The 72089-nt window shown below is 39.9% G+C and overlaps 1 protein-coding gene across 1 annotated transcript; it reads right to left on the bottom strand.

Annotated features, from left to right (window-relative positions):
• Positions 1-13144: 13144 nt before the first annotated feature.
• Positions 13145-65741, bottom strand: LOC121399356 (megakaryocyte-associated tyrosine-protein kinase-like). The gene is made up of 15 exons (XM_041579843.1): positions 65480-65741; positions 65179-65223; positions 60626-60761; positions 53798-53867; positions 41163-41276; positions 39744-39859; positions 37136-37355; positions 34479-34572; positions 30618-30683; positions 29771-29870; positions 27593-27677; positions 27431-27504; positions 25564-25759; positions 25388-25474; positions 13145-13917 (listed from the first exon to the last, which is right to left on the bottom strand). Exons 4-15 carry the CDS (start codon positions 53804-53806, stop codon positions 13750-13752), a joined length of 1329 nt encoding a protein of 442 aa, XP_041435777.1. The 5' UTR covers positions 53807-53867; positions 60626-60761; positions 65179-65223; positions 65480-65741; the 3' UTR covers positions 13145-13749.
• Positions 65742-72089: the final 6348 nt, after the last annotated feature.

Genomic DNA, 72089 nt, shown 5'->3' with positions numbered 1-72089 from the left:
CTTAATGCACGCTTTAAATACACAGCAGTATATTTGTTTTCACTTGGGTGATATGACATAAGACACTTTGAAGTATATGATTGTCACATTAACTTTGCTTAAAAAATCGAGACCGGTAGCAATGCGTCCCAGTTCGGCTTGGAGAACAGTGTCTTGATCATAATGGTTCAATAGTTCTTGAGTCCAAAACGTTGCTGTATGATCTAGCCCAGCTATTGCTGTAGCTGGCCTAAGACTGGCTGCTATGTTGACATAACTTCTCCGAGGATTATTTTACATGTGTTTATCCATATGGTCTTTGAACGCCGTGGCATCCTCTGTTGGTAGAGTGGTGTAGATAAAGGCGAGATATGGCTGAATCTACCTTGGGAGGTTTGTCCCATTTAGCCCCATATTCATGGGAGACAGGGAATTTGGTACTTCTTTCGCTAATTCATGCGTCTCTCTGGCGTGCTCCATTTGCCCTCAATAGCTTGAGTGATAGACTTGAAAACTGGAAAGCACTTAGACCTTTTTGTTTGCATCACAAATACCTTGTCTGCCCTGGATACTGGTTCAGTTGTATCTTCAATCTCAAGGGTTTGAAGCATGTCCCTAAGTAGCATGCGCCCTTGATCTGAACTAACATAGGATGGAGTCTCTGCTTCCTAAATAGAAGTGTCTGAATCTGCACTAAGGGAGTCTGGGGACTGATGATCCCTTGAAGGCAATTCCCCTGAGGAAAGGTCAGAATCTGAAGTGGATAGTGAGCGAGCTCTCCTACTAGGATTTGACTGATGATCCATGGAACGAACTGTGGTTTTGAACCAGTTAATTAAATCAGCTAATTGGTTCAGTAGCACATTGGACTGGGAAGTATCTGGAAGACTATCAGAAACACATGGACCTACAGTAGTGAAGCAGACTGTGAAGTGGTGCCAAGGTCTGCCATTGCAGACAATAAGGCGTCAGGACTTAGTGTAGGGGGGGGGGCTCTCCTGCTCTGTCCTCTTGGGCCTTTTGGATTTAGCCCTTGTCTTTTTGGGTTTTTCTTCCTTGTCGGCATGTTTTTAATAAGATGTAAAAGTGACTGTGGCACTGACATAACGGCTCTGAGGTAAAAGTTCAACGTGGCCTGTCTTGAGCCTGTGTAATTTTTTGGGTTCGACTGCAAGGTTTTCCAGAGCGTGCTAAGCAGTGCTAGTGTGCGCTGTAAGAGCAAGTGATGTAGTCTACACCCTGTGTCGGACTGGCCCACCGGGACACTGGGAAAAATCCCGGTGGGCCCCAGTCCTTGTGGGCCTCCACGACCACATGCTGTCACTGTCCGTACTTTTATGAGTTGCTCTCCGTTTTTTGTGTTCGCATTGTGCGCTCCCTCTGCTATGTGCTGCTCCACTACTCCTCTATGCATGTTTTAGCTGTGCTGATGATGTCACTGGCTGGCGTCCCGTACGTGTGGGAGTCAGAGAGAGACTGAGAACAACTGACAACGATAACTTCCGCCTGAAAGATTCCAGCACTCTGTCATGTCCTGTAAAGTTTGTTAACAGCAGTGGCGGGGAAAGAACGATAAGGGACGGGTTTCTTCACAAAATAAATATTAGAGAGGAGGGAGTGGGGAAAGCTGGACGCAAAATAGATATTTCTGAGCGATCGGCAGTCTGCCCTTGGTGCCCTGTAATAGGAAACTTTACCACAGCTGCGACTGTGTTCTGGGTTAAGTTGTGCGAGAGTTGTAAATCCCAACTTTCTTATCCAGGCACACAGTTTAACTCTGCAGTTCACGGAGCACACAATCTCTGATGTAGTGACATTTTCTATGGGGGGGGGGAGGCTGTCCAGCACTCAGGAATATATGTGTCCTGCTTTCTCTCCCACACTCCCCTCTACAAAATCTTCCTATTGTGAAGAAATAGTTATGCTCTCTCCTCTCCACTCTGTGTTAACAGACTCCCTGTCTGCAAAATAGACTAGCACAAGATAGGAGAGAGGAAGGCTGAAAAGGATTATGAAAAGAATACAGGTAGAGCAGAGAATTGAGGAATGGGAGGAGGGGAAAATAGTAAAAAGTTATGCATCATGTCATAAGGAAAGAAGAAACCAGAAAAAAACAAAAGGGGCAAGAGGAGCAATATAGAAAAGTGTCAAGGAGATATCATTGGTAAAGAGGAAAGGAACAGATATTAAACAGAAGGGGTTTTACAAAAAGGGAGAGGAAAATCAAACTAGAGGGCTCAAGAGTGGAGGAGAGAGAAACAGAATGAAGTAAAATGGATAATCACAGGAAGAGACAAGAGAGGAAAATATGAAAGTACAAGAGCAGAAATACCAGAAGAAAAATGCAAATGGATAGTGAGAAGAAGAGAAAATATTAAAATAAGATTTATTGGGACAACAAAAATGAGTATGTGAGTACAGTGTTGTGCATTTTATTTACAGTTATACTGTTTTTGGTCTTGGGCCTCGGCTGCAGTTTGTATTGGGCCTGCAAATATCCTGCCTTGTGTTTGGTTAATTTATACATAAAGCTCTGTGGTTATCCTATTTTGTTTTCTGGGGGATTGATACATAAATGCTTTCATGGCTTTTATTCTACCAAATGTTCTGGGTGGATTATAATTTAAATTAGTATTTACCTTGTATGCATCCTAGCCAGTATGTTTCATTGCCCTGACTATATATAGATTGCTAGTGCCAGAACCCACTGCACCTCACTGTTGTTAAAGAGCAAATGTCACTGCCTCTCCCTGTGTAGAATGTGTTTGGTGTGCCTGAATTAAGTGCCTTTGACTAAATCATGTGCTGGAAATGTTTTGCCTCACTTTATATTGTGAGGATGCTATGCCATTGTGCTCACTGTATAATTTAATTTTGGTTCATATGCAACCTCTACCTCAACTCTGCTTCCAGATCTTAACCTGTGACTCCCACTCTGGTGTTAAACGACTGCTCCCAACAGCTATGTCTGTCATTAAATACAAGGTGCCACACTGTATATGTCATGAAATAGTATGTGGCCATGATGTGTGAAATTGAAATACTCAGGGCCGGATTTGACAGGCGGGCGCCCCTAGGCCATGTGGTCCTAGCACCCGCCCGCACTACCTCCCCCCGCACAAGAAGCACGGAGCACTGGGGAGCTGTTGGACTCCAGTGCTCCCGAGAAAGAGGCTGGAGCGACATGCTGCCCCCAATACCTTGCCGCCCTAGGCCCGGGCCTTGGTGGCCTCTCCCCAAATCTAGGTCTGGAAATGCTTTGCAGCCACACAGGTGTGTTGGTGGGTGTGCCAATATCTAGTAGAAAAAAGTCAAAGGCAACTGGACTTTTAGTGGCTTCTTCAGTACAACTGAGTGGTAGGGAATCTCCTGTCATTTAAACCAGTAAGGGGAGTACAGTCACAGAGATCCAATCAAAATGGTTCCATTGAACAGATGGATTGTTGGCAGATTCTTAGCAACATTTCAATTGGTTTTCATTTTTTTGTATAGTTTTCAAACTGTTTAATTAATTTAATATTCTTTTTTTTATAATAAAAATGTTTATTTTGACATTTATTTGGGGGTGCTATTTTGTATTGGGTGGGCCCTTGAAATTAGGTTTCCTGGTGGGCCACAGGCTCCCCTTCCGACACTGTCTACACCCTGCTGTGTACTCCGCACCTCCCCTCCTTTACTTGTTTGCCTCTGCTGGGGAGCTGGGTAAAAATGTTCCCTCCGGTGTCTGTTTGGGACAAAAATGGAGTAAGGCGGGAGGGAGCATACAAAGAGCCGGTTGCCATGGCAACTAGTGCACTGCGAGAGGAACGCACACCTCCCCAGAATACATTTAACACTTACCAGGTGCAGTCGCTGTGTTCCCCTCGGCATCTATGCAATGCCCCCACCACAGGAAATGGCTGCAGTCGTGCAAGGTAGCCTCTGTTTTAACATGGAAGAGCTTGCCAAGTCCACTTCGTGCCTCCCGGGCCTAGCTGCCTGGGCGCCTCTGCACTGGTACTAACCTATAATTTTGCAGTCAGAGGGTAATACCCACTTGGCAGTTTCCTTGCAAGGAGGGGGAGCCCAACCCAGGACCCTGGGAAACTGTAACGCGGTTCCCCCTGACTACATAACCTAACCACACTATAAAAATGACCATGGGGAGTAACCTCCTTGTAGCAGGACAAAAGAAAAACTGAGGATGGGAGGAGAGAGCCCCACGGATATAGGGGAAGGAGGAGCTACAGATCTTATTCTTTTGTCCTGCCTCCAGAGGTGACCAGCATTAAACCCTCAAAATAACTGATTTAGCACATTTACCTTTTCTGTATCAACCATGCTGGTACCATTATCTTGCCAGACTAATTTTAATTTATTTTTATGAGAAGGTGAACAGAGTCCTGGGATGGCAGTGGATGTAATCTACTTGGACTTTGCTAAAGCATTTGCTATAGTACCACACAGAAGGTTACTGGTTAAATTAAGGAATGTTGGCATTGAACATAGTATTTGTACCTAGATAGAGAACTGGCTCAAAGATAGATTACAAAGAGTGGTGGTAAATGGAACATTTTTTAATTGGACTAGTTGTTAGTGTTGTACCGCAGGGGTTTGAACTTGGTCCTTTGCTTTGCATCTTGTTTGTTGCGAGGCCACAAAGGCCCGGGCCTATGGCGGCAGAATAATAGGGGCGGCATGCCGCCCAGCCACTTACCGGAGGGGGTATACGGGCGGGTGATAGGACCGCTCAGCCGCGGGGAGCCCATCTACTTAATCCAGCCCTGCTTGGAGGTGGGCATTGAAAGTTCTGTTTCTATTTTTGCTGATGATACTAAATTGTGCAGAGCTATAGGTTCCATGCAGGATGCTTAGCGATTTCACTAAATTGGAAAACAGGGCAGTAAAATGAAGTTCAATGTTGATAAATGGTGATAAAAAGTTATACACTTTGGCAGAAATAATAAAAATGCAATTGAGAAGGATCTATGTTTTTTTTGTAGATAACAAGTTGGCCAGGCAGTGTCATTCCGTGGCTACTAAAGCAAATTATGTATTGTCTTGCATAAAAAATGACATTATTTCAAGGGATAAAAACAATGATCAGGCTGATCCAGCCTGACCTTGCAGCAGCTGCTAATCTGCATTTTCTCCTCTGCTCCTCAGTGTGTGTACTGAGGGAGCTTGCCTGTGTAATAGTTCTGACCCAGAGGGGATGGGGAATTGTTCTATTATTAGACTGAGAGTAAATACTGTGCCCTCCTACTGGGGTCCTTCTCTGAATATGTTACAATAATTACCATACGCAGGGGTGGCTGAATTTCGGACGCCACCTCAGGTGCCATAACAGGCCCTGCTTGCTATGTAAGCACAACAATGATTCACAGGCTATCCATGTACCATGAAGCATGTACCATTACTGAGGGAGATCAATACTTTGTGGATAGCAACACTTCCAGTGTGCCGTACTATGGATGCTCCACGGAGAAAGAAAAAAGTGGCAAATATAGATTATAACCATTGGCTAATTTAAAACTTTGTTCTAGTTCATACATATATTTATTTCAGTTTTCCACACATTTTCCTACAACTTGATTTTCTTAAAAAAGCATACTATAAAAGGTTTAGTCACTACCCGCTCTATGGCTCTCCCTGAATTATGCCATGTGCTTACTCTTTACTTATCTCCTCTTTTTATTGTTTATAACTTTGCATTATTTGTTTACTTTATTGTTGCCTCATATGCTATGCTGTGGAGTTCTCTGTGTTATGCCCCTCCAACTTGCCGGCCTTAATTGGGGTTTGGACCCCTATGTAGGGTTTGTGCTAAAGCCCTAGTGTTTAGTCTACTTAGACTGACTAATTGGTTTTTAGTTGATTTTTTAAGTTTGTTTTATTACGTTGAGTGCCACCATACCCTAATTTTGACAGGAGAATGCTTGATAGTCACAAGGATACACAGTTTGCATACCCCAGGAATCATGGTTTTGATAGATACAAATTATGGCTACAGGTAAAATGTGCAAGGATTTAACTCACCCTCTAAACGGGCTAAAGCTTTCTCCTTTTACAATTCAATTGCTGCAGATATTGTATGTTTGCAGGAGACACATTTTTCTGCTGCCTCCTTTCCCAAGTACTTTCACCATAGATATCCCTTATTTTATATGGCTAGGGGGCCCACTAAAACAAAAGGGGTTGCTATCTATTTTAGAGCCGGGCTACCTGTTGTAGTAGAAAATGTAGTTGCAGACCTGGAGGGTAGATACCTGCAAATAAAGCTACTACTTCAGGATTCTAGGTATACCATTGTTACGTACTATGCACCCAACCAAAATCCCCTTTTATTTTTGTCCAGGATAATTCAACAGAGTCCGGCTGGTAAAGAAGGGGGTCTTATCATATGTGGAGACTCAAATTTGATTCTGGACACAGGATGGGATAGACAGGCTACTCCACTTTCTACATCTGAAATTTCTAATATCCACTCTATCTGCCAATTTAGACGGATAGTGGAACGTCATTCACTAGTTGATGTTTGGCGGGAAAAACATCCATATAGTAAGAGCTATACCCATTACTCATATCCCCACAAGGTTTATACGCGCATTGATCATATATTTATTACGCAGGATTATACGCCTCAAATATGTTCTGCGAAGATCTTAAATGTTCCATGGTCAGACCATTCCCCAGTTTTCCTTCAAATTAATATAGACAATCAGGCAGCCAGAGGGTACCAGTGGAAACTTAAAGATTCATTACTTATGATTCTTGATATAGCATCAGATATTGAGTCCACCTTAACAAACTACTTTAAGGAGAATGAAACCTCAGTTTCGCAAATAACTACCCTTTGGGCATAAGGCAGTTCTGCGAGGTAGATTTATTCAACTGAGTTCCAGACGTAAAAAACAACGCAAGTTAGTGGTAGACAATCTTACCCGGCAATTAGATGAGGTGATGCAGAGACAGTGTGATAATCCAGAACTAGACCTAAGAGGGGAAATCCATCAAATCCACTTAGATTTAGATCTGGCCCTCACCCATTAAGCCGAAAAGGCCCTTCGTTGGTCGCAACAGAAATTTTATTCTAACGCAAATAAACCAAGTAGGATGTTTGCAAGAAAACTAAATAATAGCCCTCGTACAATACTTGTCCATCCCATTAAACAACAAACTGGAGGGATAACAAATAACACTGCAAAAATTGCGCAGGAATTTGCAGAATATTATAAGAGGCTATACTCTAGCGTAGGAAACCCAACCTCTGCCCAATACAAAATATTCCACGGCGACAAGCTAGTGATGCCATCAGACGCCTTCTACTGCTGATTCATAAGGCCCAGACGACCTCCACTAAAGCGTTATTACTGAAGTTAGATATTAAGAAAGCTTTTGACACGCTGTCTTGGCCTTACCTATACCATGCACTTAATCTATGGGGTTTTGGGCAGAAATTTCGAACTTGGGTGCAAGCGCTGTATCAATCCCCTTTGGCTTATGTAACAGTGATGGGATACCAGTCCTCAATATTTAGTATTCATCGGGGCACTAAACAAGGGTGCCCACTGTCGCCCATATTATTATGTTGGCTTTGAAGAAGCCAACATACTGTTCTACTAGTTCAGCTCGTTCTTATTCTTATTATGTTGGCTTTGAAGAAGCCAACATACTGTTCTACTAGTATTAGCGCCCCCCGGTTTTCTAAACGCTACTCCTCCTACAGTTTTAGGGGTACAAGCGCCAAACTTTCCACACCTATTCGCCTTATAGCAAAGTACGTTGCTTGTGCTTTAGTAAGCGATCCCACCCACTGCGCCCGTGCGGCGGACCACCGAAGACGCCGTTTTTCGTATTGACTTTGACAGGGAAAATTTTCAAATCGATGCCGCTCGTACAGTTTTGAAGCGACACTCCCCAAACTTGGACCGCATATTGTTGGTGCCACCCCGAATAAAAATATGTATTTTGGGGGGGCACCCCAAAGTGGGCGGAGCTACCAACAGCCAATGAAATTTTAGCAATTTTCTAAACGCTATTCCTCCCAGAGTTTTAGGAGTACAATTATGAAACTTTGCACACTTGTTCGGCTCATACCCGAATAGGTTGCTTGTGCTCTGTTAAGCAATCACACCCTCCGTGGCCCTGTGGCGGCCCCCCAAAGACCCCTTTTTTTCCCATAGACTTTCATTGGGAAATTCGAAACTTTTGCCACTCATACAGCATTAAAGTTACATTCACCAAACTTGGGTCACTTAGTCATGGGCAACCTGAAAAGTTCTGTCACATTTTGGGGACTCCAAAAAGTGGGCGGAGCAACAACAGCCAATCAGATTTTCCCTATTGACTTCAATGAGAAAATGTCAAACACTGTCATTCCCACAGTGTTAAAGCCAGAGACCCAAAACTTGGCACCATGGGTCACTGAGGTTAAAATTTTGAAAAGTGGGCGGAGTCTACCACAGCCAATCAAATATTAGCCATTTGTTTCAATGGGAAAAGTTAAAACTGTCACCGCTCTTAGATTGTTCATGGGAGGGTCCTCAAACTTGGCGCAGTTGGTCACTGGAGGACCGGGATCAAAATCTGGAAAAGTGGGTGGAGCCAAAAACAACCAATCAGATTTCTTTGATGATTTAAATGGGAAAAATTAAAATTGCTGCCATTTGCACGTTATTGATGTCATGGACCTCGAAAATCACAAATGTGGTCACTGGGTGTTTGCACTTCAAAGTTAGGAAAAGTGGGTGGAGCCACCAACAACCAATCAAATGTCATTCATTGATTTTCAATAGAAAAACATAAAATTGCTGCCATTTTCACATGTTAAATGTCATGATTCCGAAACCTTAAAGTGTAAGTCACTTGGTGACTCTGGTTCAGAATTAGGAAAAAAAGGGGGCGGGGCAACAACAGCCAATCGGATTTCAGCCATTGACCTTAATGAAAAACGCAAAATTGCTGCTATTATTACGGCGTCAATGCCAAGTGTCCCAAACTCAGCACAATTACTCACTGGGTGACTGTGGTCAAAATTTAGGAAAAGTGGGCGGAGCCAATAACAGCCAATCAGATTTTACCTATTGACTTCAATGTAAGTTTCAAATACTGCCATTCTCACAGTTTTAAAGCCAGAGGCCCCAAACTTGGTACAGACCATGACTGGGTGACTGGGGTTAAAATTTGGAAAACTGGGTGGAGCTTAAAACAGCCAATCAAATGTTACCTATTGCTAATCAATGTCAATATATAAGTTGCTGCCATTCTTTCGCAGTTAATGGCAGGGACATCAAACTTGGCACAGTCGGTCACAGGGGGACTGGGATTCAAATTTTAAAAGTGGGTGGAGCCAAAACAGCCAATCAGGTTTTTGGATTGATTTTAATGGTACAATTTGATCTGCTTCAATTTTCACCGTTTTAAACCAGATTCTACCAACTTTGTGTACTCTCTATGCACCAGGGGTGACTGGCCCCAACACCTCTTGCGTTTCAAAGCCAACATCTTGTGGTTTCTTCAGAAACGACACCATCTAGTTTGATCTTGCCATTGAACCACTGGCAGCTCTTATAAGAGCTGATCCTAATATACATGGCCTTAGAGTTAATGGTTTACATCACAAAATCTCCTTGTTTGCGGATGATGTAACGATGCTTGTGACACAACCCCTACCTCCCTGCCTAATCTGTTTGATTTGTTGGGGAAATTCGGGGACATTTCTGGTCTAACTATTAATCATGAGAAATCTGAGGCCCTTAACCTGACTCTTGCCCCTGAGGCTGTTAAACTTTTAAAGCTTAATTTTGATTTTAAGTGGCGGCCCGCTTGTATCTCAATACTGGGGGTCAACCTTACTGTGCTGTACTCGAATTTGTACAAACACAATTACCCTAAACTGTATGCCTCCCTAACGAAATCATTAGAAGAAAGGAGTAGATACCATATTTCATGGGTGGGAAGAATAAATTCTATCAAGATGACCCTATTACCTAAAATTCTGTATTATTTCCATACTCTGCCAGAGTCTGTTAGTTTTTTCAGATTTAAAGGAATTTCAGAGAAAGATATTGCGCTATATATGGGATAAAAAACCGCCCTGGTTTAAAAAGAGAACCTTGTATGCTTCAAGAGCACAGGGTGGTTTGGGCCTTCCAAACCTACTTCACTATCATTATGCTGCCCAACTTAACGCCATTCCACTTATGCATATAGGTTCGGTAGGTCCACAATGGGTCCAATTGTGCCCCATACTCAGCAGACACATTAATTTGTTCTATGTCTCATAAACGGTCCTTGGTTGAGAGCCCAAGCTTGGGCACTACCTTGAAGGTACTCTGCTAAACTAATGTCACCATGGGCACCGGTTACACCTTTGCTCCAAAATCCGGTCTTTGTAAAGGGTCAAAGTGTAGCCCTTTTCCGGAGGTGGAGTTCCAGTAATATTCTTAGAATCTATGACTGTTATACAGTTAGGGGCCCGGTCACTATAGCTAATCTCCAGACTCAGCATGACCTCCCACCATCAGAACTCTTTAGAGCGCTACAGGTGATACATTACATACCTTCGCTGAAAAACTACTGGGAAAGGTCAGAGCATAGTATGTTGTTTTTTGAACGGTGGTGTCTCCGCCCTTCCCATCGTACGGGTACAATCTCGTTATTGTACTCTGCCTTAAATAACATGTCAAACCCAAGGGATCACACTTGTGTCCGGCATGGGAAAAGGATATATTGTTTTTTAAGATATGGAACATTGGGGAAAGTGTTGGGAAATCACTAAATCCAACTCAATGAATACTGTTTTGTTGGAGGCCTCGTACAAGGTGGTATTTGACACCCAATAAGATAGCAAAAGGTATCCCTACGGCAGATCCCAATTGTTTCAGAGGCTGTCAACAAATTGGTTCCATGTACCATATATGGTGGACGTCCCCTAGGGTGGTTAGATTTTGGATTAGGATACACACTGTCATATTCTCTGTTTTCAACATTAATGTGAGAAGAGACCCAATAATAGCTCTTTAAAATGGCAAATGTGAAGGTTTCTCCAAGATACAACATAAACTTTTAACGTTTATGTTTATGGCTGCGAAACAAACCATCGCTAAGGCGTGGAAGGCCGCATCTATCCCTATACTTGCCTTTAAACATAAAATGGATTGGATTATGGTGAACGAAAAATTAGCTAGTTTTCTCAACAATATCTAAGGATCTGGCAACCATGGTTGGAGTTTAGGTGCTGTGATCCCATTGCTTGTCAGCTTCTTTCTATCTGACTCTCCCTCTGCCATATTATTTTACTTTTGAGGTATGTAAAATTCCTGTGATCTCTCCTGTAATTCATCAGTCCTTCATTTGCATTCTGGGATGAAGGGGTGTCCCGACTATATAGGTGGCTCATTTGATTTTAATGATTAATAGTTGTAAAAGTTTGATACTCAATGCAATATAACAGGCTCACATTGGCCCATGATAATTTGTAACTATTTTATTTTGCGCATTCACTGTTGACATTATAAATTGTATTAATGTGAACTGGTAACTTACTTATGTTCATTTCCATCTGTCTGTATTGCCTTTGATAACCTGTCAAACTCTTGTTATGCATATAATACATTTGTTTGAGAAGCAATAAAAAATATTGATGAGAAAAAGCATACTATAATTACACATTACACATTACATTTTTATAAGAGAAGAGAACATATTAAATATTAACTAGAAAAATATATTCTATAATTACACTGGGCAAGGATACATATCTTAACCTGCAGAACTGTAACTTCAAATATATGTCAATAGCATTTGAGGAATGCTCAAACTACTTTACAATGCTCAGTCTAAACTATGAGTTTTCTTTGAAATCATATGATTTCTTAAAATTGTTATAGCATCAGTTGAGCGACAATGTTTTATATATTTATCAAATGGTGAAAGTGAGAGTTCTCTCTTTGATAAGTACGACTTAATAAAAAGTGGCACCAAAGGCAACCTGGCAGACTATGTTGCCCCCTCCTCATGCACGTAGAAGAATGCGCAGAAGAGTGTATGTGCTGAATATGTGCTGCATCATGGGGGAAGGTGGCAAAGAAGTACGTGCCTGCCACCCCTCTACCTTTGCGTCCTATGCATGTTCCTCTTCTGCTTACCCCAAGTTCCAGGCCTGGTGGTGGAATTTCACTTTGGTAGACTGTGACATATCTTGTTTCACTCTTTGATAAATGTTCCCCATTGTTTTAATGTGCAGAACCTCCAGTGCAGAGAATAAAAAGACACAGACAAATCCTACTTTCAATATATTTACAAATAGCATTACTATTACAGGTACCAATTTACTTTTTTGATGAAGGTATGATGAAATTTTGTTTAGACTTACATTGTCTTTCATTAGGCAGCTTTTATTTTTGGGTTTGCATCACCTTTAAAGAAAAGTGTACATGATATGGGCTGCAGGTAGATACCTGGTTGATAGAGTTAATTTTCCTTCTCAGTTGGGTACTTAGGTGACCACTGAGAGTAGCTGTGAGCTCCAATACTTGGATTCTGGCTGTTCTCAGTTGTGAGGGGAAGCCTGAGAGAGAAGGTGTCTGTGGCGCTTGGTCAGAGAGAGTACCTGAGCATGAAAAAGAAAGCAAGTGCCAGGGGGCATTTGACTGTTCCTGGAGGTGTGTTTGCAGTGAAGCTGACTTGGAACTAGGCTGTGTGGCCTGGCTGATAGGAGTTAAAGGGGTGATCACCTTCAAAATAACCAAAAGAATGTTAAGTATGTTATAGAATGGACAATTCAAAAATTTTGGTCTTCATTATTTTTTTATAGTAAATGATTTGTCTTTTTCTTCTGATTATTTCCAGCTTTCAAATTTGCATCACTGACACCATCTAAAAAAACACAAACGCTCTTTAATACTGCAGATTTGTAATTGCAACTTTTTATTACTCAGGCCCTTCTATTCATATTCCAGTCTCTTATACAAATCAGTGCATGGTTGCTATGGTAATTTGGACCCCAGCAAACTGGAGAGCTGTTGAATGAAAGGTTAAATAACTTAAAAACCACAAATAATTATGAATGAATCCTAATTGCAAATTATCTCAGAATACCACTTTATGCATCATACTTAGGGGGTTATTTTTTAAAGTTTGAATGCTAAAAACTCAGAAAAAATGGATTTTAATAATTTTTGATAATCATTTTTTGATAATTATAATTATTTGATAAATACAGTAACCCCCTTAAACTTAACTCAAAGGTGAATAGACCCTTTAATCATCTCTGAACTGTGAGTAACAAGGTGCAAACCTTGTGGTGGTCAAGGGTCTGGGAGAGACCCTAGAAGACTACATTCTCTCTTGTGAGAGAGACTGTTATATACAGTATTTTGATGACATATGAAGACAAGTACCTCTTTTATGTGTTTTTCAGTTGAATAAATAAAAGGCAAAATTTTATTTTTCTAAATTTTTTTGTGTCCCTGTCTCTTTCCTGCATAAGAAACCTACTTGTCTGCCATTTTAAAAATAAATTTTCTACAGTATAATGTAATTTTCTGCCAGATATAACCTTTGTTTCATTTATGAGCCCCTCAGACTATAGTTTTGACTGAAAGTAAATTCATTTGGTTAATCAGTATCGAAAATCTAGTTCCATTAATGCATGTGAAGAGATTAGTAAACCTGAAAGTGGCAGCAGAAACATCCTATATCCCACAGCCTATATGCGATTCATGTTTTCAGCATGTGGACTTAGCAGCCTTATAGTAGGGGAAAAGATGAAGTGTGTGCAAGCCTTTAATTTCCCATCGTTTCTAATTTTTCTTTTAGCTTCTTGAAAGTAGGTCGTTTTCCTGGGTCAGACTCCCAGCAACTTTTCATAATGCTGTATATCACTGGTGGGCAGTTTTCTGGAGCCTCCATGCGGTATCCTTTCTTCACCCCTTCAATCACTTCTCTTACTGACTGAAAAAAAGGTGCCAGTAAATGTTACCATATTTTTCTGGAAAGCATGATTCAGTAAGCAGTGAAGTAGTCAAGTCTTTATGCAAAGCAACCGTATTAAGTCAGGGCCACTTCTGTAATGTGTCAATGTAAATTTTAAGTGTAGAGAAAGCAATTGTGGTTTCTGTATTAAGTAATCCAAGCGATCCCCACGCAAGGATCTGTACACATGCAGTGTTGGCAGGGTCAAACTGGGTCGGCAGAACACCGGGAGAAAATCCGGTGGGCCTCTGCCCTCATGGCCCTGACCTGCTTCCCTGGCTGCCCCATAAACTCCTGCGCCTGTGCTGCGGCATTCATCATGCATGCAGGCTGCGAGTTGTTTGCACATGCGCACTGTGCATCATGCGCATGTTTGCGAGTGTTTGCTGCACGTCGTTCATGGGGGCTAGCATTTTGGAGGTCAGGAGGGGGCTCCAAGGGACTGCCAGGAGTACCTTTCATTTTGCAGCCCTGGTGGGCCACCAAGGTTCCAATCCGACCCCGAGTGTTGGACAGTGCTGGTGGAACACCAGAAAAAAACCTGGTGGAAGCCGCTTTTCATGGGCCCCACTGAACCAGGCCCGTAACACCAGCAAGCGGCTCCTACACCCGGACCATTCCTATCCCTGATCATAGGTGGAAATTGTGGTAAAAACTTACTGGGGGCCACAAGGGGTGGGGGGAGCTGGGCTCTTGAAGACATCCCTGGTGGGCCCCAGTGTCCTAGTCCAACCATGGTCCTGAGGCTAGCTTTGGTTTGCCACTGGCCCACCTCTGTAAGCAGTAGAGCCTGGAACACCCCTGTGTCATTGGCCAATATCTTTTCTTGGAGGTGTTTCCTAGATTTGATGTATTGTTGCATTTGCATCCAGAACACTTACAGAGACAGAGCGTAAGTATTCCACTGTTGAAAACGAAGCTCTAGCATGGGCAACAGAAAAATGGAGAACTTACCTATGGGATAGAGAATTTACCTTATGCACTGATCATAGCCCTTTAACTACACTGCTTACAACAAAGGGACTAGGAAAAGCTGGAATGCGTATAGCTAGATGGTCAGCAAGGCTACTGAATTTCAACTACAAAATGCAATAAAATCAGGTTTGAAAAATGTTACTGCTGATTGTTTGTCACGTTTACCTTTATCTGCAGCTTCTGATGCATTGGATGAGGACATAGAAGTTGTAGCATTGACTGATTTACTATCATTTACAGTTACAGCTGCTGATTTTAACCCTTTTAGTGCCACAGAACGTAGAATCTACGTTCTGTGGAAAAGTAACTTGAAATGCCACAGCTGAAAAAAATGTTTTATTGCCATTACGAATAGCGTATTCGCTAACCGTACTGTGCAATATCTTTTGTATGTTATTTCGGTGATTATATTGCAATTTTGGGTATTTTGGTGCATTTTTAGCCATTTTATTGAATTTTTAGCCATTTTATTGTATTTTCAGCTCTGCGTATGTTGTGTTCACTTGTTTCTAGCCGTATAACCTGTTTGGCCCAGCTAAAATATTCAAACTGTGATTCTGACGGCCGATAACACTAGTCTGGAAAAAAAAACATTGATTTTTGTGGTTTTATTGGATTTTTTTGCATTTCACTCTTTACTGCCTTATTTTGTTTTGCCTTGTAAATTTTATCTACTATATATCCATTTGGGGGTCTCTGTGCGCCACATAGTTTGGTTTATCTATGCATATTGGGCATCAAAGTGTTCAGTAGACCCCTGGCATTCATATTTAGGATGTTTTATGCTGATACGTTACGAAATGTGTGGCATATAATGGGGTAGAATTCAAGCTTTGTGACGATTTTCAGAAATTTGATAAAAACCGTTATGTTCAGCATTGCTTTGCAGTTTGGCAGTTTGCAGTAGAAACACTTATTTACCCATATTGGATTCGTCAGAATGTGCACTTTCTGAAAATATATGGTTTTCTGGGGTCTCTGTACTGTTAGGGGGGTCTAATGTTGCATAATACACACACCAGGTGCTCATATTGCAGCAGCCAGCGCGTCAGCCGTGAAAATGTATATACACTATTGTCATTTGGGGGTCTCTGTGCGCCACATAGTTTGGTATATCTATGCATATTGGGCATCAAAGTGTTCAGTAGACCCCTGGCGTTCATATTTAGGATGTTTTATGCTGATACGTTACGAAATGTGTGGCGGATAATGGGGTAAAATTCAAGCTTTGTGACGATTTTCAGAAATTTGATAAAAACCATTATGTTCAGCATTGCTTTGCAGTTTGGCAGTTTGCAGTAGAAGCACTTATTTACCCATATTGGATTCGTCAGAATGTGTACTTTCTGAAAATATATGGTTTTCTGGGGTCTCTGTACTGTTAGGGGGGTCTAATGTCGCATAATACACACACCAGGTGCTCATATTGCAGCAGCCAGCGCGTCAGCCGTGAAAATGTATATACACTATTGTCATTTGGGGGTCTCTGTGCGCCACATAGTTTGGTATATCTATGCATATTGGGCATCAAAGTGTTCAGTAGACCCCTGGCGTTCATATTTAGGATGTTTTATGCTGATACGTTACGAAATGTGTGGCATATAATGGGGTAAAATTCAAGCTTTGTGACGATTTTCAGAAATTTGATAAAAACCGTTATGTTCAGCATTGCTTTGCAGTTTGGCAGTTTGCAGTAGAAACACTTATTTACCCATATTGGATTCGTCAGAATGTGTACTTTCTGAAAATATATGGTTTTCTGGGGTCTCTGTACTGTTAGGGGGTCTAATGTCGCATAATACACACACCAGGTGCTCATATTGCAGCAGCCAGCGCGTCAGCCGTGAAAATGTATATACACTATTGTCATTTGGGGGTCTCTGTGCGCCACATAGTTTGGTATATCTATGCATATTGGGCATCAAAGTGTTCAGTAGACCCCTAGCGTTCATATTTAGGATGTTTTATGCTGATACGTTACGAAATGTGTGGTATATAATGGGGTAGAATTCAAGCTTTGTGACGATTTTCAGAAATTTGATAAAAACCGTTATGTTCAGCATTGCTTTGCAGTTTGGCAGTTTGCAGTAGAAACACTTATTTACCCATATTGGATTCATCAGAATGTGTACTTTCTGAAAATATATGGTTTTCTGGGGTCTCTGTACTGTTAGGGGGGTCTAATGTTGCATAATACACACACCAGGTGCTTATATTGCAGCAGCCAGCGCGTCAGCCGTGAAAATGTATATACACTATTGTCATTTGGGGGTCTCTGTGCGCCACATAGTTTGGTATATCTATGCATACTGGGCATCAAAGTGTTCAGTAGACCCCTGGCGTTCATATTTAGGATGTTTTATGCTGATAAGTTACGAAATGTATGGCATATAATGGGGTAGAATTCAAGCTTTGTGACGATTTTCCGAAATTTGATAAAAACCGTTATGTTCAGCATTGCTTTGCAGTTTGGCAGTTTGCAGTAGAAACACTTATTTACCCATATTGGATTCGTCAGAATGTGTACTTTCTGAAAATATATGGTTTTCTGGGGTCTCTGTACTGTTAGGGGGGTCTAATGTCGCATAATACACACACCAGGTGCTCATATTGCAGCAGCCAGCGCGTCAGCCGTGAAAATGTATATACACTATTGTCATTTGGGGGTCTCTGTGCGCCACATAGTTTGGTATATCTATGCATATTGGGCATCAAAGTGTTCAGTAGACCCCTGGCGTTCATATTTAGGATGTTTTATGCTGATACGTTACGAAATGTGTGGCATATAATGGGGTAAAATTCAAGCTTTGTGACGATTTTCAGAAATTTGATAAAAACCGTTATGTTCAGCATTGCTTTGCAGTTTGGCAGTTTGCAGTAGAAACACTTATTTACCCATATTGGATTCGTCAGAATGTGTACTTTCTGAAAATATATGGTTTTCTGGGGTCTCTGTACTGTTAGGGGGGGTCTAATGTCGCATATTACACACACCAGGTGCTTATATTGCAGCAGCCAGCGCGCGTCAGCCGTGAAAATGTATATACACTATTGTCATTTGGGGGTCTCTGTGCGCCACATAGTTTGGTATATCTATGCATATTGGGCATCAAAGTGTTTAGTAGACCCCTGGCGTTCATATTTAGGATGTTTTATACTGATAAGTTACGAAATGTGGGGCATATAATGGGGTAAAATTCAAGCTTTGTGACGATTTTCAGAAATTTGATAAAAACCGTTATGTTCAGCATTGCTTTGCAGTTTGGCAGTTTGCAGTAGAAACACTTATTTACCCATATTGGATTCGTCAGAATGTGTACTTTCTGAAAATATATGGTTTTCTGGGGTCTCTGTACTGTTAGGTGGTCTAATGTCGCATAATACACACACCGGGTGGTTATATTGAAGCAGCCAGCGCGTCAGCCGTTAAAATCTCTATACATATTGTCATTTGGGGGTCTCTGTGCGCCACATAGTTTGGTATATCTATGCACATTGGGCATCAAACTGTTTAGTAGACCCATATGTTTATATTTAGGATGCTTTATGCTGGTAATGATACATGGACAATACGATGCTGGAAAGTTGAAGCTTTGATGCAATTTCCAGATATTTCACCAAAACCGCCAAATTTGGCAAAGCCTTGCGACTCAGTAGTTTGGAGCAGAAAGGCATGGGTACCCATTTTAGATTCTGTAGAATGTGTACTTTCCAAAAATATATGGGGTTGGGGGGTAAACATATATTTCTGTGTTTTTACCCCACAAAAATGCAGTCAATGTGTTGATTTTTCATTAGCTGAAGTTACCCACAGGACAATTTGTATGTGCTAACTTCATTTTGGGGCCTCTAAATGCCATATACTTTGGTAAACTTATGAACAATGGCCACCAAAATGTTCAGAGGAACCCTGGCAATCATATTTAGGGTGCTTTTTTTTAGTACGTAATGACACATGGGTGATATGGTGCTGGGAAGTTGAAGCTTTGAGGCAATTTTCAGATATTTCACCAAAACCGACAACTTTGGCAAAGCCTTGCGACTCAGTAGTTTGGAGCAGAAAGGCATGGGTACCCATTTTAGATTCAGTAGAATGTGTACTTTCCAAAAATATATGGGTTTGGGGGGTAAACATATATTTCTGTGTTTTTACCCCACAAAAATGCAGTCAATGTGTTGATTTTTCATTAGATGAAGTTACCCACAGGACTATTTGTATGCGCTAACTTCATTTTGAGGCCTCTAAATGCCAGATACTTTGGTAAACCTATGAACAATGGCCACCAAACTGTTTGGAGGAACCCTGGCAATCATATTTAGGGTGCTTTTTCTTGGTGCATAACGATACATGGGTGATATGGTGCTGGGAAGTTGAAGCTTTGAGGCAATTTTCAGATATTTCACCAAAACCGACAACTTTGGCAAAGCCTTGCGACTCAGTAGTTTGGAGCAGAAAGGCATGGGTACCCATTTTAGATTCTGTAGAATGTGTACTTTCCAAAAATGTATGGGTTTGGGGGGTAAACATATATTTCTGTGTTTTTACCCCACAAAAATGCAGTCAATGTGTTGATTTTTCATTAGCTGAAGTTACCCACCTGACTGTTTGTATGCGCTAACTTCATTTTGGGGCCTCTAAATGCCAGATACTTTGGTAAACTTATGAACAATGGCCATCAAAATGTTCAGAGGAACCCTGGCAATCATATTTAGGGTGCTTTTTTTTAGTACGTAATGACACATGGGTGATATGGTGCTGGGAAGTTGAAGCTTTGAGGCAATTTTCAGATATTTCACCAAAACCGACAACTTTGGCAAAGCCTTGCGACTCAGTAGTTTGGAGCAGAAAGGCATGGGTACCCATTTTAGATTCAGTAGAATGTGTACTTTCCAAAAATATATGGGTTTGGGGGGTAAACATATATTTCTGTGTTTTTACCCCACAAAAATGCAGTCAATGTGTTGATTTTTCATTAGATGAAGTTACCCACAGGACTATTTGTATGCGCTAACTTCATTTTGAGGCCTCTAAATGCCAGATACTTTGGTAAACCTATGAACAATGGCCACCAAACTGTTTGGAGGAACCCTGGCAATCATATTTAGGGTGCTTTTTCTTGGTGCATAACGATACATGGGTGATATGGTGCTGGGAAGTTGAAGCTTTGAGGCAATTTTCAGATATTTCACCAAAACCGACAACTTTGGCAAAGCCTTGCGACTCAGTAGTTTGGAGCAGAAAGGCATGGGTACCCATTTTAGATTCAGTAGAATGTGTACTTTCCAAAAATATATGGGTTTGGGGGGTAAACATATATTTCTGTGTTTTTACCCCACAAAAATGCAGTCAATGTGTTGATTTTTCATTAGCTGAAGTTACCCACAGGACTATTTGTATGCGCTAACTTCATTTTGAGGCCTCTAAATGCCAGATACTTTGGTAAACCTATGAACAATGGCCACCAAACTGTTTGGAGGAACCCTGGCAATCATATTTAGGGTGCTTTTTCTTGGTGCATAACGATACATGGGTGATATGGTGCTGGGAAGTTGAAGCTTTGAGGCAATTTTCAGATATTTCACCAAAACCGACAATTGTGGGAAAGCCTTGCGACTCAGTAGTTTGGAGCAGAAAGGCATGGGTACCCATTTTAGATTCGGTAGAATGTGTACTTTCCAAAAATATATGGGTTTTGGGGGGTAAACATATATTTCTGTGTTTTTACCCCACAAAAATGCAGTCAATGTGTTGATCTTTCATTAGCTGAAGTTACCCACGGGACTGTTTGTATGCGCTAACTTCATTTTGGGGCCTCTAATAAAATGCCCCTAAAGTGAGAGAGCACAAAATGTTTCAAAAACGGCTGGCATTTCGCGTAACCAAAATGTGAAATTCTGCTGGCACTTAAAGGGTTAAGCAAGCTTGCCTCACATGTCCAATTCAAGTAAAACTATGGGACATTTTACAAAGCAAATGGCCAAATGCTGAGAAGAAACAAATTTCTGATCTTCAACTTTACTACAGGATTAGACACGAACTGTCCTTAGTAGATCGCTATGTTGTCCGTGGAGCTCATCATTTACTGGTACCAGAGACCTTGCGAGAAAAGCTCATACAACTTGCACATGAGAGTCTTCAAGGAATTGTACGTACAAAACAAAGACTAAAAGAACTATACTGGTGGCCAGCAATGGATGCTTATGTGGTAACTGCCATTCATTCTTGTGTTACTTGTCAGAATCATGACAAAACAGCTATCACATATACACCACCACTTCAGCCAGTACCATTCCCTGATTCAGCATGGGAAAACTTGCTATTGATATTGTGGGTCCTTTTACAGATGCTCCTATAGATTGTAGATTTGCTATTGATATTGTGGGTCCTTTTACAGATGCTCCTATAGATTGTAGATTTGCTATAACCTTGATAGACTATTACAGTAAATGGCCTGAAATTGCATTTGTTTCTCATATAACATCAGCTACAGTAATAACATTTCTGTCTACAGTCTTCAGCAGAGAAGGTAATCCAAAGGAGTTAATATCAGACAACAGATCATATGAGTTTGAATCCTTTCTGAGAGAGAGGAATATTGTGCATAGGAAATCTTCAGTATGTTGCCCACAAGCAAATGGAGTAATCGAGTGATTCAACAGAAGTCTAAAAGAAGCACTACAGACAGCAAATCTTACTGGGAAATCTTGGAAAGTATTTACAACAGAGTTCCTACATAATTAAAGAGCAACGTGCCATGCAACAACTCAATCATCTCCTGTTGAATTATTACATGTTGCAGACATCAAACTTCCACATAATACTGTGCCTACAAAATCATCTACTGCTAACATTGTGAAACATCAACAATCCAAATGCAAGGCTTATACTGACAGAAAACTTGGTGCAAGAGAAGTACACTTTCAGCCTGGATCTTTAGTCAGAATTAAGAAACCAGGAATACTGAAACAAGGACAATCTACATTTACTACACCACTTGAAGTGAGATGCCAGTGAGGACCATACACATATGAACTGTCATATGGAATGCAAGTTGTCTTGCTCCTGTTAGATATGACTTTGGAGAAGCTCCATTTGATGAAAGACAATTTCGTACTCCTGATGTCAACTGCAATAGGCCTGAAGAAAGTGAACCTATAAGGCGTATTGAGAGAATCAGAAAACTACCTGCATGGACCCAGGACTATGTGATGTGAATAATGTATATTATTGCTTTAAGATGCATTGCTGTTGTTTATTACATTTGCACAAATGCTTTCCTACTATAAGGGGAATATGTGGTGTTTATACAAATGGACTGTAGATGTCACTGTGCCCAGACTTATACTATGCATACTTCCTGACAGCTTAAAAGTGAAAATTACTGTGGTGTAATGCCTGCATGAGAGCCTGCTAATAATGCACTGTTATACTCTACTCATCCTCAGCTACCCAAAACATAACATGTATGCCTACTGTAAACTGTGATACTGTGAAAAGATAGTTTGCAAGTGGCCTTTCTTTTTTTATTATTTGTAATTTTTCATGTTCTGCAGGCCTGATTTAAACTTCAGGGAAATTAAAATCCAGCAATCTATAATGCTGGAAATGATGAACCACTATGTCAGACTTACTGTAGCAGTCCAGGTGGTAGAGAAGCCCCATAACCATTAACTGCTTATCGGTCATTATGATGTTAATCTTATTTGTCAGAGGTACTCCATGTGCTGATTGGGCTTTAGTCAGCTTTATGTTCAATTATTAGCATACCCATCATGGTGGGCATGGAGATTTGATTTTACACCCTTTAATTAGCCACCAACCCAACTGTTATTAGGAGAGAGCTGAAGTTGAAATTAATAACTATAGTTATAAAAAATTTTAAAGGGTAGAGTGCGCTATTAATTGCTGATAAATTAATTCCCAGGGACCTGTATAGGGAGAAAATATATAGAGTAGTTCGCCCAGAAGAGAACCTTTACAGATTTTCTATGGAACTACTCACATGTTTGGTGTTTTGAATAAATGTATATCGTCTCCGATGTGATCCTGCAATACAGAGGCTTCAAATGGTGTTATATCGTAAGAGCCGCCGGTATCACCCTGCGAGATGTTTTCCACTTACCGGATCGTGGTGAAAAGGAAGCTTAGAGTATAGCGTGTATTCCTCAAGGTGCCCCGTCGTCCAATGTTGCGCTCCCTTGTTAGCGAACAGAAACTGATTTCGCCTATTTGGAGCAGCTGCTAGACCTGATGTTTACGGCGTCTCTCCACGTATGTTGGCGTTCGTGTCGGACTTGGATTTCTCCGCTTTGCTGGCTCAGTGGTCCAGTATGTTAGGGAACAAACTTTTCGGCAAAGGTATAAGGATTAATTTCAGATAAATTTTATTTAGTTAGTTCAAGCCCAACGCGTTTCATATCTCCTGATACTTCCTCAGGGGCATCACACGTGTATTACCACGTCACAAGTTAAATAGAGGTTTAAACACATTAGCCTAATTGGCAATTAGCTAATTGGTAACATTACCTTATGGTTAAAAACGATCACAGATAATTTATATTCAATAAATAGATTAAAATTGACAGTGAAAAACAGATAGTTAATACATGATTAAATGAATATCAATTGATCGAATTCATATAAAACTTATTCCGTTAAAAAACATTTTAAGTCGATTTCTATATTCAGGCCCTTTGGAGTTAATGTTTTAAGTTTATGTATCCAGTACGTTTCTTCTCTTGATATAGCCTGTATAATGTCATTTCCTCTCCAATGTTTCTTCTTTTGTACAATGCCTATAAACTTTAATAATGAGGGGTCTGAATTATGATGAGTTTTAAAATGAGCCGACACACTATGTGTCAATAGCCCTTTTTTAATATTATTCATATGTTCTCTTATTCTGATTTTCAATGTTCGATTTGTCCTTCCTATATACTGTAGATTACATGGGCATTGTAATAAATAAATAATATTATTTATTTATTACAATGCCCATGTAAGGGCTATTGACACATAGTGTGTCGGCTCATTTTAAAACTCATCATAATTCAGACCCCTCATTATTAAAGTTTATAGGCATTGTACAAAAGAAGAAACATTGGAGAGGAAATGACATTATACAGGCTATATCAAGAGAAGAAACGTACTGGATACATAAACTTAAAACATTAACTCCAAAGGGCCTGAATATAGAAATCGAATTAAAAAGTTTTTTAATGGAATAAGTTTTATATGAATTCGATCAATTGATATTCATTTAATCATGTATTAACTATCTGTTTTTCACTGTCAATTTTAATCTATTTATTGAATATAAATTATCTGTGATCGTTTTTAACCATAAGGTAATGTTACCAATTAGCTAATTGCCAATTAGGCTAATGTGTTTAAACCTCTATTTAACTTGTGACGTGGTAATACACGTGTGATGCCCCTGAGGAAGTATCAGGAGATATGAAACGCGTTGGGCTTGAACTAACTAAATAAAATTTATCTGAAATTAATCCTTATACCTTTGCCGAAAAGTTTGTTCCCTAACATACTGGACCACTGAGCCAGCAAAGCGGAGAAATCCAAGACCGACACGAACGCCAACATACGTGGAGAGACGCCGTAAATATCAGGTCTAGCAGCTGCTCCAAATAGGCGATATCAGTTTCTGTACGCTAACAAGGGACCGCAACATTGGACGACGGAGCACCTTGAGGAATACACGCTATACTCTAAGCTTCCTTTTCACCACGATCCGGTAAGTGGAAAACATCTCGCAGGGTGATACCGGCGGCTCTTACGATATAACACCATTTGAAGCCTCTGTATTGCAGGATCACATCGGAGACGATATACATTTATTCAAAACACCAAACATGTGAGTAGTTCCATAGAAAATCTGTAAAGGTTCTCTTCTGGGCGTACTACTCTATATATTTTCTCCCTATACAGGTCCCTGGGAATTAATTTATCAGCAATTAATAGCGCACTCTATCCTTTAAAAATTCATATTTGAACACAGTGGACAGGTGGATCCACAAAAACCAGCGGTGCAGCTTTATCACACATATTTTGGTGACCGCGCAAACCTCAACCCCATACCGCACAAATATAGTTATAAAAAGATCTGTTTTTTTAATTGCAACTCAGGTAGTGAATCAAGAAAGGGACCGTGTGTATATATGAGTCTAGTAATATCTATTTTAACATCAGTGAGTTTAGATTATTGGAAAAGGTTCTTTGTTCATAACTGTTGTTTAATAGAAATTAGAAAGATCTGAACGTTACTGAAACAAAACATTGATATTGATAATTTCGTTCCTGTTTTGTTGAAGTGTTTTAATAGCATCAATGATGTTCAGAATTGAACAGTGGGCTAAAATTCAGTTCTGACACTTTTGTTAGGAAATTGCACAATATATTCAGATGCATTTATTGTATTTTAATATCTGACCAGACATGAATTAATTATCTTCTTACCATTTTGGGATATGGTGCCCGTCCATATGAATATATCTCCCACAGCAGAACACCAAAACTCCATACATCTGAGCGGGAAGAGAATTTCTGGTAGGATTAAAGAAGAGAAATTAAAGACTGATTTATTTTATAGTAAGAATAATTTTCAGTCCATTTATGTATATATTAATCCTTACATTATTCTGCAGTGCCTCTGGTGCAGTCCATTTAATGGGAAGTCTGCTGAGATCATCTTGCTGTAGCTGTGGCTTACACAGACCAAAATCACTTATCTTGGCTTCTCCTTTTTCTGATATCAGAATATTTCGGGCAGCCAGGTCCCGATGCACAAGCCGTTTTAGTTCTAGGTACTCCATTCCTTTAACAATATCCCTATAATACAGTAGTCAGTGTAGTAAGCAAGGAACTGCTAAATGCTTTAAAAAATACACTTGAGTTTTGGTATTATAATACTTTTTTATTATACATTTTTTCTGGAGGAAAAATAAACTAAAATGTTTAGTGATTTATTAAACCTTGATGCCGAATAAAAAAGTATTCCATCTCAAACCTGATGAGGTCATGTAGAAGTCAATGGCAGATGTCCTGTTTACAACTGGAAGATATCATGATCTACACTGGGTTTCATAAAATAATCTAAATAATAAGTGGTTAATAAGTGTGGTAAATCGATAACAAAAAATCTGAGTTTTTGTGTGAAAAAAATCACACAATTTGGATTTTTTAACAATTTTATTGAGTCTTTTCCTGCTCCGGATTTTTTTGAGTAAATTTATTGATAAATACAGTAAAAATGTGCACGGGAGTTTGGTCCAAGTGGTTTTAAGAAAATAGTGAGAAATTTTAGGATTTTAATAGATAACCCCCTTAGTGCCATGTGATATGAGAAAGAATATGGAGTAATGTTTACTTTGTGTATCATGTATTACAGGTATGGGATCTGTTATCCGGAAACCCGTTATCCAGAAAGCTCAGAATTACAGAGAGGCCTTCTCCCATAGACTCCATTATAATCAAATAATCCAAACATTTTAAAATGATTTCCTTTTTCTCTGTAATAATAAAACAATAATTTGCACTTGATCCAAACTTAGATATAATTAATCCTTATTGGAAGCAAAATCAGCCTATTGGGTTTATTTAAATGTTTACATGATTTTTTAGTAGACTTAACACATGAAGATCCAAATTACAGAAAGAGCCCTTATCCAGAAAACCCAAGGTCTATCTGAAATAATGTATTTCTTCAGCATTTACAGGAAACTATCTAATGTGAAATACATTGTTCAGTTTCAGTCCATCACATAACTGTCAATCTCAGTGCAAGAAGTGCACACAGAAAACAGAAGGGATAAATGACCCCTGCATCAATAGATATTATGCTGGGGGTATTATGCTGCTTTATGGCAAGTGCCAATCAGAGGGAGCAGGAAGTGTTGCAAAACCCAACATACCATCTTGACCAGCCCAGCAAAACCTGCAATTTAATTTCACCTTCCCATTGATTCTAGTGCAAAATGTTGCCGTGTTCCAGTGAAATGGGACAGTGTTGCTTATAACTATGGCATAGCATTAACATATGCATCACATATCTGTATGGCATTTTGCTGTATAAATCTACACCTATTTTAGCACCCTGGGGTCAGATTTATCGAGGGTCGAATTTCGAATTTGAAAAACTTTGGAATTCAAAAAGACAAACCGAAATGAAATCAAAGTTTTTTTTGGATGAATAGGTCCATTTTCAATCGAATTGAATCGTACGAATCCACGTTTTTCCCCAAAAAACTTTGATTTTTCAAAGTCCACCAATTGACTCCACCAATTGTCCCCCATAGGCTAAAACAGCTATTCGGCAGGTTTTAGATGGCGAATGGTTGAAGTAGATTTTTTCAAAATTCAAATAAAATTTGGACTGTTCACTAGTCGAAGTACACAAAAAATTAGCTAGAAATTCAAATTTTTTAATTCGAATTTTCACTTCGAACTTCGATAAATCTGCCCCCTAGTGATCTTAAGTGCACGCTAAAGGCATTTACTCACATGGAGAAGATGAGAAGTTGACAGGGAGGTACCATACTTCTTCCTCTGGACCGTAGATAATTTCCAAGGTTTCCCTTCACAAATAAAAGGAGACAGAATTTAAAATAAAATATTTCAGTCCCCAAAACTCCTGCTTGTCTTTTTAGTGGTCAACTACAGTACCTTGCTCATTAGTTCCATCACCAGCAGTAACCCGTTTTCAAGGATGACTCCAAGCAAATTCACTAAGTTTTTGTGCTGCAGTTTACTGTGTGTGTGAGAGAGAGAGATCAAATGTAAAAACATATAAACAATTAGATTACGTTTGATAAATAAATGCAAAAGGACATGTATTACACTGTGAAATATCTGTAAAAAATTATTTTCAAAGTCAACCCCCCCCATTCATCACAGTTAAAAGGACAGTATACCACCGTTTCAATATGAGTACAATGCTGAAAAAGTCATCCATGAGGGCCACTCTTGCCTGGCTGTGCTGTTCCCCTCTTGCTATCGTCAGTGAAGGACTGATTACCGTAATCCCTCTCATGCTGAAGGTACCAATTCGGTGACAGATTGTTTTCTGCTCTTTGTATGGCACCACTGAGCATTACTTTCTCCACAAAAACCTCATCGCATATGGAACAGAAACCACTGCAATATCATGTTGGGGGTTTTCATCTTACAGCTGTTCCACATTCTAAGCCAGTGATCTGCCACCAGTGGCTCGTGAGCAACATGTTGCTCACCAGCCCCTTGGATGTTGCTCCGAGTGGCCTAAAAGCAGGTGTTTATTTTTGAATTCCTGGTTTGGGTTGACTTTTCTGCCTTCTCGATATAGTCCGCAAATATAGCAGCCAAGAGATCATTTGTTATGGTGGGATGAGGGGATTTGAAGCACAGTTCTGGCTTTGCTTACTGAATTTGGCAGAATGGTTTACCAACTCCCAGCAATTCAGAATGCTGTGGGACTTTGAATGTAGAATGAGAAGCTATATCTAAGAATATATCTATATCCTTATAGTCAAAATATTGCAGAAGCCGTTTTCCTATTGTCTCTGGAACTGCATTAGCTGTCTTTAGCAGTATGAGATACAAAACTAACCCTTTTGTATCCTGTTCTAGGCACCAAATTTGATACCTTAACAGGAGGGGAAATTTTACCACAATTTAGAGATACATTAATATTTTGCTAATCTACAGCAGATAAATCTGCCCCTTAAACTGGCCATAGACGCAAAGATCCCATCGTACGAATCTAGGATTCGTTCGATTTTCGGACCGTGTGTGGAGAGTCCCGATATTTTTCGTCCGGCGGAGATCGGTCATTTGGTCGATTGGACAGGTTAGAAAATTTCTGTCGGCTGCCGATAATATCTCTGCGTGTATTGCCGATCGTACGATTTTCAGTGGGAGACTGTCACTCGCTTTGTCGGACATAGATATTGTACGATTGCTGTCAGGGGCAGAACATTGGCTGATCTGTTCTTTAACAACTTTGTTTGATCTGACTGGTAAGACTTTGATCTGAATGTTTAGTGGCAGGTCGGGAGATGGGGAAGTCGATCGTACGATGATTCATACAATAGGATCTTTGCATCTATGGCCAGCTCTAGTCTGCTATGGGTTATCTGGGAAAGGTAAGTAAGATGGAACTGCCATGCTACTTTTCCCCCATGCCAGTACATCAATTTCCTATTAGGAGCATCGTTTGGAGGGAAAAAAAGTAGTCAATGAACTTATTGTAGTGTTGCTAACATATTTTTAGCCCTGAATTTGCCTTTCTTTGTCATAAACTAACTCCAATAAATTTTTTAAGAAATATATAGTTATTGTACCACTGTACATATGTAGGAATTCTCACGTTCGCATTACTATTCTAATTTTCAGAGTATTTGGTTGTCTCCTGTTTGTAGTATTATGCATAAATACAGACTAGTTGACGGTTTGGTGGCCCTCTGGGCATTTGAGAGCACCCTGATTTTGCGCTAAATGCTCTTCTACCTTTCCAAGCTTACTTGTAAGCAATATTCTCTCATTATCAGTGTTGTAACTACAATATAGCCAACCATGTGGGGAGCCTGGTATATAAGGGGGGCCCAGATTGATCAGGGGATCTGATGTACGGTGCCACTTCCGTTCCACACAGGGCCAGTCTGAGGATAGGTAATGCTTTTGGTTATTGTAATAATATTCTTAGCAGTATTCCTTTATACAAAATTTAATGTAATTATATAACTGTATATATTGTACTAAAAGAATATAAAGATTTGCAGGACAGTTGGCAAATCTGTGGCAGTTTAACAAGACCATTGACCCACAGGTGTGAAACCTGTTTTCATTAATCTTTGAAATACTTACGTCATTGTGGCTGTTTCTGTGAGAAAATTTTGTGCAGTGATGTCACATTTAATGTTTTTAATGGCTACAGGACGACCCATATATTCTCCCTGCAGGACATCTGAAATAAAAGATATAAACTATAAGCAATTAAACTTTAAGCAATTACATTCTGAACTTCTGAACTCAGATGGGAGGGTGTTTAATGAGTGGGCAGGCATGTAGAGAAGGGGGCTTACCTTGGATGCATTTAACTTTTTGCCCGGTACTGCCTAACTCCCCTCACCCCATTTTGAGATTGAGAACTCTAAGAGCTGAAGGGGCATGATGGCAATATCGAATCTGCCACCTCAGGCAGGAGGAGGATCAGGAGAACTCCATATCACACAGTATTGACAATGTAACGGCAAGGTGAGAGGAAGGCAACCCAACACAAAAGGTTGCAAAAATTCATATTCAGATTATGGACAAATATATCATGCCCTAAATCTGAAATTAGTTTTGCAACCCAAAGTTTGGTTGACAATTTTGATACTTAACAGGGAACTTTTTAATCGCAAAAATGAAAAGTTAATATAAGCTTCCTCATACTGAAGTAATCAACTTTCTAAATACAATTAATTAAAAATTGGGCATTGTTTCTGAAATAATCAAGTTTATATTCAATATTGCTCTCTCAGCATCTGTTTCTCTTCATTCTGTCTTCATGCAGCAGTATTATGCTGAAGCTTATTTAATATTTTTATTTTCATGATAGTTCCCCTTTAATTTAAATTCCTATTGTTTCAGGTAAAAATGTTACAGGGGATCAGATACCGGCCCTAAACAGAACTCACCAGTTAAAAATTATTACTTTACTGGTACTCACCACCAAACTCTCCTTCTCCAATCTTCTTCCCCAGTGTTAAATTCTGAAAATTAAGCAACCACCCAGCTGCGAGAAAGATATTTGGTTATTGATTCCCATGAAGCAGAAAAATGTGACGCAAATAACACCTTAGCATAATCTGAGCAATATTTGAACTTGTCACAAATTGATAAAAGAGCGGTGTAAATAAATATATATGCATACAAATAAATTAGAAAGGGTATATAGGTTACAGAGGGACAATTCATAAAATTACTAGCAACCGACAACTAGCAAGTACAGGTATCTAGTATCTGCCAATATGATTCTATAACAATCATTTTCATCATATCAATTGTATACAAAAGTATGCAAAAGTATGCAAAATTAAAAAAGGCCAGGCATGTTATAAAATAGATCTGAAAGCATACATTTGTATTACATTATTATATTGAGAAAGGTATTTTGCAAAGTCCTGTTACAATTCACTAGAATAGAATGTAGAATGTTTTCTCCTTTAGCATAGAGACGACAGTTGCATTCCCTGTACTAGTGATTTGGTTCTTTTTGTTGCAAGAAAAGTATGGGCTTTGGGGGAGGCCACCGCTCTCCAATTTAAGGTAGTCGTGTGCTCACCTTTAATATCATACAAAATGAATTTTCGTACAATATTTGGTTTGAGTATGGCGGGACACAAGTAAACCGATATCGGCAAAAAGATAGGAAATTGGTTCGCTTGTCGATCAGCCCAGGGGAAAATTTTGAAAGGCACCCAGACATCGGCAATCAGTGCTAAATAGTCAGATACAGGTAGAATTATATTGTTTCTACCTGCATATCTGACAATTCAGCTCTACACATGTGTGTTGAAGTGAACAATCTTTCCAGGAAAGATTGTAATTGTTACGTCTATGGCCACCTTTACTATAGACTGAAAATCTGTCACAAAGCAAAGAGCACAAGAGAGCCCTGCACTTAAAGGCTTAGGCTATACATTGTGTCCTACCACTGGGATATGCAAGTACACAGGGACACTGCTGCAATGAGGCAAGTTAAAAAACTCACCTCAGGTGGCAGCAGCCTGTACTTTACTAGGGGATGCAAAAAAAGCACTCCTGGTAACTTTAAAAGCTAAAATTCCAATGTTTAAATTGGAATTTAGACTCTGCCGGTGCTGAGAGCACAATTGTGCTCTTCGCATTAGCGATGCAGCCCACGCTCTAAATGGTTTGCACCCGGTGCAAGGGGGCAGCATTAGAAAGGCCATCTAAGGGCAGCAAGGACCACCGAAACTCCCCTGCATGTACAGTAAGCATTTAGACTTTTCATGCACTGCTTCCCTTGGCTTTGGGCTGAAACCTGCAGGTTGAATGGGGTTGGGTAAACCAACTGCCCCCAGTAGTGGGTGCCAGACTATATTCGCCACCAGCCCTACCCCATCCCAACCTCCCTGCCTTGTCCCAAACCCACATCTGACACTGCTTGTGTAATTTCTGTATTCTTGCCAGTCCCATTTTCATCGGTAAAATCAGAGATAGGATTAGACAAGGGTATATAAATCATTGCAACATGGCAGGTTAGGTTAGGACAGTTAGGTTTGGCACAGGTTAAAGAGATTTCAACCTAAAGAGATTTCAACCTGAAAAGATATCAGGGCTAAAGATCAATCAGGATAAATCTGAAATGCTTCCATGTAATATTCCTAGCCACACAACAAAATTAATAGAATTGAATTTTGGATTTAAAACACAAAGTACATACCTACGCTATTTGGGAGTTAATCTTACAACTAAGCTCTCTGAACTATATAAAGCCAACTTCCCTATGATGTTTAAATCATTAATACAAAATTTGCTGCAATGGGGTAAACATCATATATCTTGGATAGGGAGGATACATTGTGTTAAAATGGTGATAATACCAAAAATTGTTTATTTATTTCGCACTCTGCCGATTAAGATTCTTATAGCAGACTTGAAGAAATTCCAATCTCACATAAACAATTTCATATGGCAGAATAAACGCCCACGAATTTCGAGTAATATTTTGTATCTACATAAAAAAAATGGAGGCCTTTCGGTTCCAAGTGTTATAAGATACTACCAGGCGGCCAGACTGGCACAATGGACTTCAGTACATGCAGGATCATTGGACCCTATATGGGTACAAATAGAAAATAATCTATTGTACCCATATAGCTTACAGCAAGTATGGTTAGCAAAAATACCATTCCAGAACTTCAATGAGGCTTCCCCTATCACAGTTGATATGTTAGACCTTTGGCGAATGCTTGCAAAAAAGAATGATCTTATTTCATTCCCTTCACTGCTCAGTTCTTTTTTAAACAATAGAGAATTTAATCCAGGACTTTCACAGCAACAGTTTGGGTGGTGGATTAATAAGGGAATTACTACGTTAGATTTTCTAATTAGAAGAGGAAAATGTCTCTCTATAACACAACTTGTAGACACATATCAACTTCCTCCGCAAGAACTATTCAGAGCCTCGCAAGTATTACATTATGTAAAAAAGCAGATTGCATTAACTGAAAGGGGATCACTTACTTTGTCTAGTTTTGAAGCAGTGTGTAAAGAAACACCATTGGCTCCCGGGATACTTAGCCTGGTATATAAAAAACTAAATCGACTGGCCCCGAACAACAAGAAGCTTCCCTATATGCTTGAGTGGGAAAAAGATTTTAGTGACCAACTTTCAACTCAACAGTGGTCAAATTGCAACTTGATGGCGAACAAGGGGAGTAACTGTGTGGCTGTCATGGAGACATCGGTAAAATTGCTACATAGAGCGTACTTGGTTCCAGCTAGATTGCATAGAATTTATCCTTCATGTGATCCGAGATGTTTCCGGGGGTGTACTGAAAGGGGAACCATGGCCCACTTATGGTGGGAATGCAAGGTTGTATCTAAATATTGGGATAAGGTAGTCCACCTGTTATCAAAAGTGATAGGTTCTAGATTTATTAAGGATCCTTTTGTTATTCTGTTAGGAATGAGACCAAAAAAGATGCCTAAAATAACATATAGATTGTGTCAACATATACTTATGGCAGCTAGGATAAATGTTTCCAGTAACTGGAAAAAGACAGATATACCTATAGCATCTCTCAAAACGAGAATAATTCAGATAGCAGCCAATGAGAAACTGGGTCATATATTATCAAATGATATGGAAACATATGAAAAAACTTGGCTTCCATGGTTAATATATGAAAAAGATGCAACACTCAACTTAGTATTACGTATTTAAAGAAGTATACTGGAATTAGGAGAACTGAATGATTAGGACCACTGCTAAAAAGACAAAGGTTGTAAACCATAATACAAAAACCCTGGTTGCCAAAGGGGTTTTTTTTTTTTTTTTTTTGGGGTTTTTTTGGGGGGTTGTTATGTATAGGAAATATTGTGAATGCCACTTTCTTTTTCCTGTAATTTACTTTTCTTTTTTTTTGTCTTTTGTTTGAAAAAATGTAATAAAATATTTATATAATCAAAGAGATTTCAACCTACACATCACTACTAGACTCATCTTTGGTAAACCAGACTGTTTCAGACATTCTATTACCTGCTGCCAATTTTTGTACAACTACTAAACTGCTGCTCTTGTTTTCTGCTAACCCTGACTTTTAACTTGTACTGGCCTTGTTTGCTGCTAGTACTATTTAAAATCGACTTATTGACTAAACTAGTTTCCTGCTAACTAGCCTGGATTCTGGCCAAAAGTCCACCCTCTTTATGAAATTGAATATATTTCAGAACTCTTGATATAGATGTCTCAATTTGATAAATATGTTCAAATACCATAAGTACTGAGAACTGAAAGCCTACTGAATTTTTAGTGGGGATATCGTTAGAGGAAACTTACCTTTGGCAAGTTTCTGTTCTGCTGAAATAATTCCCTGTTTGCATTTGGGTTTTACAAGTCTTGTGGTTAGGACCCCTTGATGTGTAGAGTAATACTGGAAATAAAAGTAGAGCGTATACATATATGGTATATAAGCTTGGTAAAATGCATTATTTAAAATAAATGTAAATATTATGCAACAAAACACATTCTCTTAAAGCAATCATTATCCAAACCTTAAGTATTATTATGCAATGCTTTGCACAATAACCCTTCAGCTCTCCTCTGTTAACCTTCTGGTTGTTGTACTAACTTAAAGGGATTCAGCCATGATTTTTATGATGTCGTTTTTATTTCTGAATTAAGCTGTTTACACTGCATATAATTCACTCTACCATATAATATTTCATTCCTGAACCAGCAAGTGTATTTTTTTTAGATGTAATATTGGTGTGTAGGCAGCCATCTCCGGTCATTTTGCCTTGTCATGCAGTTTTAGAAAAAGCCAGCACTCTAGGATTGAACTGCTTTCTGGCAGGCTGTTGGTTCTCCTACTCAATGTAACTGAATGTGTCGCAGTGGGACCTGGATTTGACTATTGAGTGCTGTTCTTAGATCTACCAGGCAGCTGTTATCTTGTGTTAGGGAGCTGCTATCTGTTTACCTTCCCATTGTTCTGTTGTTAGACTGCTGGGGGGGGGGATGGAGGGGTGATATTACTTCAACTTGCAGTACAGCAGTAAAGAGTGACTGAAGTTTATCAGAGCACAAGTCACATGACTGAGGGCAGCTGGGAAACTGACAATATATCTAGCCCCATGTCAGATTTCAATATAAAATATTAAAAAAAATCTGTTTGGTCTTTGGAGACAGAATACTACTGGAACAGCGCTATAAACTGATGCATTTTGGAAAACATTTTTCCCTTTAAGCCTAACTCTAGGAAGCTTATTTGCTTTAAGGTAATAAAAACAGAGACAAAACTCACTGAACTTTCGACTGAAACACTAGCTTAGTTAAGAAGAAAACATGACAAAATCATCTCAGCATGAGAGTTTTTTTATTAATAAATCCTGAGTATTCATGGTTTCAGAAAATACTTGTGCATATTTATCGTGTACATGCTTTTTCTCTGTCTTTTTTGCAAATTGTGGAAAAAGATAAATCAGCCCCTTAGAGTGAGCTATTACAGGTGCTAGCACCCCTATTTCCTTATACAGGCAGAAGGCATCAGACTCCCTGGCACAGTTCACTGTGCATCTAGTGACCAAGAGACACCATGGACCAATCACAAACTCCATTCTCTTCCATGTCATACCTCACATTAAAAGGTAACAATGCCCCCCAATTCTACAGACCCAACACATTAGTGGAGAGTAGGATTGACATAATACCCAAAACAGTTGTCGTAAATGTTCCATTTACATTTATTAAGGCACTTGTTTTTGATTGTCTCTAGCTGCATGGTTTTAGAAATTCCTGGTTGTCGGCCTCTAGTTTGTCGGCTGCTTGACTTGCCCATTGAGCTGAGAGAGCAACCAGCATGTGTTCATCTCCTTCCAACTATTTCCCTGGTTTAAGTACCTTCACCCCAGCAGCCTTATTGGTTGGTTTGGGTCAGCCAATCAAGGCTGACTATACCCCCCTCACAGCTGTTGACTGAGCATTGGCCTATGAGGACTGTGGCATGCCCTTGGCTCTTGTTTCCTTGCTAATCCTGCTCAAGTTTAGATCCAGTTCTTGTTGCTCATCTTGTTTTCTGATGTTGTCCTGTACCCTGACCTGTTCTGTTCCTGCTTGTTCTGTTCCTGTTCCTATTATTGCTTCAATCCAAGTTCTGCTCTCATTCTAGTCTTGCCTCTACACTCCAGTAGTCACCGGTTTTAGAACTGCTCCATCGTCTTTCAGTCCTGATCTCATCATCCACACCATCCATATCCTGCTAGACCTTGATTCTTTGCCCTCATCTCCATAATCTGTTTTCTGTTGTTTCATCACTTCTTCTTGTCCCTTGTGTGGACAGTACCAATCTCACCTGAAGGACTCACATCTTCATCTCAGTAAAAAATCCCTACTATCACTTACAATAAAATAGCACCTGCAAATGTACTATACTTAAAAAGATGATTTAGTTATGCTTTATAAGTGTAGGGCATTATATATTCCCTTCGAGTCTTTTTCCATTTTACAGGAGGCAGTCTCTTTTTGGCACTTTTCATGCCAAAGAACCAGTACTGCATAAAAAACCTTTATCAACATGCAGTGCAGACTATATAATTGTAAACAACTCTATCCATGTTCTATTTACTTCTTGCATTTATTATGTAAATTTAGGTATGGGATATGGGATCTACACATACCCATTATCAAAAAGCTCTGTAATATGAAAATGCTATTGTCCTATTTAAGCAAACAAAAAAAGTGTGTATATATATATATATATATATATATATATATATATATATATATATATATATACACATACAAGCAGGGAAGATTGAAGATTTAAAGTATTGAACACTTCAACATTCTTCATCAGTTAGGACTAAACCAGCTGATTTTAATTTGCACTGATAGGGAGCAAGATTGCTTTCTAAATACTGACAGATTTCAGCAGGTTTCTTGGCTTTCCATGCCTTTTTGCACCTCTTTTTTTTATTATATATATCATCACTTACCTCAATCATGTCCATCAGGTTGCTAAAGTTCTGTGTAAGGTCAATGCTCAGTCTTCCACCCTGATTAGAAATTCGGTAGTGGGTTACCTCATCTTTGAAACACACACACAATACATAGTCTCCGGGGTGCCGCTCTGATTCTCTCACCAGGAATAAACCATTTTCCTTGGGCAACAGCTGTTGTACAGCTTGAACTCCTGATATTGCCCCATGGAACCATCTGGTGTAAAGGTGAAGATATAAGAAGGGGAGGATTGGGTTTCCCACAATTTGAGAAAGCAGTGAATTGTAAAAGAAGCCATATGGTCTGAAAATATATCTTTTAATTTTTTTTATTATGTAATGATGACATTCATGGGTTCTCCTTTGCATTAGTACACTACCCTTATCTGCTCAAGTTTGAGCTAACCTACAGTATCTGATGTTAGCTAATATGGGATATGGTAGTACAATGTAGCCCCTATATAAGCAAATTATTTTTGATGTCAGTTATAGCTTAATTGTCCCTAAATGATAGCAAAATAAATGTATAGTTTAAACTTATAATTTTATAAATTCTCCATCTGAAATTCCTGTAGTGTTTATTTAGTGAGGGTTTTGGTCATCCACCAATGCCACCACTTATATTTAATTTGTTCTTTAATGACATGGTGGAGGAAATGTATTGTAATGGTGTTTGCACACAAAACTATGAAGGCAATTAATTCCATCCAGGTTGTGGCATCCTTGCAGCAGCATTTGAACAAACTGCCAATCTGGGTAGCAAAATAGCAGATGTGAATGAATGTTGATAAATGTGAGGTCATGCACCTGCGATTTACACATTTGCAAGCCTTATATCTATAATTGGACAATGTTAGGCAAATCCTAGCTTCCCCATGCAATGCTGATGAGCACTGAGTCCAGGCAAGGTTATGAGCTGCATTACCATGGTTTTGAGCTGTATTAAAAGTCATATAGATTTGCCAGAGGAGAGACTGTACTTCCCCTTTACAAGGCACTGGTGCCCATTTAGAATATATAGTGCAGTTCTGGTCCCCAGTACTTAGCTGGATTTTATTTACACAGAGATAGTCCAATGAGGAGTGTCTAAGATGGTAAAAGGTATGTTAGAGGTGTTGATATGAATAAGGGCTGGCCAAGTTGGGAATATTTACTTAAGGGGGATAGGAAAACTATGTATAAATATATAAAGGAAATAATAAGAAAAAATGTGAGGGTTCAATTCAAAAGGAGTTGATGCATTTTTACAACTCCTATAATGTCCTATATCATGCAAGTATATCAAATCACAAAGTTGATCCAGGGACTGGTCTAATTGCCATCTTGGAGCCAGGAAGGAATTTTTCCCCTTTTGAGGCAAATTGGAAAGGCTTCAGATGGGGTTTGTCACCTTTCTCTGGATTAACTAAGAGTTCACCACAAAGAAAAGATTGAACTTGATGGGCACTGTACCTTTTTTCAATCTAAATTGTGATATTACTATCTACTACCAAGCATTAGTATCACCAGCTTGCTCTAATGAGCCTGTGTCAAGTTTTTTTGCCCTGACTCATACTATATCTTACATACATCATCATACATTAGAGAAAACAAAAATACCATGTATGCAAGCTGGAATTCCTACCACTTAGGGCATTGGGATGTTTTGTCTCCCGTGTTTATTATTGGCTACTGATAGGGAACAAAACATCCCTTGTTTTCTTCCCACACATGTGAATTGCTGGTGGGGAAAGAAACACAGTGCAGCTACTTTCCAAAGTATGTGGAGTTTCCTTTCCTATTGTTCCCCCACTGTTGCTTTCACAACACGTGTCTCTTCAGTCTACCCCTAGTTTCAGCCCTGACAGCCCTGACAAAACTGGAGTACCATGCCAGCTGTCTCTGGACCCCTGCAAAAAATGTTCAGGGGGGCCCAGTGTGCACAGCTGGCTATCCCCCCCGCCCAGTCGTGCCTGCCCAATGTAGTGGACGCACAAATTTTTGATTAGAAAGAGTTTGGGAATGGACAATTTCTGTGCAGCAAATACAGAAGTTGTTGGGGGGAGGTTCCTCTATAATTAAGCGCCGTCTGATTTCCGGTATGAAGTTGGTTTATTTTTCTCACTGTTATTAATACAAAATTGCTTGCTTAATAAATTCAGTTGTATACTCATTACTACTCAATGCTAATTCAAAAAGAGGAAAATAAAGGACATACTGTATAAATGTGAGTAAATACATTGTACATGTATTTACATAACCAGTTTAATTAACTTGTATGCCATGAATGCTGGTTATAGAACAGTGTAATTCAAAAAAAAGGAAGGTTTAAGAGGGCCCTCATTAAGCTCCACAATCTAAAAACAATGGTGGGGTCTATATATTATGTTTGTGATATGTTTATTTCAAGTACTATAAAACAGAGTACTGGTTGAAATTGATCTTTCTGTTGTGTATCATCCTTGTTTTAGTTAGGGTGGAGGAAGTGATAAAAGTAGTATGTTCCTGATACATGTTTAAATCTGACTTTGATTATACATTTAATATTAATACACAAGTTTGGACAAATATTTACATAGAGGGACTGTGGGTCATTTGCTAAACTAGTGTATGAGGTTGTACTCACGGCATTAGGCTAAGTTTTGCATCCACCTTGATAGGGGGTCGTTCACGCATTGCACTGGACCAGATTAAACCTTCCATACTACTGCCATGATGATGGGCATAATACCAACCTTTTTCCTAGGTTCGGTATGGATAAATATAAATTCATTACTTAGTTTAATAGATATAAATATAGGCGAATCAGTAATGCATAAGGTTTAGAAATAGTATAAGATTAGCATTTACTGGGCATTTCGATCAAGGATATGCAGAGAGAGAAAACTGCATAAGGGAGAAATGCAGAAGGGTGAAGGGCAGAGGGGCAGATTTACTAAAGGGCGAAGTGGCTAACGCTAGCAACTTTTCGCCAGAAATGCCATCTGCAGGGACATCACCAATTCACTAACAGGCGCATACAACAATTTGCTAGTGAAAGACACCATCTCTAGCGTTCATTCGTACACGACTTACTGCTCTGGTGACCTGCTGAAACTAAGCTACATCTTTTATGTCTTTATTAAGCTCCCTTGGACATTTGTAATAAAAAGTGGCCACTTCAAACATTTACATCAACATATCTAAAAAAGACGTGAATACAACTTTTATGCACCTCCCCTATTCAAATTGACCCAAGATAAGATAACTAGCAATTTTTCTCTAGGCACAAACGAACGCTACAAATCTTCACTATGAAATGCTCGAACTGAAGAAGTATCGCTAGCGAAACGTTACCATCATTCAGCGCCCAGGACGCAACCTCGCATTTTAGTGAATTAGCGGAGTGGTAACGAATCCGCGTCTGACAATTTGTCCTTTAGTGAATCTGCCCCAAAGTGTGGATGCCTATTCGATTATGGACTTTGTATGCATTTTGCATGGTGCATTCAGCCTAGCAAATGAGCCAAGAAATTGTGGTAGGAGATGATAATTTTTTCATATACTACAGACTAATATAATTTTGATTACCGATGATCTGTTCGGCATGTTAGCAGAACAATTATGTTGACTGTAAGGAAAGAAATTGTCTACCAGACTACATGCAGAAAATGCTCCACTGATTCCTATGGATCAATAAAATAAGACAGCATGTTTTAAATTTGAGTCAAACTCTAAGGGGCCTTTGAAGATTTACAGTCAGTGTGCAAAAATACAATTTGCCCTTAATTCTAAGGATTGAAGCACATTGCATTTACCATGTACCTAGAATGCACATGAAATATGCCGATATGCCAGAATACAAAATTCTCTTTCATTCACATCTTCTGTCAACAGTAATTACAGGACCTACAGTTCATTAGCACACAGCGTAAGAACAAGACAGAAAAGATAAGTACCAGTGAGCCGGTATGGAGAAGGCCCAGGAGAACCAAAATTATTTTAGTGCAATCTATAATATATTCTAGATAAACAGAAACTTGAAGTTTCAACTTTTTTCTCTCACCTGACAGGTACTGACTATAGTGATCAGATCTCCTTTATGAAATGCTAGCTCTTTTGGTTTTGGTTTGGTATTGTCTGTCTTTGTAATACACTGTTCTCCAGGAAGAAAAGCTTTCTGCAGGAAATAAAAAACATAAAATTAGAGTTGGTCCCCAATATAAGCATGATTTTCAGCTAGCCTATGGGCCCAATCCATGTAATTGTAAGAATGTTTGTATTGCCTAAAAATGTATATTAATCTCAACAATACATTACTAAATCATTTCAGTATTGCAGAATAAGTTGCGTGATAAATTCATTGTCTTCAACAATATTATTTGTAGTAATTCCTGACAACAACCCTACTTTTAAGTCAAAAAGTTCTGTCACAGACCAGTGAAACTATTAAAGTTACTTTTCAACATCACATTCAAAAAACCTATAAAACAAAATGTATGTACAGGCACAGATGCTAATCTATTTGTCCACAGTCCAAAACTTGAATGATTAGAGTTCTTAATCATATAATGAGTACTCCAGTAGACCTTTGATTTTAATACTCTCTTACCTCTACTCTCTACTTCCCATGACTGCAGCAGATGTAATTGCAACCTCCTGTCACCAGCAATGACACACACACATTGAGTGGACAAAAGTGGGTTCAAAGGGACAAGTGTCTAGTTGTGATTTAGTGCACCCTACGTTGTCTGGATCATGGGCATCCACAAATAGAGGTCAGGGGAGCACTTGCACCTCACTCTGGAACTTTGCATACCTCATAGCTCACAGCCAAATGTACTACTTTGCCCTGCTTTTCCTCAGTTCTTCTCAGCTCTCTGCTTATTGTGAGAGAAAAAATTCAAGATGGCTGTGCATTCCACTGTGGAACACAACACCATTTTTAATAGGAGCCAGGTGGACGGAGGCAAAGAGCGAGAGAGAGAGACAAGCAGCATGTGAGTAGCAGGAAAGAAGACCTTTGGTGTTGGTATTCTGTTTGTGCATGCGTTGGCGAGAGAATGCTTTCAGTCTATCCATTTCTGCATTGGCCTTACTGGCACTTAATGGAGTGCTTATTGGCCATTTTTCACTGGTTTTATTGGCTTGCTTGTGGTTAATGGAGTGCTCATTGGCCCTTTATACAGTGATTACACTAGTACTTCTGTGGTTAATATGCTGATTATTTATTTCCTATAGTAATCATACTGGCAATTCTCAGGTTTATAAGGTGGTAATCCATTTTCTGTAATCATTATACTGGGGTAAAAATGTCCATGATCTTTTTTATTTAGTGATTATACTTGCTGATCTGGGGTTAATATGCTTGTTATCCATTTACTGTAGTAGCTATACTGCCACGGATGGGGTATGTTTTGATAACATTTGTGTGATATCTAGGGGTGACTTCACACGTGGTGCACCTGGTCAAAAAGATTTTTGCAGCACTGCACCTGGCAGATTTTTTAGATTTATACTCTTTAATTCAAAGGGTAGTCTACCTTTAAATTAACTTTAAGCATGATGCAGAGACAATTAGACAATTGACAATTGGTTTTCATTTTTAATTATTTGGGGGTTTTGAGTTATTTAGCTTTTTATTCAGTAGCTCCCCAGTTTGCAATTCCAGCCATCTGGTTGTTAGTGTCCATATTACCTTAGCAACCATACATTGGTTCAGCCAGCCCTACTTCAGCCGTTCTAGGCAGTCACTGACTTTCCCTTTCTCTCACTGCAACCAGAGCCAGTCAGAACAGCGACCATCAAAGCATCATAAAACAAGGTTTTAAAAGTGCAGCTACAGTCACTGCAAATGTTTCAATATAATCTATGTTTTAATGCAATATTTTCAAATGTAATTGGACTTTGTTTTAATTGAAAAAATCTCAGTTTTCCTCAGATAAAACACCTGCAGAGCAAAAATAATAGTAAAATAAATTTTCGTTTACAGTAGGGTGTGCTAAGGAGAACTAAGTTTATATAGTGAATAACGTACCCCCTATTGTATGATATAAGAATATTATGTCACCCTCATATTTTCCAACAAGCGGTACTTTATTTATTATAATACACAAGTTTTAGGAGTCATGTGACAAAAATGACATAACTACTCACCGTTTATAACTATTGATATCCGTAGTCACTGTTTACAAGGATATAATTTACAGGATATTCATGGTTCTTGTTTAATATGTATATATATATATATATATATATATATATATATATGTATATATATATATATATAGATAGATAAACACAGTGTGCTTTGTACCTTGTGTCAAATTAAAAATGGTTGGACTGGGCCAGAGGGACAGAATTGTCAATAGCAGGCAGGGGTCACAATAGGATATTAGAATCAGAAACCTGTAACGTGCAACGATTTACACATAGAATGTCCCTTTTAAACATTTGAATTTCGAAGAAGAAACACAGCATGGCGGGTGTCCCCGCCGAGGAGGCTTCAGGCGTCCCTGCAGACCCCCTCCCACTGGACCACCAGGGTGTTGAGTTATGACATTAACCCCCCCCCTCGAGGAGGGGCCACCGAACCCCCAGGTTTCTCAGGAAACTTAAGGTGTTTCCTGAGACGATCAGCCCTTATATCACAAACAGGAACCCAAGAATTCTCCTCAGGGCCGTAACCCTTCCATTGTACAAATTATTGTAACTTACTCCGCACAAGGCGAGACTCAAGGATCACTTGGATTACAAATTCAGGCTGACCCTCCACCAACACTGGGGGAGGAAAGGATTATGGCCAGACCTGTGAGGCTGGTTTCAAAAGAGAAACATGAAAAGAATTACAGATTTTAAAATTATCAGGTAGTTTGAGACGAACGGAAGAAGGATTGATTATTTCAGTAATGGGATATGGACCAATAAACCTGGGCCCCAACTTGAGTGAGGGAACCTTAAGTTTGATGTTTTTTGTGGATAACCATACTGAGTCTCCTACCTGATATTTGGGTGCCTCTCTACAAGACCTATCAGCTGCCCTCTTTTGAGCGGCCGTAGCTGCAGAAAGAGAGTCGTGCACCCCAGACCAAATCTTGGCAAATTATTTAAATAAGGAATTGACAGAGGGTACAGAGGATAATGAACCAGAAAAAGAAAATGCTTTGGGATGTAAATCATTAAAAATAAAAAATGGAGATTGACCAGTAGAAGCACGAGTAGTATTACTGTAGGCAAATTCTGCCCAGGGTAATAGTTCAGCCAATGAGTATTGGTTGTCGGACACATAACACCTTAAAAATTGTTCAAGGGACTGATTAACGCTTTCAGTCTGACCATTAGTTTGAGGGAGGTATGCGGTAGAGAAAGGATAAATCCCTATCGTACTTACCGTGATTTTTCCTTTCCTGGCCATCCCTGGTCAGCATTAACACTCAGGTAGCCCCGTCCCCATCTCTGTGTAGACGCGTCCCCTAGCAATCTTTAAATTCCCCTCCTCCCCTACCCACCGTGTCTATGTAAAAAGCAAGTGAGTAAGGGTAGGCATGCTGACCAGGGGGATGGCCAGGAAAGGAAAATCATGGTAATTATGATAGGGATTTATCTTTTCCCTGGCAATCCCTGGTCAGCATTAACACTCGGGATTTACCAAAGCAATCAAAAAAGGGAGGGAAACGAACGCTTTAAGAATTTAATTAATTTCTGGTCGCATTTAAAATAACCTTCCGACCAAAAGAAGCCTTCTTCTTGGCTCTAACATCGAGTCGATAATGTTTAACAAAAGTATTAGGACTGGCCCAAGTAGCTGCTCTACAGATGTCATCCGCTGAGACGCCTGCTTCTGCCGCCCAAGACACCGCCACACCTCTTGTAGAATGAGGCCGCACACTTTCAGGTGTTTTTTCTCCTTTCAGTAGATAAGCCTTCCTGATGATTGTTACAATCCACCTTCTCAATGTTACTGTGGAAGCCATCTCACCCTTTCTTGCTCCTGCCGGAATTACGAAGAGCCTATCTGATTTACGAATAGGCTCTGTAATCTCTAATCTTCCAAACATTTCTTTACATTCAGAGCCTCAGTAACCTCCATCACTTTTGCTGGTAAATGAATAGGTTCGTTAATGTGAAAACTTGAGACAACCTTCGGCAAGAATTCCAAAACTGGTCTGAGTGACACCTTGCTCATTAAAAGTTGTATGCAGAGGTCGAGCCTGAATCTCTGACATTCTACGACCTTAAGCAATAGCCACTAAGAACAGAGCCTTTAAAGTCAAATTCCACAAAGAGATCCTCTCCACAGGCCAGAAAGGTGATTCTGAAATGACCTCCAGTACAGGTGGTAACTCCCACGGAGCAGCAAGTCTCCTCACTGGTGGCTTAATCCTCACCGCGGCTTTAAGAAATTGTATGACTAACGGCTCTGCCGAAAAACTTCTGCCTAATATCGCTGACAATGCTGATACATGCACCCTTAAAGTGCTGGCACTCAAGCCTCTTTCCAATCCTGACTGCAGGAACTCCAAAATCTTCATCACTTCCGCACTTGGGGATTGATTCCCCTGGACGATGCCCATGTGCAAAAACAGTCCCAAATCTTATCATATCTTTTGGACGTGCTTCCTTTCCTAGACTTTGACAGTGTTGCAATGACTGCCTCTGAACATCAATGATGTCTCAACCTGCAGAACTGAGTCTCCATGCTGCCAGTCTTAACTGTCATGGCTCTGGATGAAAGAATGGACCCTGCTGCAACAGATCCCTCCTTACTGGAAGTCTGAATGGATGCTCCACCATCAACCTTTTCAGCAGTGGATACCAAGGCCTCCGGTGCCAGTCTGGAAGAACAGCAATTACCTCCATCCTGGATGAAAGAATCTTTCTCAGGACTTTGAATATCATGGGAAGTGGTGGAAAAACATACGCCCAGAGGCCGTTCCAGTCCTGTGCCAAAGCATCTACTGCTAATGCCTGGACATGGGGAGACCTGGAATAAAACTTTGTTACCTTGCAGTTGTTCGGAGCAGCCATGAGATCCACCACTGGCATCTCCATCTTCTTGTTATTAGTCTGAACACCTGTTCTTTCAAACTCCACTCCCCTTGATCTAACCTGTGACGGCTGAGGAAGTTGGCCTGTTGATTCAGGACCCCTGGAATGTGCACTGCCGTCACTCCCATCAAGAACTTCTGGGCAAAGAGCATTATTGGCTCCACTTCCTTCATCATTGTCAAACTTCCTGTACCTCTTTGGTTCTTTATATAGGACACTGCCACCATGTTGTCCGATCTTATACAGACCTCTTCTCCCCAGATTAAATGTTTGAAAACTTGAAGAGCTTGAACCACAGCCCTGAGTTCTAACAGTTTCGACTGGACATGTGACAAGTCTTGGCTCCAAGCGCCCTGAGCGAAGACATCCTGAATATGGGCTCCCCATCCTAGACCTGAAGCATCTGTTAAGATATCCAGCTGCCGCTCTTCTTGAAGAGAGATTCCTCTCCGGAGGTTTGCTAGTGTCATCCAGCATAACATTTGCTCTTTCCCCTACCTGGACAGGTGAATGGGCTGTCCTTGGTCCTCTTTTTCCCTGTCCCACTGATGTCCCATCATGTTCCATCTTGCCCACTTGACCATGGCAATCGTAGACGTCAGAGTACTCAGGAACTTCATAAACTGTCTGGCCGGCATCCACTGTTGTTGCACAGTCCATGTTACCATCTTGGAAATCTTGAGAATCTTCTCCTTTGGAAGAGATATCAGACCTAAACAAGTATCTATCAATGCTCCCAAATAGACCAATGTCTGAGTCAGTTCTAACTGACTCTTCTCTAGATTGAGAATCCAGCCGAATCTCTGTAACTCCTTCATCACTAATTCTCGATGACTGACCAATGTCTCTGGATCTCTTGCTACTAAAAGTAGATCGTTGATATAGTGGTAGATCTCTATTCCTGTTCTTCTTAAACTTGCTATCACAACTATCAAAACCTTTGTAAATGTCCTGGGCGAAGTGGATAGCCCAAATGGAAGATATCTGAATTGCAGCTGTTGATTCGGGAAACGCTGATGAATGTTTGCCACTGGAACGTGTAAATAAGCTTCCCTTAGGTCTATAGAGATTAACCAATCTCCTGGGTTTACTGCTGCTTTCATCGTCTGTAGCGACTCCATCTTGAAATGTCGAGGCTGTATAAACTGATTCAGTCTGCTGTGATCCAAGATGGGCCTCGGCTCGCCCGAAGCCTTGCGGACTAGGCGCTCTCCACTTCTGGCGCCTGCATCGCTGCTTTCTTCAAAATTAATTTTTCGATGTAATCAAGCAAAATAATCTTCTTTCGCTCCTCTATCGGTACCTTTGTTTCTACAAATAAATCTTAAATTGGAGTACAAGAAAACTCTTATCTTGTACACCCTTGTGACTACCAAAGTCACCCATACATCTTCCGTTTCTTCTGCCCAGATTCCCGCAAATTGGCCTTAACTCTGAAAAAACTTGACTGACCTGACTTCCAAGAGGCTGTTCGAAAAAATTCTCTTCCCGGCTTGTAAGCTTTCGATTCTTCTCTGCGTCTAAATGGGAATCTATCCTCTAGCCTCTGAACATTTTTAAAACGTTTAGGTGTTTGGGGTAGAAAGGTGCTCTTCCCCCCAGAAGATTTAGCTATAATCTCATCCAGTACTTTCCCAAATAACATCTTCCCCTCAAAAAGAAGCTTAAAAAGGACATTCTTTGACGCAGTGTCCGCAAACCACGCCTTCAACCACAAAGCACACTGAGCAGTTATAGAAAAAGCCATAATTCTTGCAGCTAATTTTGCCAGGTCTACCGAAGCTTCCAAACAAAAATGACAGGCCATTCTGATGTCATTTATAAGCTGCATGGACTGCTCGTTCGCTGTGCCTCCGTCGAAGCCTTGGACAACCTCATCCGACCATAAAGACATGGTCATAACAACTGGAATTTAAGCCACTGCAGGCATACACATAGCTACAGCAATCATATAAGCTTTCTTCAATTCCGTCTCCATTCTCTTTTCCATAGGATGCTTGAGTGCGGATAGATCGTCTATAGGAAGCGTTGTTTTCTTTGACAAACGTGCCACTGGAGCGTCGACAGTTGGTGGTGTATCCCAAATCTCTGTACATTATACTGGAAAAGGATACATTTTCTCCAACCTGGGTTCAACTGGCACCTTCCTAGAACCTTTCTGCCATTCTGCAGACAACAATTCTTGCACTTCCTTATGCATTGGAAACAATCACTTCAGCATCCAATTCCACAGCAGGCTTCCGCTTGCTAGATGTCTCCTCCATCTGAAAACATAAAGCCACGGGTAAATACTTCGGGCTCTTTTCGTAGAAAGATTTACTTGAACGTGACTCACCATACACCTGAAGTGCGGCACAATTCTCAGCAGCCAGCTCCACTTTACCACCGCTCAGCAAAAAATTTGCAGCCAAGGCACAGGAACTAACTACCGGTATCTTTTTAAAGACGCATGCTGAAGACACAGCGGATGACGTCATTGGATCGCGACAAGCGCTACTCCGCATTCAGGGGAACCCTCTTCGCGAAGCTTAAAAAAAAAAAAGACACGGTGGTTAGGGGAGGAGGGGAATTTAAAGATTGCTAGGGGACGCGTCTACATGGAGATGGGGACGGGGCTACCCGAGTGTTAATGCTGACCAGGGATGGCCAGGAAAGACAAATCAATCCTAACCAGAGAGCAGAATGCTCACCAAAATTTAGAAACGAACTGTACCCTTCTATCAGAAACAATATTGACCAGAAAACCATGTAAAAATATTAGAAATAAATAACTCAGACAATAACTCAGCCAAAGTTTTAGCAGATGGGAGGTGTGGGAGGGCAATGAAATGACTCATTTTGCTGAACCTATTCACCGCCACCTAAATCACTGTTTTCCCTTGAGATGAAGGGAGGTCAACAATAAAATCCATAGACAGATGGGACCAGGGTCTGTCAGGAATAGGTAATGGCCTTAGCAATCCTTGTGACAGGTTCCTTGAAGACTTTGACCTCTGACAGACAGGGCAAGAATTAACAAAATGTTTGACCTCTTGTTTAAAAGAAGGCCACCACACATTGCGAGACAATAAAGACACAGTCTTAGAAACACCAAGATGTCCGGACATTTTTGAATTATGAGCCTCACCCAGAACCTGTTCCCTTAAGTCCCCAGGTACAAATAACCTCCCAGAAGGAGTACCTACAGAGGCAGAGGATTGTACCGAAGACAGTAGTGTGGCAAGATCTGATCCCAGAGCTGCCACAATCAACTCACCCGGAATGATGGGAACACACTCACTATGTTCAGACAGGTTAGACTCAAAACTGAGAGAGAGTGCATCTGCCTTAGTGTTTTTGGAACCAGGTCTGTATGTGAGAGAGAAATTAAACCAGGTAAAGAACAAAGCCCATCTAGCCTGCCTAGGATTCAACCGTTTAGCAGACTCGATATATAACAGATTTTTTTGGTCAGTAAAGACCGTTATAGTATGTTTAGCCCCCTCCAACAAGTTTCGCTATTCCTCAAAGGCCCATTTGATAGCCAACAATTCTCTATTTCCAATGTCATAATTGGCCTCAGCAGGTGAAAATGTCCTAGAGAAGAACGCACAACGATGCACCATGTTGGTTATCGGATGCCTTTGAGAAAGGACCACCCCTGCCCAAACCTCTGAGGCATCAACCTCTACAATAAAAGGAAGAGTGGTATCCGGGTGACGAAGAATGGGAGCCGACACAAATTCTTTTTTGAAAAAAATTCAAAAGCTTGAATAGCCTCGGTAGGACACATACTTGGATCCCGGAGATATTGAACCCCACAAATTGAACAGAAGAAACCTCAAAAGTGCATTTCTCAAGCTTCACAAATAAATTATTTTATTTTTATTTACAGCACCTCCGGGACATGTTTTTGATGGTCACTCAAGTTAGAGGAATATCATCAAGATATACCACTACAAATAACCCCAGCAGGTCCCAGAAGATGTCGTTGACAAATTCCTGGAACACTGCAACATTGCAAAGACCGAAATGCATAACTAAATATTCGTAGTGGCCATCCCTGGTGTTAAAGACCATTTTCCACTCATCCCCTTCCCTGATACGAATGAGGTTATATGCACCTCTAAGGTCAAGTTTGGAATAGATCGTAGCATTCTTGACCTGATCAAATAGTTCAGAAATCAGCGGAAGAGGATAGCGGTTTTTGATGGTAATTTTGTTAAGGCCCCTATAATCGATACATGGGGCGAAGACCTCCATCCTTCTTGCCCACCAGCAGGGGAACTGGAGGGCCTAATGAAACCTCTGTCGAGGTTTTGTTTGATTTACTCTTTAATTGCTTGGGCTTTGGGCAAAGAAAGAGGATAAGTTCTCCCTTTAGGGGGAGTAGACCCGGGAATGAGGTCAATTGGACAGTCATAACGCCTATGTGGGGGTAACGTTTCTGCGGCTTTTTTAGAAAACACGTCAGAGAAATTGGCATAAGCCGCGGGTTAACTCTCTAGGGATGTGACTGCCACCAATTGAGGAACACTTATGCAATTTTTGACCCCATTGAAGAATCTCCCCAGTTACCCAATCAATATGTGGGTTATGTACCTGTAACCAAGGTAAACCTAACATAAGAGGAGAAGAAGAAGGACCCTCGATAACATAGAAGGATAACTCCTCAGAGTGCAAGTTGTTAGTGCACATGGAAAAGACCGTAATCTTTTTGGTTACAAAACCTGACCCCAAAGGCTTTTTGTCAACCACTAAGATTCTCATGGGAGGACTTAAAGGAGTTAGAGGAATATTAAACCTTACTGCGAAGGCAGCATCCAGAAAATTCCCAGCAGCCCCAGAATCCACAAAAGTGGAAACCTTAACAGAGCCCGTAGGCCAGGTTAAATTAACTGGTACCATGATCCTAGAGGAAAATTGGGGAGAGGAAACTTCTCGACCCAAGTTTCCCGGCCTCTTAGGACACTGGTTAAGAAAATTACCCTTTACCCCACAATAAATACACAGACCCTGAGACCGCCTGCGGGCATTTTACTCAGGAGTTAGATGAGTTATGCTCAATTGCATGGGTTCCTCCTGAGGTAGAGGCACAGAGGGGTTAGATGGCTTAACATTAGTAAACCCAGTAGGAAAGGAAGTACCCTTCTCTCCCACTGTCTTCTATCTACTTGGATGGCAAGAGACATTAGGTCATCCAAATTCGTAGATAGAGTGTAGTTTACTAAGCTGTCCTTGACGCATCAGAGAGCCCAATCCGGAATTGGCTACAAAGAGCCATGCCGTTCTAACCAGTTTCTACAGCCCACTGGAGGAACTTTGTGCAATACACCTCGCATCCCGTTTTCCCTGGCGCAATTTACGAATCATGGTATCGGCTGAAGAAGCATGAAGGTTTCTAGGGAGAAGCAGGCATAAGAGGGGGATAATCTTAGAGCCCAAATTTATGGGTCACCCTGCAACAGGGTCATTACAAACCTCTCTTTTTCCTCTCCAGTAGTGAAGTAGTGACAGAAAAAGCTAAGGTATAATTTGCATGCCTCCTGAAAGACAAAGAATTTTGTTCTATCCCCACTAAATTTTTCGGGGAAAGAGATTTTGGGTTCATGGGATTTATAAATATTACCCGATACAGCAGGAGAACCCCCTTGGACGGCAACAGGAGGTGCAACTACTGGACTTGACGTAGTGTCCAGTCTGTGAGACAGGTTATGAAAGCCTTGCATCAGATAATCTTGCTTTTGCTCTTGATCCTCCAAGCGCTGCAGCAGAGTAGTGAAGAGCGCTTCTGTGGTGGATGGAGCAGCGTCTTCCATCGGACCTGTTATAATGTCACGATCGGCACCTTAAATTCAGAACCAATACTAAGCACCATGTTCTCGGCTCTTGCTTCTGCCTTTAACAGATGCCTTTCACCTCGGGAGGAGCCCTCGGCTAATCGGATGCCACCAGGTCTTATTAAGAGAGATGCCAAGCGAAAGGTTCTGAACGAGCAAAGGGGCATGACGATAATGCAAAGTCGGGGCAGGCAGAGTAGAAACGGAGTCAGGAAGGCAAGGGTCAAACCAGGAGATCAATCAGAAGGGATACGGAATAAGCAGAATCGGTTACCAGGCAGGGGTCAGTACACATAATTCAGAATCGTCAGTAGCAGGCAGGGGGTCACAACAGGATATCAGAACACAGGAAAACCAGACAGGTAGCGCACCCAGGAACTTAGAATCAGAAACCTATAATGGGCAACGATTTACACATAGAATGTCCCTTTTAAACATTTGAATTTCGCGCCATTGCACGCTGACGTCATGACGCCTATGATTAGAGAAGACGCGCTGCGCGCGCCCTAGGAAAAGTTCAGGAAGAAGAAACACAGCGTGATCAGTTATCCAGAAAACCCTAGGTCCCGAGCATTCTAGATAACAGGTCTTATCAGGGGTGCTTTGCCAATGAGGCGAGTTGAGGCTGTCGCCTCAGGCGGCAGCGCCCCACTAGGTACCAGGGGCAGCAAAAATGCTGCTCCTGGTACTTTTAGAGCGAATTTCCGGGGGAGGGGGGGCAGCAGCAGTGGCGGCGGAGGGGCCAGGATCGCCCCTGGATCTTATACCTGTATGCAATGCTCCTAAGCAGAGGCAATGCTACATACTGGAGATGTAGACAGTGCCACATTCAGAGAGGTTCAACTATTTTTAATGCATTATTTTACTGCTTAGAGGAGCATTATTAATGTTCAAATTTTTCCCGGCAGTTGGAGTTGTTTTTTTACGGTACCACATTCCTTTTTTTCTTTATTTGGACTATGGCTAACATGATACAACTCTCAACTAGTTATACTTTTTATTAACAGTGAAACTGATCCTTCACCCAAAAAACGATTTTTTGCATGATGAAAGAAAATTTAATTCAAACAATTTATTAATTCAGTGTAGGACTGGCCCAACGGGATACCAGGAAAACTCCCGTTGGGCTAAGGTGTCAGTGGGCCCTCCTGCTTCTAAACATTTGGCCTATTTCATGGTCATTACCAATTTCTATGAGAACAAAGAGGATAAATAGATGGATTAATAGATTATAATATGTAAAGAAAAGAGACTAGGAGAATTGAGGTTGAGCGAGGAGAGGAAGAATAATAGTACTGAGAGTGGGCCCCTGGTCTAAGGTCTTTGGGTGGGCCCCTGGTGTCCCAGTCCGACACTGTGTGGGGCCCCCCAAGGTAACAGTCCCAGTAGGCCCAGGACCCCCAGTCCGACACTGTATCAATTTACTTTATTTAAATATTTACAGCAGCTTTAAAGTTATATGTACATGCACTTGCATTCAAAGGTAGTTAAATAGCAGAAAACCTAATGTCCCAAACTATGTATTAAAGTATTGATCTGAAGGAACTAAAATGTACTTTCCTGAAATATAGAAATGTTGAAAAAACGTCTCTCTCACTCGTAATGAATGAATGTGAATGAAGTCAGGTCAAACATATGTTTGCAGCATTGTTTCAAAGGTGAGCAACAGGAGTGCAGAGAATGTAAACAGTCAGATACTGTACTGCTTTCAATAGCAATTGTACAAATGTACAAATTACATTAAAATCATTGAAAATGTTTTTTGGTTTGGGGATCACTATAAATAATCAAGCTTTCAATCAAGCACAATTTAATGGAAAAATAAGATTCTCACGTCAGACATTGGAAATCCTTCTCGGTCCTCGAAGGGAATTCTTGTGTCTCCGAAGGTAGTGATTTACTTGCTGGAAATAAAAAAACTTTTTTTAAACAATCAAAAAATACTCATACTATCTGATCAAAAACATATTTGACAACTGATTCTAGAGTTTAAAGTAGTGGTGCAGCATGTCTGTCAGTGCCATTGTACCGTATATAATTATATAAAGTGCCAAATTACAAGCAAAACTTATTTTTAATCTGCTTCCTACTTATCTTTGAAATGGAGTATTGGACCGCTGTTTTATTTAATGTCTCACAGTTATAGGCAGACTTACATTACATTACATGACAAAAACATTTAATCTTTTTTCTGATTAAATATTCATTGAAAATGAAGAAAGGAAGTTCAGGCTAAATATTCAGAAGGGTTTTTTTTACAGTGAGAGCTATATCAGTTGTACTGGCTGATACATTAGATAGCTTTGAGAAGGGGTTGAATTTTTTTTTAGCAAGGGAGGGAATACGGGGTTATGGAAGATAGCTCATAGTACAAGTTGATCCAGGGACTGGTCCGATTGCCATCTTGGAGTCAGGCAAATTGGAGAGACTTCAAACAGGGTTTTTTCTTCCTCTGCATCAATTAGCTCACCTTCTATGTTACTATGCAGAAATCTGAAAAAATTAAGTTGAATGATTTTCCTCATTAAAGAGTACCAAAACCTAAAAGGGATGTATCTAGAAATGCTGTATTCAATTTACTGTTCTATCATTCTATTCTATGTACAGGATTTAAGGGGTCCATTCGCAAACACCCACAAAAGTGCATGTGCATAAAATAACTTATGACTGCATTTATAATTGTTCTAAAGGAGTATATTTACATGGCAATATTATATAATCTGTTTGTCTCAACAACCATTTTATAGCGAGAAAATAGAGGGGGACAATAATATAGTAGTGAAAATATTCCTGAATGAATTAAAATAAATTAAATGGTCCCTACCATTGTTGTTAGATTGTAGAGCTAAATAAGGGACTTTTTAAACCTTCTCTTTCTTAAAAAAAAAGAGCCAGTTAATTAAATTGGCTATGATTGGTACACTTAAATGTATTTACACACATTTGTCCTTTATTTTCCTCTTTTTGAATTAGCATTGAGTAGTAGCAGTGTTAAAAACCTTAAAGCAGAAAGAAACCCTGTAGAAAAAACCAAAAAGGCATTGTGAGGAATTGCATTTGGGAGACTGTAAGTAACCAGTGTAAACATGAGTGCAAGTGGGTTTGCTGATATTACTCAGTGTATGTCTTGTCACATGTATGTGGTGTTGGAGCAGCAGTTCCATGCAGTATTTACATATGAGAGATGTCGTGGGTTTTCATCTTGGAATCTGAACTGCAGACTCTAAGGGGGGAACTTGCAGCACTGAGGGCAGCGGCAAACAAGGGGGGGAAAGGAGGCTCGCAGAGCAACCACCGGCAGGGGCTAGTGGAGTGGGGGTAGGAGAAGGAGCAGTGGAGGCTAATGTGGGAGGAAGGTTTGTGACAGTTTTGGCTGAAGATGCTGGGGAGGAAAGCTCTGAACTGGCATGTATGGAGCAGGCTGACTCTCAGAGCACCCTGGGAGGCAGTGGCTCTAATATGGGTGGTGGGGGGAGTGCAAGGAAGGAAAGGCATGTTTTAGTTAAAGGGGATTCAATTATTAGGAAGGTGGATAGGGTAATCTGCCGTAAGGACCCTTCATGCCGAACAGTCTGCTGCTTGCCCAGTGCTAGGGTTTGGCGTGTGGTGGAATGAGTGGACAGATTATTGAGAGTGGCTGGGAAAGACCCGGCAGTCTTGGTACACATAGGTACCAATGACCAAGTTAGAGGAGGTGGTGAAGTCCTCAAGAACAATTTTAAAAACCTAGGTGTAAAGTTGAAGGCGGGGACTTCCAAGGTAATTTTCTCAGAGATATTACCTTTGTCACGAGCAACCCTAAGAAGACAGCAGGAGTTTAGGGAGATTAATGTTTGGCTGAGAGATTGGTGTAGGGAGGAGGGTTTGGGGTTTTCGGACAACTGGGCTAATTTCTCAGTCGGCTAAAGACTCTTTGCTAGGTATGGGCTGCACCTAAATGATGATGGTGCAGCTGTTTTGGGGTAGAAGATGGCTAAAGGGTTGGAGGAGATTTTGTCCTAGTGAATGGCATTATGAGCAGCAATTAGCATGGCTTTATGAAGGATAGGTCATGTCAAATTTGATGCATGCACCTGGAATGTAAAAATTTCCAAGCCACTTATACCCTTAATGGGACTGCACTAGGAAAATCCATTACGGAAAAGGACATTGGAGTACTTGTAGATGATAAACTTGGCTGTAGCAAGCAATGACAGTCAGCAGCATCAAAGGCAAATAAGGTCTTGAGCTGTATTAAAAGTGGTATAGATTCACAGGAGGAGGGGATCATTCTTCCACTGTATAGAGCACTGATAAGCACTGATATAGAATATTCCATACAGTTTTGGTCTCCATCACTCACACAGCACATTATTGTATTAGAGAGGGTACAGAGAAGGGCAACTAAGCTGGTAAAAGGTATGGGAAATCTTAGCTATGAGGAAAGACTGGCCGAATTGGGGATGTTCACACTGGAGAAGAAGCGCTTATGGGGTGATAACTATGTATAAATATATAAGGGGAACATATAATAATCTCTCTAATGCTTTATTTACCAGCAGGTCTTTCCAACTGACACAAGGTCACCCATTCCGGTTAGAAGAAAATAGGTTTCCGCCTAAATATTCGGAAGGGTTTTTTTTTTACAGTGAGAGCTGTGAAGATGTGGAATTCTCTGCCTGAATCAGTGGTACAGGCTGATACATTAGATCAGGGCTGTCCAACTGGCAGCCCCCTTATGTGCCCCCCCCATCTACCTACTGTGTTTGCTTACCACTTGTAAACCTTAAATGGTATCACTAAATAGATTAACTGGCCCCTGCATTGTTCACACCTGTGATCCCCCCTGAACACCTCTGTTGTTCACATCCTAAAGCCCTGTACTGTTCACACCTTAGACCCAGACTGAAACTGCCCATATTGTTCACCTGTTCACACTTTTACAAAATGCTAATGGGGCACCAGCACTCTGTCACTGTATGTAGTACATCCTAGAGTGGTCCTGATGGGTTTCCCTGTCTCCTGCTCTGTTCTGCCTTCCTTATGCTCCCTGTGTGTGCCATACTCTGCCTTTGTGCTATACTCTGTGTGTCCAGAGGAGCTTTTGAGAAGCCGCACACCACACAAACCCAAAAATTGTTATCCTGGTGCCCAGCGATAGAGGAATCGGCCACCTCACAATACAGGTAAGAAGAATTTCACTGGCACACAGGAGTTGCGGTAGCAGGGCAAACCCTTGCAATTTTATTATGAGCTGTGCAACGTTTCTGGGACACGCCCCTTTGTCAAGCATCAAGACCATTTAATTTAATAGAGAAAACTTCCTCAATAGTTACAAAACTGGGGAACAATATGCAAATACCTCTTCTGCCTGCCTACTTTGAGTTCCAGCCCTTCTGCAACTCCTCACCAGGCTCCTCAATGTACTGTTCCACTCTAGCCCCAATCTGCTTGTTTCTTCTCCCCTGTACCCCACACACACACATTGTCTAGCACAGGTTACAGAATAGAGAGGGGAAATAATGGAAACGTATTGCAGAGAGGAAAGAAACGGAAGAGAGGAGTAATGAGCAGCAGGTCCTCCCTCGATCACAGCAAGCTCTTCACCCAGCACTTTTTGGAGTTATTTGATACTCCAAATTCATTAAAGTGTTATCTAAAATTATTACGTCTTTGTTTCCCAGGTTTGTGCTGTTTTCTCCACTATCCTTGCTGCCCCTACACCAAATGTGCCATTAATTCCCTCACTCTCACATGCAATTGCACTGCTAGTCTTCATTAGAGCTACATGGGTTATTTCTTGAATTTAAATTCATCAAATAAAAAGTATAAGCAATGCAGCACTGGATTTCAAATCCTATGAAACTGGAGCACAAATATATGGTGTAAACAGAAATGTATAGCTATTATTAAATAAAAAAAAGATTTTGATTATCAGGAATAAATAATAATATATAATACTAACATAGGATGCCATTTCCAGATGGCAAATTTGTCATACCTTTAATTATGGCAGTTGACCACCATAATATACTATTCAGAGAGATGCCTCTAAGCAGATGGCACAATCTGTGTTCATTTATCCATATGAGAATTATTTGGAGCATTTTTGGAAGGTTTTGTATGTTTTATTTTACTTTTTTTCCTTGGGTAAAAGCAACATCCCAAAAACAGGTCAAGTTCCTGTATGTATGTACAGTATGCATGCACTATTATGATGATAACCTGGAAAAGTTACATTCATGCTCTGATTAAAACAGTTTTCATATTATGACACTATCATAAATTAATTTGCCATAACTTCTGTATGATATAGCTGGCATGAAATTAGGAACATTGTGTTTAAACATTAAATAGCTTGATGTTTTCAGAGTTTGCTAAGTAAGGATTATTGATCAGTAAAACAATTCAGTATCCAGAAGATGAGTGGATAACATAGAACTGCAAGGGAATTAATTTCATAAATTATTGCAGACATTATGAGCAGCATCATGTGATGTTTAACTTTAAGCACATATACTTATGGGGGCAGTTTTACTAAAGGGCGAAGTTGCTGTCGCTAGTGAAAATTCACCATCTCATCCGCAGGGACATCACCAAAATACTAACGGGCATAGACGGCAATTCACTAGTGAAATAGACCATTGCTAGTGCAGTTTTGCACCCTATCGCCAGGTGAATTTTTGTTCAGGGGAATGGTCATAACTCCGCAAATTCACTAAAGTGTGAATCTTACAGAATGTTACCTCTTTTGCCAATATTTCCTTCGCCACCTTAGACCAGTTGAACTGATAAGATAAAGCTACATCCTCCTCAAGCTTAAGTAAGTGATATCATATCCTGTATGCTGGAAACTCATAAAAGTTGTAAAAAACGCTGTTGATTTCTTATTTTTTAAAGCAGAATTGCCTTCAAAATTTTTTTTAACCAATTTGAGGTGCATGCCACATTTGTTTTAGGGTGGGCTCATGTCTAGGACATTAGAGGATCTCTTTATTTTGCTTCCTTAGACGACATGTGTAATAATAAGTAGCCACTTCAAGTAATTTAACCAACATCTCTAATAAAGATCTCTATATGATTTATATGTACCTGCCCTATTTAAATTGACCTAAGTGTAAGAGTACGAAGTTTCACTAGGCAGAATTGAACGCTAGCAAAAGATCGCTAAGAAATGCTTGTGCTGACGAATTCAGCTGCTGAGATGCAACTTCGCATTTTAGTGAATTAGCATAGTGGTAACAAAATTACGCCTGCGAGGTGTGGCAGAGCATTCACTTGCAAAATAATTGCTCTTTAGTGAATTTGCCCCATGGGGTTTTGATGTCAGTATGCATTACAATATCATGTTTACTGAATAAAAACCGAAAACATTGTGATCATTTTAAGAAATTACAGAAGACCTCTACCCAGAGCTTTGTTCTTTTGGTTTTTTTTGCCTAATATGACTGGTTCACCTATTATTATTGTTTCTTTATCATAAATATTGGTGCTTATTTATCCATGCAGGTGCAAGCACTAATGTAACAATTCAATAGCACCAATGAAGCAGATTAAATTATAATAATTTCTCTTTCTTTTTCACATAAAAAAACATGGAAATATTCATAAGCACGTCACCAGCTACACACTTGTGTTTCATGGCCACAAACCACTTCTTCAAAAACCAAAAAAAGGTGCAAGCACAATGCACACTGATGGATAAAGTTCTTCTTACTTTATTCAGAGAGCACAAAGAAAATTAATAGTGGTGGCATGTGTATTGCAATGTTGGCCAACTTTCTGAGGGAAGCAAACAGGCAGGCTACTAAAAGATAATATGTGGAGAGACACCACCCAGATCAGGGACTTTTCCCTCTGGGGACAGTTTACATTATTTTAGCAAAAAGCATTAAATGCAGTGTAGAACTGGTAATAAAAATATTCAGTGAAAATGTAAATGTAAATTACAAAGCTGCCTAAAACAACATTTGAAGCAGCATAGGTGGTGCCACAGTGAGGACAGTGAGGTTGTGGAATACACAGCTGGATGTTGTTGAGATGGCGGATTCTGTTAATGCTTTTAAGAGTGGCTTGGATGATTTATTGGACAAGCATACTTTCCAGGGCTATAGTAATACTAAAATCTTCAGTTAGAATAGACAGGGACGCCATCAGAAATCACGGGCCCCCGTACAGCAACATTTCTGGGTCCCCTGTCCTGCCCACCCCAGATCCCGCCCATGCCACACCACAGTAAAAAGTCACCACAGACACCAGCGCTAAAAACAGTAAACCCCTCACTCAGAGATATAAAAAGCCATTGGTGGTCAGGGCCCCCTTATAATTTAAAAATAAAAAAAAATTGCGGCCAGGGTCCTATATAAAAGTTATTAAAAAAACATAGGCCCTTCTATAAGTTAAAAAAACATTGGTGACAGGGCTCCATTAAAATTTTTAAAAAAACATTGGTGGTCAGGAGTTCAATAAAATAAAACATTGGTGTTCAGTGGAACAGGTCTGGACTGAGAATTAAAATAGGCCCTGGCATTTCAGGTACACAGAGGCCCAATCAGCCCACACAGAGGCCCAAACAGCCCCCACCAGCCCACTAAATACTGACTTTCTATGAGACCTTATAGCAGCCTCTCTGGCATTTGCCAGAACCCACAGATTGCCAGTCCGGGCCTGCAGTGGAACTTACCTTAGGTTCTTCTTCAGCTTCTTCGGTTTCCTTTCGTAGCTTAGGGTCTTTTCGTTGCTTCAGGACTTCAACTTCGGGTCTTTGGCGCGGCTTCAAGTCTTTGGTGCGGCTTCGGGTCTTTGGCGCGGCTTTGGGTCTTTGGCAAAGACAATCTTATGATTGATACAAAAATACTGAAATGTCCAAAAACGCTCTGCCCACTCGGTTCAAGATGATAGTGCAACTTTCCTCATACAGGTCACCACTTTCCGGATATGTATACTTTTAGTAAAAGAGAAATGAGGAGAGCACCCAATAAGCATAAAAATGCTGTGGTTACTTGTTTAATGCCGACCACCAGTACACGACATGTTTCGGGCTTATGTGCCCTTTATCAAGTGTGATAAAGATTAAGACTTGATAAAGGGCACATTAGCCCAAAACATTTTGTGTACTGGTGGTCGGCATTAAACAAGTAACCACAGCATTTTTATGCTTATTGAGTGCTCTCCTCATTTGTCTTTTACTAAAAATATTATGATTGATGCAAAAGAAGGTTTCATTTCTGGTGTCAGTATCTCTTTAAGGTCCATCTTTTGGACAGACCCCCCCTGGAAGGTCCAACCTTTGGTCAGAGCCCCCTTAGCTCATGAAATGAGTATAGCTATAGCATTACATCAGAGTGCCAGTAATTCTGTCATGCTTAATATCTAGGGCAGCAAATACATATTTCCCCCTTTGTTACCTTAAAGGGGTGGTTCACCTTTAGGTTAACGTTATGTATGTTATAGAATGGGCAGTTCAACTGGTCTTCGTTATTTATTTTTTATTGTTTTTGAATTTTTTGTGTTTGACTCTTTCTAGCTTTCAAATGGGGGTCACTGACCCCATTTAAAAACAAATTATTTGTAAGGCTACAAGTTTACTGTTATTGCTACTTTTTATTACTCATCTTTCTATTCAGGTCCTCCCCTATTCATACTCCAGTCTCTTATTTAAATCAAAGCATGGTTGCTAGGGTAATTTAGATCCTAGCAACCAGATTACAGAAATGGCGAGCTACTGAATAAAAAGATAAATAACTCAAAAAACACAAATATTAAAAAATAAAGACCAATTGCAAATTGTCTCAGAATATCAGTTAATTTAAAGGCGAACAACCCCTTTAACTGACCTTCAAGCTAGGTTTTTTTATTTCTTTAGTAATGCTGCTTATGGCTCTAAAAATTCCTTCTCCTCCACTCCCACATCAGCCTTAGCCTCCATATCAGCAGCAGCAGCACTGGAAGAACTGGAGGGAATGTACTCGCCACACAGAGCTTAGCGAGCTAGAAGTGAGCAGCAGCAGCAGGTCTTTGGCGCGGCTTTGGGTCTTCGGCTGCACATGAAGTTTGATGCTGTTGAGGGGGGCACAGATAATTTATAAAGTGCAACACAGCTGGGCCCCACTTCAGGCCCAGGTCCGGTACAGCTGTACCCCCTGTCCCCCTCTGATGGTGGCCCTGAGTATAGATATATATGCTGGATTTCATTTGGAGGGGTTGAACTTGATGGACTTTTTTCAACAAAAATTAACTATGTAACACTTCAATCTGCTGAACCTCTACAAGCTACAGTCACACAGCAGCACCACCTGAGCCACACAGTTGGGCTGTTTTACAAACAAGCATTCTTTATACTCTATTGATTTGATTGCTGAGATTGATTAATAGATGACATAATGATCAGCTCTGGACATTGACACACATTGGATCACACAATTATTGGGGGTGCTGTGGCTTTCTCGTGTCTGTTGGCAGCATTTTTTCACATATATGTGTTTTTATAAATACAGCGTAGTAGCATAGCATAGTATAGATTTATATGGATATAATTGCTTTATGTCATATAGGGATGTACTGAATCCATTATTTTGATATTTGGCTGAATCCCGAATCCTGCATAAAAGATTTGTGGGAATTCCAACTGAATCAAAAGAGCGAATCAGAAAATGCAAATTAATGGCAATTAAAGGGAAAAAAGTCACATTATTTTAAAGGGATACTGTCATGGGAAAAAAAAAATTTCAAAATGAATCAGTTAATAGTGCTACTCTAGCAGAATTCTGCACTGAAATCCATTTCTCAGAAGAGCAAACAGATTTTTTTATATTCAGTTTTGAAATCTAACATGGGGCTAGACATTTTGTCAATTTCCCAGCTGCCCCTGGTCATGTGACTTGTGCCTGCACTTTAGGAGAGAAATGCTTTTTGGCAGGCTGCTGTTTTTCCTTCTCAATGTAACTGAATGTGTCTCAGTGGGACATGGGTTTTTACTATTGAGTGCTGTTCTTAGATCTACCAGGCAGCTGTTATCTTGTGTTAGGGAGCTGTTATCTGGTTACCTTCCCATTGTTCTTTTGTTTGGCTGCTGGGGGGAAAAAGGGAGGGGTTGATATCACTCCAACTTGCAGTACAGCAGTAAAGAGTGATTGAAGTTTATCAGAGCACAAGTCACATGACTTGGGGCAGCTGGGAAATTGACAATATGTCTAGCCCCATGTCAGATTTCAAAATTGAATATAAAAAAAATCTGTTTGCTCTTTTGAAAATGGATTTCAGTGCAGAATTCTGCTGGGGCAGCACTATAAACTGATTCATTTTGAAAAAATTTTTTTTCCCATGACAGTATCCCTTTAAGGCTTTGTATTTGGTTTCCCAGGCACATGGATGCAGCCGCATCACTGCTGGAAAAGGCAGAATCCTGAATTCTGTGCATCCCTAATGCTTTACAGTGTTTTCACCTTTGAGTTAACTTTTAGTATGATGTAGAGGGTGATATTCTGAGACAGTTTTGAAACTGGTTTACATTTTTTATTATTTGTGTTTTTTTAGTTATTTAGTTTTATATTTAGCAGCTCTCCAGTTTGCAATTTCTGTAATCTGGTTGCTAGGGTCCAAATTACCCTAGCAACTTGATACTGATTTGAATAAGAGACTGGAATATGAATAGGAGAGGGCCTGAGTAGAAAGATGAGTATTAGCAATAACAATAGGTGTCTTAAAAAGTCTCATAAATAGTCTTATAAAACATTTGTTCTTAACATGGGATCAGTGACCCCCATTTGAAAGCTGAAAAGAAAAAGGCAAATAATTAGAAAGCTATAAAAAAATAAATAATAAAGACCAAAGGAAAAGTTGCTTAGAAATGGCAATTTTATAATATACTAAAAAATATACTATACTTAAAGGCGAACCACCACTTTAAGGGACATCTAAAGCTCATTTCACAGAGAAATGCCAAAATGTTAGACAACTATTAAATCCTTACAACATTAACAGGGGAATGTAATAAAAGTCGCAAAGAGCAAAACAATTCGCACCAATAAGACTAAAAATCCACATCTCGCAATGTAATATTGTTCCTTAAACTGTTATTGCATTGCGAATTTTAATTGCGCACTCATAAGAAGTGCTTGAAGGTGTCGTAATCTTTTGGAGCAAACATAACGACTTTTTCAGTAAGAAGTTTTATTACATTGACTGCGCATTGGCGCAAACTATAAAATTCGCAAACGGTCTTTCACTGTCGGAAGTGGTCGCTAAACAATTTCCGGGCTCGCAAAAGCTATATTAAATTCGCACAAAGCAAAATTTGTTCGCGCAAAGGCATAACTTTTCGCATTGCGAATAGTTTTTCCGTTAGCGATTTTTATTACATTCCCCCGTAAATCTTTTATATATGTTATCTTCTTTATATATATATATAACAAACAAGGGAAAGTTGTGCTCACCACTAGTTTTTAAAATCATTAGGCGGGGGTGCAATGAGGGTGTGACCACAAAATACATATAGACAAATACAAGATTCCTCTGCACTCAACCCATTATCAATATATTTAAGATAGAGACATTTTGTGCATACTGCTACTGAAAAATGCCTTACCCTTTAAACAAAACAGGGATTGTTTGTCCATATATTGCAATATATTTAAGCTGGCCAACTACGTCAAAGTCATCCCATATCTGGCCAGTCCTATGCTCAATTTTCATCTGATTCATTAAGAATTCTATGGTTTAATTATACATTTTATAAAAGGGACGAATACATTTTAACTGCAACTGACTAGCTGCTTTCAAAGTAAAACTCCCAAACTTGGCTGCCCTTTTATTAGACACCAGTGGGATCACCTGACTATAGTTGGAGAGGGTGGGAGCTACAACATGGAGCTGGTCACTGCTCTTGTAGAACTATAACAAACAAGGGAAAGTTGTGCTCACCACTAGTTTTTAAAATCATTAGGCGGGGGTGCAATGAGGGTGTGACCACAAAATACATATAGACAAATACAAGATTCCTCTGCACTCAACCCATTATCAATATATTTAAGACAGAGACATTTTGTGCATACTGCTACTGAAAAATACGTATTCGTCCCTTTTATAAAATGTATAATTAAACCATAGAATTCTTAATGAATCAGATGAAACTTGAATTGTAATTGCCTGGATTACTCTGTGCAATTGAAGATCTTATACATTGTTATATAAAGTTAATATTGACAAAGATTGATAAAATATTGACAAAAAACAAACCTGTCACTTGTGCAACCTGTACTCTTCCCCCATATAGCAGAAGTACTAGAAATAAGAAACACATACATTTTAAAAAGAATACCGAAGTAGAGATTATAATTATCTAAAATTTGTGATGGATCCAGTCTAGGGCCATTTAGGAATATAACATGTAACATGTAAGATGAAGAAGTTTCAATTGTAAAAAACTGCATTTTTGAAGACTTGCAAAATGTTCTGTTTTAAAACAAATTGATCAAGACCCTCAAATGTATGAACTCACCCCTTACTCCAACACAATGACAATATAAACACAACTTACTGTGAATTACACAGATACCATCACTTGTTGAAAAACCTTGCACTGCATCAGTTTGTTAGATTGCTGCTGCTTTAATGTCCTGTTGTCACTGTCCTTACCTAACCACAACATGTACAGTTCTCTAGTTTTAGTGATGAGGAAGTGTTGAGCGGTTCCACCAAGGTTTTCTTAACTCTCTATTTTTAGCTACACTGTCTTGTTCGCATAAATATTGAGCCAAATAACTGATGTGAAAAGGTATTCTGTCTTTAGTCCTACACTACAGACAATCATGAAGTTAGAATTGAAATTTCTATTTCTATGATAATTTCTACTTTTTCACTATGTAGACAAACTGCTATCCCACTGTGGTTTGGTTAGTGTAAAAAAAATCGGAGAAATCAACAAGTGACAAATGATATTGCATCAAAATCCACTTACCCATATTCTCATTGTGAACAAGTGAACTGTGAATAAGGTCTCATTCAAGTAGAAAATACAGGATAAATTAGAAACAATCCTTTATACAGTGATGACAGCACAATTGCACAGGCCAAAATGAGTCTCCTTGGGTGTTACAAAATAACTGAAACTTCTTCTGAACTTTGTTCTGGGACTTTGTTCTGGGACTAGGCTATATGGACAGTAGATGGAAACCATGATTAAAAAATGAAAACATATACACATATACCAGGAAAACTGACTGGCAAAAGGACTAGGTCCTGCTGATGTGGAATATTAACCCCCCCATACCAAATGTAGTTTATGAAACAGTCATGATTATTGAGCTTGGGAGATAACAGTGGTTAATGTATCTTACTTTTTGGAAGTAGAGCTGTAACTATTTGTAGCATTATTTAATTAATTTTATAAACATAATTCAGGTTGCCCCTGCGACTTGTGACAGATGCTAATGCATGGACTGTAGAAATATAAATGTAAAAGAAAGAAGAAAAAGTAGGAAAAGTACAAAGAAAAAGAAGAAAGGGTGATAGGGGGAATAAGGGTGGGGGGGGAGGTAGGACTCTCGCATATTACTACCTCATATCAAGTAAGCATATTAATAAATCAGTACCACAACACAATCTGAATAATGTACACATGAAAAACAGTAATTACATCATAAGACACATTCAGAGAAAATTCACATTGTATTCACAGACAAATTGGAAGGAGCGCGTGAGTCAGCCTCACACCAGAGCAACCATGGGGACCAAATTGCATTGTAGTTGTCCATTTTATGATGGATCATTGCTGTAATTTTTCCATGGAGGACACCCACCATATCCTTCATTAAATTTCCGATATTGTAGGGGTGCCTACTTTCCATTTGTGAGCAATAGTGCATCTTTTTGCTAGGCATACATGGGAGCACAACTTAAATTCTTTCTTAGTAAGGGATGCCGACTGAAAGGCAAGAAGAGCAAGCCAAGGATTTGGGTCAATTGTTTTAATGAGCATGGCACTTAAAAGAGCAAATATTTCTTTCCAAAGGTCAGCTATTAGTGGGCATTCCCACCACATGTACAGTTCATCCCCCATTGTAATGCAACCTCTGAAGCAGATAGGATCGGAGTGGTACATTCGGCTGAGTTTTGCCTGAGTGAGATACCAATCATATAAAAGCTTATAAGTATTTTCCTTAATAATCGTATTGATAGACGCCTTCCTGATATTATCAAGAGAAATCTCCCACTGAGTAATCTCCTGCACCTAGTTAAGTCTCATTTCCCACCGTTCCATATATTTATGCCTATTGTGGGGGTGAGCACAGAGTTGCTCAAAAAAAGTCTTTGAGTTTGACGTTTTACCTCAGAATTTTTGAACAAAATGGTTGTAAATATTGGTAGTGTTCCCGAGGAGGAATAGAATATTTAGATCTCAGGTCATCCCAAGCGATAATTTTGCCAAACGGAGTTGATACATTTTTTATCTGATTATTAAATGCAGCTGTTAGAATTGATACAATAGTTGCTAATATTCTAAAGATACAGATACTGCTGAGAAATGTACTGAAGTAGCAACTAAATGTAGCAAATTTTAACAGTTCAGATTCTGCAACTAAATGTAGCAAATTTTAACAGTTCAGATTCTGCACCTAAATTACTGAGCTGTCATACAGAAATATAAGAGATAGGATTGGTGAACAATCTAAAAACGACGCAACTGAAAAAAAGTGTTTGGAAGGTGCTCAACCCCTTTAAAAGGAAGGCCACCCCCTCCATAACAAAGCTTAAAATTGACTGAGGCCATAGGTTGATCACGATAGGCTCTCAGTTACACGTTGAAGTAACATGGAAGGTCTGAGAGGCTTTATGTGGCTCATGGGAAAGTCCTGACACCATGTTCTAGTGCCAAATGGAAGGAAGTGAGCAAATCCAACTTTGCGAATACCACATGCGGACCTGGACAAAGTTTTCCACTCCAATGGTCAAGAGACCTTGGGAAGGGCTTAGAGAAGACACAGACCAACACAATAGCATGCATGCTGATGAACAGCTCTAGGTGCTGCAGAATCAAAGAAACCAACTATAAACTACTTACAAGATGATACCTCACTCCAACTAGACTCAAAATATGGCAAACAACAACTGATAAATGTTTGAGGTGCCACCAAGCAGCGGGAACCTTACTCCACATATTCTGGAACTGCCCCAAAGTTAGGATCCTTTCAGAACAGATAATCAAATCTATAATACCGGACAACCCAGCGTACATCCTACTATTCAACCTGAATAAACTGTTAAACCGCACCTACTAAATGCAGCCAAAATGCTGATCCCAGCACAATGGAAACAGATACAACCCCCAGTATCCAAGACTGGATAAGCAAAATGAATGATATATATAGATTCAAAGAACTTTCCAATACATCGCCAGATCAGGCCATCAAATTTGCAGCCAAATGGATACACTGGGCCTTCTTCAAAGACTCGGACGAATACAAAACCTTTACAAGAGTGTAACGAACCTGAACACCTACCCTCCTTTTCACTCTTAAGCCCTCCAAACAGCAAACCCCTACTAAATTCTTTCTTCACTCCCCCTTTTCTTACCCCCCCTTCCTTACCCACCCCCACAACTTACCCACCATTCCTACTATCCCACCCACTGAGTAAGGAACAGAACCAATAAGCACAGAATTATTACACAGAATTACAATGCTTGCGACAATCTACTTCACCAAAGTTCTCTGTCTTAAAATACATGTTGATAATACTAATGTTATGCTTTGGTATTATTGAAAAATGCAATAAAAACAGAATTATAAAATAAAAATAAAAAAAGTTTACCACTCCTATTGAGGACATCCTTAAACCCAGAATGCAAATAGGACCTACTACAGATTAAAGGACAGCATGTTAGCATTTTCTACTGTTTAGTATATTTGTTCTGCGGAAGCCTCATTAAACTAAGCCCATAAGGTGTGAAGCACTCTTGAACAATGGGCACTTTTCACCAGCTTGACCTGCCCACTTGGGAAGAATTTCTAACTTTAAAGTCCACATATGGAACTGGACAAGAATGGAAAAAGCAGGATCTGACTGTGATGGACCGCTTTACTGTTATTTGCAGCTTGTTGTACCTATAACTGCTAGAACATAATTGACAGATGCCACTTAATTTTGAGTTGTGTGTTGATTAATTAGAATGAGTCATTTTCAAGTGGTGTGCTGCCTGTGTATAATGCAATATATGGCAATTGTAAAAAGGAACAAGAGGGGACAACACTGCCTGGTGTCTCTGGCAAGCAAGAAGAGGGCACATATAGGGCTCAATTCAATGCACTGAATGTGTTATAAAGAAAATATGTTATTACCTACAATAAAGAATGTGCTATTGTACTTAATTCACTTATTCCGTACTTAATTTTTAATTAGGCTTCTTGTGCATTTAAAGGGTTAAAGTTTTAAATCACCCTGTTCAATTAAAAATATGTAATGATTATTTCAACATGATTGATCCTACCATCACACAATTTTGTGGTGTCAGGTTTGATTGCTTTATGTTTGTAAATAGTTTGCTTGTGTCCATTTCTAAGACTATTCCAGTCTTCCATTACAATAAAATATGTCTTGAAAATGTTTAAGTATAATGGACCCTAGCAAAGCCCACAGTGGCTCTGATGAGACGAATAAAGTGAAAGCAAAATCAGGTCAACTACTTCATCTAGATGTGGCTCATGTAGTTCTGTTAGAAAAACAATTAGTTCTTCAAGCTGTAACAGATACAGAAAAGGCAAATGTGCTAAATCAGTTCTTCTCTTAGATGTATACAATAGAAGCGTCAGGGTTCCCAGACTCACCTCATAGCTGCACTGTTGGCTCAGCACAATCAAGTCAGTGTCTCGGGATATGATTCATAAAGCTTTAATAAAAATTAATGTGTACAAGGCACCAGGGCCAGATGGAATACATTTCGAAGACAGCTTAGTTCAGTTTTAGACCAGCCTCTATTTCTAATTTTCTCAGATTTGTTTTCATCTGGCATTATGAGCTGCAATAACCATGGCTTTATGAAGGATAGGTCACGTCAGACGAATTTGATTGCTTTTTATGGTGAGATAAGTAAGATGCTGGGCAGCATGGGAGCAGTAGATGTGATCTAATTGGAATTTGCCAAAACCTTTGACATAGTGATCCACAAACAACTGCTGTCTAACCAAAGGTCTGTTGGGCATAATGAAGTTGTTTGCACATGGATAGGAAACTGGCTACAGAATCAGGTACAGAGGCTGGCACATTCTCTACTTGGAGTAAGGTTTTTAGTGGAGTTCCTCAGGGCTCGATATTGGGTCAACTTTTATTTAACTTGCTCATTAATAATTTAGGGGAGGGTATTGTAAGTAATGTATCAATGTACTATGCAGCCCAATAAATTCCATCCAGGATGCTGCATCCTTGCAACAGGATCTTGAAAAACTTGCAATATGGACAGCTAAGTGGCAGATGAGATTCAATGTTGATAAAGTCATGCACCTGGGAATTAAAAATATCCAAGCCATTTATACCCTTAATGGGGCTACACTAGGCAAATCCATAATGGAATGGAGTAGCTTCAAGGGCAAAAAAGGTATTGAGCTGTATTAAAAGGGGCATACATTCACGGGAGGAGGGAGTTATTCTTCCACTGTACAGAGTGCCGGTAAGGCCCCCATCTAGAATATGCCGTACAGTTTTGGTCTCTAGCTCTAACAGGACATTGTTGAATTAGAGAGGGTGCAGAGAAGGGCAATTAAGCTGGTAAAAGGTATGGAAAATTTCAGCTATGAGGAAAGACTGGCCAAATTGGGGTTGTTCACAGTGGAGAAGAGGCCCTTACAGGGTCAGACTTGAGCCTTGGAAGCCCAATGAGTCTGCAAAATAAAGGGGCCTCCTGGCCCTTGTGGAATTCTTTCCCTGAATCAGTCCTACAGGCTGATACATTAGAAAGTTTTAAGAAGGGGCGTTTTGGCTTTTTAGCAAGGGAGGGAATAAAAGCTTATGGAAGATAGCTCATAGTACAAGTTGATCCAGGAACTAGTCCGATTGCCATTTTGGAGTCAGGAAGGAAATTTTTCCCCTTTTGAGGCAAATTGGAGAGGCTTCAAATTGGGTTTTTTGCCCTCCTTTTGACCAACTAGCCGTTAGGCAGGTTAAACATAGACTTAAAAGTTTGAACTTGATGGATGTGTGTCTTTTTTCACTACATGGTGCAACAATACCCAACATACAGTATATGCAGGTAATAACAGCAAGACATAATGATCTGTTTCTACACAGGTTCCATCCACATCCTTATTCCAATGTGTCTTATTATAAGTGGCCTACAAAAAGGCATTTTTTGCAACAATTGATGCCTACAAGAGCAATGTCCTCTCCAAATTTAACAAATACTTTAAATTCTGAAACAGCAAACATGGCATTCCAACCAAATAATCCAAGATCTTTATTGAGTTTTTCTACAAGCCAAAATATTGCATTGTTGATAATGGTATGGTAATGGTATGTAGTAACACTAGTAGTAAAGTAGTAACACTTCTCACAAATATCTAGACAAAGGGACTACACACTATGGATTTTGACTTAGAATGACTTGTAATAGTTCATGCTAATTAACAATTATTTGGCACTCTTTAAAACACATTTTTTTAGCTACATCTCTGTACAGGAAAGATTGTACTGCTAATACGAGTACCTCCCCTTCACATCCACATTATTTGATCTGTAATATCCCAACAGGACAAATTCTGAGACTTAGACATTTATGTTCCTGTTATGACGACTTTCTGCTGAATTCCTGACATATGAACAGGGGCAGCAGCCTGCTGTTTACCAGGGGTGGCAAAAAGCTGCTCCTGACAACTTAAAGAGCAGAAATGCCGATTTTTAAAACAATGCTTTGGCTCTTCTACTGCAGAGAATGTAATTGCTCTCTCTGCACTAGCGATAAAGGCCCCCTTGACCTGCTCCAGCACTCAGAATGGCAAGCACCAGGTGCAAGTGTGGGAGGCTATGACCACTGAAATGCCCCTGGATTTGAAATAATATGTAAGATGGACAATACACAAAAAGGGGGGTGGTAGTTGTGGGAGCACTCCAAGGCTCCATACAATATATACAATAAGCACAATGAAAGTTTGTAAATAAAA

The sequence above is a fragment of the Xenopus laevis genome, chromosome 1S, assembly GCF_017654675.1.
Source record: "Xenopus laevis strain J_2021 chromosome 1S, Xenopus_laevis_v10.1, whole genome shotgun sequence".
Classification (NCBI taxonomy): Eukaryota; Metazoa; Chordata; class Amphibia; order Anura; family Pipidae; genus Xenopus; species Xenopus laevis.
This window is presented reverse-complemented; position numbering and strand designations above follow the sequence as displayed.

Excerpts from the sequence above, each read along its gene's own strand:
- LOC121399356 (XM_041579843.1), bottom strand. Across the intron at positions 34,573-37,135 it reads ACCTGATGGACATGATTGAG|TATTACTCTACACATCAAGG; the intron begins GTAAGTGATGAT and ends TTTTATTTCCAG. Across the intron at positions 27,505-27,592 it reads TGATGGAACTAATGAGCAAG|GGAAACCTTGGAAATTATCT; the intron begins GTACTGTAGTTG and ends TTATTTGTGAAG.